At 36.5% G+C, this 72,089-nt stretch overlaps 1 protein-coding gene and 2 long non-coding RNA genes across 4 annotated transcripts; 1 reads left to right on the top strand and 2 right to left on the bottom strand.

The window, feature by feature from the left end:
- Positions 1–37,767: 37,767 nt before the first annotated feature.
- LOC145118209 (lipoxygenase 2, chloroplastic-like) lies at positions 37,768–41,626 on the top strand. The gene is made up of 9 exons (XM_079054183.1): positions 37,768–38,143; positions 38,643–38,887; positions 38,984–39,224; positions 39,318–39,635; positions 39,728–39,813; positions 39,901–40,011; positions 40,094–40,395; positions 40,524–40,790; positions 40,867–41,626. The coding sequence occupies exons 1-9, from the start codon at positions 37,768–37,770 to the stop codon at positions 41,624–41,626; spliced, it is 2,706 nt and encodes a 901-aa protein (XP_078910309.1).
- An 885-nt stretch (positions 41,627–42,511) lies between these two features.
- On the bottom strand, positions 42,512–52,945 carry LOC145105849 (uncharacterized). Of its 2 annotated transcripts, XR_013707428.1 has the most exons (5): positions 52,807–52,945; positions 43,271–43,315; positions 43,056–43,140; positions 42,761–42,822; positions 42,512–42,617 (listed from the first exon to the last, which is right to left on the bottom strand). It is a non-coding gene; the product is annotated as an uncharacterized LOC145105849 (long non-coding RNA). The 2 variants fall into 2 exon arrangements; XR_013707427.1 differs by lacking the exon at positions 52,807–52,945 and having other exon boundaries at positions 43,271–43,416.
- LOC145105846 (uncharacterized) lies at positions 49,074–49,473 on the bottom strand. The gene is made up of 3 exons (XR_013707426.1): positions 49,366–49,473; positions 49,213–49,284; positions 49,074–49,124 (listed from the first exon to the last, which is right to left on the bottom strand). It is a non-coding gene; the product is annotated as an uncharacterized LOC145105846 (long non-coding RNA).
- Positions 52,946–72,089: the final 19,144 nt, after the last annotated feature.

The raw sequence follows: 72,089 nt of genomic DNA, 5'->3' as shown, positions 1-72,089 counted from the left end.
TGCCTTGTCATGGCTATACGTGCTCCAACCCTAACCCTAACTTTTAACACAAAAACCCAAACTTCATAATCCTTTGCATGGATGCAAGGAATGGACCCAGATCACATTTTTATGACTTAGATCACTCAAAAATATCATAAAGGGCAACTCAAATGGACTATAGTAGTCCATACTCTTAAAGAACAAAGCTTTGGGACAAAAAGTGCATAAAACCTAAAACTAGCTAGATCAAACACATGATTCATCAAGACATAAACTTTATACCTCTAGTAGCTTGCAAAGTTGATGAAGGTTCTGGATCTAGAAGCTTTACTCCAACAATAGCTTGATCACCAAGTTCCGTCTTCTTCAAGGGGTAAACATAACAAGTCATAACTCAACTAGATCCACATGAGAAAGACACAAAGATTCAAACTTTATACTTTCTGGTGCTAGATCAATATGATTACGGCTTGGATCCACAAGCTCCAAGCCAAGCAATGCTTCCTCAAGAAAATCCTTCTTCGACAATAAGCACCAAAAACCCACTAAATCACCAAAAAGCTCAAGAATCACTCAAATAGAGGCTAAGGGTCAATTTCTAGGGTTTAGAGGGATGGAGGATGAAGATATTAGGGTTAGGTTATGAGATAAGGAGCTTAAATAGGGTCCAAGACCCTAAAATAAGGTTTGGGTCTGATTGGAGTACGTCCAACGTACATATGGTACGCCCAGCGTACTCTGAAGAGCACCCATGACCATCCTGGTCAGTATGCCCAACGTATGGCAAGGTACGCCCCGTGTACTATTCGCTTCACTAGTACACCACGCGTACCCAGATGAACCCTAAAACCACCAAACATCTGAAGGCCATAACTTCTTTGTTATAAGTCCGTTTCCGACAATCCTTATATCCACGAAAAGGTAACGAGAATCCCTACACTTCTATCAACTTTATTTTTCCTGAAACCCACTCAAAATCTGTTCCAAAATTTATAGAAGGCCTGAACCAACGCCTTTACCGATACCCTTGGCTCAAAAGCACAAACCGAACTCTTTAATCACACAACCTACCTTACCCACATCCAAAAGGGTATAAACCTTTCTTCTTTAAAACCTCAAAACCTTCTCATACCCAAATTACTATAACACCCAAAATCTTGAGGAGCAATTGTAAGGAATGAATCCAATTTTGGGGATTGGAATAGACGTGTTGGAGGAACCAACACGGCGTGTCTAGTTGAGGACAAGTGTAGGTCTCATTAAGACCAACATGTCATGTTGCTGTCTAAACACGACTTGTTGGCAGCTGGGGAAGGAAACCCTAATTACACCCTATATAATCTCCTTAAGCCCCAAGGATGGTCTCCTTACCAGCCTCTATTTCCACTTAAACCCTAATTCGTCCCTTAAGCTTTCTTAGTGGTGTTCTTGAGCCTTGAGTGGATTCTTGTGATTATTTTGCTCATTTCCAAAAGAAGCTATGAAGATTGAAGGTGCTTAACTTGGAAGGAAGATCATAGATCCAGAATCTCTCCACTTCTTGCAGTCTCTTTGAGGTATCAAGTTTGCATCTTGTCTTGTGTATGATTAGATTTCTTCATGACTACTTTATTATGATTTTGGTCTCCTTTTTGGGTCTTTGGATGAGTTGAGTTGTTTAAGGGCTTGTTCTTTCGGATTTGGGATTGTTTTGTTATCCTTGAGCATAAAGGTGCAAGCTTTATGTGAGGAATGGTTTCATGCATGCTTCAAGTCCCCTATAAAGTCCCTTTTTAGCTTAAGAGCTTCATTTAGTGATATATGGACGTAAATTTGGCAACTTTACATGTTAATCCAGCTCAAGGAGGTTTTGGGGTCATGTCTTTAAGGATCAAGTGCTTAGTTGTTAAGCTGTTGAATCTCGAGCAAACATGGCGTGTTTGCAAGTCAACATGGCGTGTTGGCTAGGGATTTCCTGATTATTTGGGTTATGGGAGGAACACAGCGTGTCCAAGGGGCAACACGTCGTGTTTGGTGAACATGGGCTGTTGACTTTGACTTTGACCAGAAGTTTGATTAGGGTTAACCTTGGGATGTTTTGGGCCTTGTTTGGTCCTTTTGGATTGTTAAATTGGGCCATGGTTTTGGGACAAAGTTGTAAGAGGGTAAAAAGTCTTTTACCCTAGTTTGGACACTTAGTATGGGTCAGATTCGATTATTGATGGATGTTTATCTAGTGATGGATAACGCATGGATTCTTGTGGGCCAGCAGCCAAAGATTCTTTCTGTGAGATTCGGCAGTGCGAGGTGAGTTTCCTCAATGGTTTAGCGGGTCTAAGGCACAAGGCTGACCTTCGTTTGGTTACGTTATTATACTTGTTGTCTATGTGATACTTGTATGTACTTGTATATGTATGTTTATTGGGTGGGGACCGTTATGTAAATGTAGGCAGGGCCCGTATCTCACTATTATGTGAGTCTGGGCGGGCTTGTATCTCACTATTATCTGAGTGTGGGCGAGGCCCGTATCTCATTATTATCCGAGTATGGGCGGGGCCCGTATATCATTATTATTCGAGTGTGGGCGGGGCCATTATTTCTTAGTGAGGGGCCCGTTATTCGAGTATGGGCGGGACCCGTATCTCACTATTACTCGAGTGTGGGTGGGGCCCATATCTTATTTGGGTGGGGCCTGTTATATGATATGTGGTATCTTGGGGAACTCACTAAGCTTTGTGCTTATAGTGTTTAGTTTATGTTTCAGGTACTTCAGTTTTCAAATGGAAGAGCTCGTGATGGTTGCAGGGCACACACCACATGTTTTCCGCATTCTGTGATTTACTCTGATTCAATGATGTTTTGCTAAATCTTGATTACCATGGTTTTACGAAAATGACATGTATTAACAATTTATTTATTTGATAAATGAAAATTTTATGTCATTATTTTTGGGACGTTACAAGTTGGTATCAGAGCCTTGGTTTGAGGGATTTGGGCACAATCTCAGGTGTGTCTGATCTCAAAATGAGGATTTGGTAAAGTTTTTTAAAAAGAAATATATTTTCAGAAAGAGATTTTTCTAAAAGAAGAAAGGGTGTGGTGCATGCAATCAGCCAAGCTCAAGTAAGTTTTCCCAAAATACCCATACATGTTATCTAATATGCTTTGATCTGTTAATTTGTGAATCGCATGCTAGTTAGGGATAACGATCTGCTTAGTTTTACATGATAAAATGCTAGGAGAGATGCCTTGTATGCTTATTGTATGAGCTTATAGACTTGCATGCTAGTTCTGATTAGCCAGTGATAGGTTGGCCTGATATGTGATGCTTGGTAGCCTAAGAAGCATGGGATGCTAGATTGGGTATGATTTGTATGTGTAAGGCAATCAGTAGCGGGAGTGGGAGCTCCTAGTATGGATGGTAGTATGTAGAATTGGATACTCGTGATTATTCTGTGGATTGGAGTGCTACTGCTCAAATGTCGCTTGCTTTGTGATTTGTAGAACTCTTAGGTGATGGGAGTTAGCTATTAAGTGAATATATCAAGTCACATGTGACAAGGGTTGAATAATCTCAGAGTGCTGGATTTGACCCTATTGCACAACTCTTTTATGAGTCCGACCATTGTAGGGATGAGTCTGTTACTCGAAGGATTATCTAATCTCTGTTGCATGTGATTGTATTCATGAGGTGGGTGACTGGCATTATGGGGAGTTCTTTAGTAGCTGATGGTAGGGTGAGGTCGGAAACCTAGGAAAGCCTAGGGATTGCTTCAGTGGTAAGGTTATCATGTGTTGGTGTTTGGATTTGAGAAGGTGACTTAGGGGATTCTGGAGGATTCTTGAGGAAAGTATGGATAGGTGTGGAAGGTAGTATTGGGCCCATACTATTGGAAGCATAGGATCCATACTCGAATCGAGGAGAGCCTTGGAGAATCTAGGAAACCTGTGGGATGAGGATTCTTGGGTGTATTCAGATCATTTGCATATTGTTTTTGGTATGCTGTTGAGCATTCCACAATGGGGTTTAGGTTTTGGTTCCGGCTCAGTAGCAGGTACTGAGTCGATCGAAGCGCTGACGCCGGAGCTCATCTCATCGGAGATTCCTCGCGGAATTTTTTATTGGACCTCGGTGATCTTCGGTTCAGTTAAGGAAAGAAGGGATTTTGAAACTCTTGGATGGTCATCTCGGGGCATTTCGGGCCGAAAGTGTATTAGGACAGTTGGGGGCTCGTCTGGAGCCCAAATCTTGTAGATCTCTAGAATCCTTCAGGAAGAAGGATCATATTGATAATTCTTGTCATTTGGGATTGGAGGTGAGTTTTTCACCATGTCCTCAGGGTGGTCGGGATAACTCAAGAGGAGGAGGTCAAGATCCTTCAGATGCTTTTGCGGGTATGATATCTTTTGTTTTCTTCTGGGTTGTTATCAGGGATTTGTATTGCGTTGGAATTTTGCTGGGGTTTGGGTAAGTTATATCTCGGGTTGGTTTGCTTCTATTGTCTAGGTTATCAAGGATTGTTATATGCCATTCTACATGTTGGGAGTCTTCAATAAATCTTCAGAGGAATTGTATCTTGTTGAGTAGGTTCAACGTGTTCTGTAGTTGTTCCGGGTCCTTGTCGAGATTATTTCAGGGGTATTGTTTGAAGGATCTATGGTTGGAATTGCGGGTTAGTTCTCAAGTGGAGTCAGGGTCTGGTTATTTTATCTTTTGACCTAGTGGGATCGGCAGTCGTCTATGGAAGAACTTTTGGGGTTCAAACACTATCGTTGCTAGGAGAAGGGAGGTAGCAGGAAGGGGGTGCTATCAGTTGCATGAGTTGTTTGGTCATTAGAAATTTCAGGGGAGTTTTATGTTCGCATAGGTTGTAGACAGTCAGAATTCAAGGATCCTTTAAGAATGGAAGGTGGGGTGAAGATTCGTCAGTTTAGGGCAAGGCTTATGGTTCTTAGCCGCCATCATAAGAACTCAAGGAATTGGTATGGTATCATGGGAGGTGATTTGGATTATCAGACTGGTTAAGGTCTCAAGAGTATTCTTTCATATTTCAGGAGTTGGGCAATCGTTGGGTTATGGCAGCAATGGAACGCTAGTTTTGGTAAGTTCATGTCATGGGTGGTTCATGATATATGGGGTTTGATGGATTAGGAATCCATCGAACTTATGGGATGAAAGAGCTTCTCCGAATCCAAGTGTGGGAGAATCAATCAAAATTTCCAGGAGTTGGATTGGGTGTGGAACTAGGGCAAGTTTCACATCCTGGTTAGGAAGAGAGGCGACCCAGGTGGCCGTTTAGATTGAGGTGCTGTAAGTGAGAGTTTGGGAAACTTCTAACCACTGGTCGGAGTCTCATTGTTAGGCATAGTAGGTTTGTGGATGGATCCAGTTCGAGGGTTGTGTTAGAGCCTTGCTGCCTATTCATGTCTGATGAAGGGTTCAAAATTCGAAATATGTCCCGAACATCTGATTTGACGCAGTTGGATGCAGGTTTTGGCTTAGGATGAGTGGGGTTGTGATGGCTTGGGTATGGTAAGGCCATGGGTGGTAACGATGTTTGGTTAGAAGTGTTGTAAGACTGCGCTGGGATCGTAGCATTCACCAGTTCAAGGTAGACTATTGTTGGAGGTGGTCATGAGCGTAAAATGGGAATTGGTTCGTGCCTTAGGCATGTCGGTCAGGATTGTTGAGGAGTGTTTATATGTTTTAGGTTGAGGACCATTGGGGTCCGGGTCGGAGTCGGGCCTGGGTAGCTCTAAATGGGCGGGAACCGTGGGCGAGGCCGCTCCGTGGTATAGTTTGGGTGGGACCCGTAGGCAAGACCCATGTGATTATGGCAATGCAGGTGGGACCTGGTAGACACCGTTGGGTCAAGGTATTGGATCTTGGGTTTCAGGATCGAGTGTGTGGTCAGTAAGTGGCGCATAGGGATGTTTGGGCTGGGTAGCCTTGTTATATGGACTCTTGGGAACCTGGTGGCTGGACTAGGTGCGAAACTAGTAGTCTCAGAGATGGTTTGTGAATCTTGGTACCTCATATTAGTGAGGGGTTTCTTTGAATCAGAATGTTTTGGGTGAAATGCAAGTGTAAATCGTTTGATCTCGGGTTATAAATTAAGTACCGAGATGGCTCTTGGTGGGGATTTGTGTTGGGAATCACGGGTGTTTATGTGCAAGGCCTTCTCTTCTGAAGGATATGAGTTAAGTAATATGAATGAAAGGGTTAAAGGTTAAGAGATGGTTTCAATTTTTTTAGCCGATCAGGCTCTTGTGTTTTGGGTTGGTTATATCTGTGCGGGGGTCGGGCAAGCATGGGGTTTTGGATCTTCAGATGGATTTCATTATATGATTGATCATGGGTTTCTTCGAATGGATTAGACCAGGGTGGGTCAGTTCTTAAGGTTGTAGGAAGACCACAACATGCATGGAACCAGGAAGTGATAGGTCGTTGGAGGCTGGTTGTTATATAACACTACAGTTGGTCTTGTGGCATTCACTTTTAGCATTGGTTTTGGTGGCGTCAGGTTTTTCATGATGTTATGATTGGTTGGAGCCATTGTGGCAAGATAAATTAGGTAGTTATTGCTAGATGAGGCTTTCATTCGGAAGTCGCGTGGGGCGATTGTGTGTGTCTTTTGGCTCAGCAGCCGGGGGGAATCTGATGAAACCAGTTACTGGCAGACAAGTTGGGACCAAGGAGATCTCGGATTCTTTTGGAAAGCAGCTAGGGGACATCGAGAAAATTCAAGGTGGTATTAGTGATTTGGGATTTGTATGTCGAGTCGCTTGTTAATCAGAAAATATGGTAAGACATTTGCAGGTTGGATTGGATAATCTCAGAGTAATTGATTTAACCTTGTTGCGCAGCTGTCGTCTGAGTCTAACCATTGCAGGGATGAGTCCTCTACAGTAAGAATTATCTGAGTCTTCTTTCAAGTATAAGCGTTCTACAGCGGTATATGCTCAATGATTTTGTTCCCAATGGAAGCATCAAGATAATCAAGGGTTGGAAGCGTTTTGTTTGTTCTGGAGTTCAATGAGGTTTTGGAATGGTAGCGAATCAGTATAGGCGACCTGTCGGGGAGTTAGACCAATTTGAGACTTCAACATTCGGGTTTCAGGTAAGGTAGAAATGGTTTTCTATAAGGGATTAAGGATTCATTCATCATCGGGTTTGGAGAGTTCTGCTTTGGTTGGGTTCGGTAGTTGTGGGAAGGTCGTGTGTGTTCGTGGTTGTGGTTGTGTTGTTCAGGACGTGTGGCATGCCCAGGGATGGTAAAGAATGATTTCGAGGACGAAATCTAATTTAAGTGGGAGAGTTGTAACACCCGGAATCTTGAGGAGCAATTGTAAGGAATGAATCCCATTTTGGGGATTGGAACACGGCGTGTTGGAGGAGCCAACACAGCATGTCTAGTTGAGGAAAAGTGTGGGTCTCATTAAGACCAACACGACGTCTTGGTGTCTAAACACGGTGTGTTGGTAGCTGGGAAAGGAAACCCTAATTGCACCCTATATAATCTCCTTAAGCCCCAAGGGCTGGTCTCCTTACCAGCCTCCATTTCCACTTAAACCCTAATTCGTCCCTTAAGCTTTCTTGGTGGTGTTCTTGAGCCTTGAGTGGATTCTTGTGATTATTTTTCTCATTTCTAAAGGTAGCTATGAAGATTGAAGGTGCTTAGCTTGGAAGGAAGATCATAGATCCAGAATCTCTCCAATTCTTGAAGTCTCTTTGAGGTATCAACTTTGCAACTTGTCTTGTGTATGATTATATCTCTTCATGGCTAGTTTGTTATGATTTTGGTCTCCTTTTTGGGTCTTTGAGTGAGTTGAGTTGTTTAAGGGCTTGTTCTTTCGGACCTGGGTTTATTTTGTTATCCTTGATCATAAAGGTGCAAGCTTTATGTGAGGAATGGTGTCATGCATGCTTCAAGTCCCCTATTAAGTCCCTTTTTAGCTTAAGAGGTTCATTTAGTCATATATGGACGTAAATTTGGCAACTTTACATGTTAATATAGCTCATGGAGGTCAGATCTATATTTTGAGGTCATGTCTTTAAGGATCAAGTGCTTAGTGGTTAAGCAGTTGAATCTCGAGCAAACACAGCGTGTTTGCAAGCCAACACAGCATGTTGGCTAGGGATTTACCGATTATTTGGGTGATGGGAGGAACACGGCGTGTCCAAGGGGAAACACGGCGTGTTTGGTCAACATGGGCTGTTGACTTTGAATTTGATGAGAAGTTTGATCAGGGTTAACCTTGGGATGTTTTTGGCCATGTTTGGGCCTTTTGGATTGTTAAATTGGGCCTTGGCTTTGGGACCAAGTTGTGAGAGGGTAAAAGGTATTTTAACCTAGTTTGGACACTTATTATGGGTCGGATCCGAGTATTGATGGATGTTTATCTTGTGATTGATAGCGCGGGGATTCTTGCAGGCCAGCAACCAGAGATTCTTTTTGTGAGATTCAGCAGTGCGAGGTGAATTTCCTTACTGGTTTAGCGGTTCTAAGGCACCAAGGCCGACCCTCATTTTGTTATGTTATTATACTTGTTGTCTATGTGATACTTGTATGTACTTGTATATGTATGTTTATTGGACGGGGCCCGTTATGTTAGTGTGGGCGGAGCCCGTATCTCACTATTATGTGAGTGTGGGCGGGGCCTATATCTTATTATTATCCGAGTGTGGGCGGGGACTGTATCTCATTATTATCCGAGGGTGGGCGGGGTCCGTATCTCATTCGGCGGGGCCCGTTATTTGAGTGTGGGCGGGGCTCGTATCTCACTATTATTCGAGTGTGGGCGTGGCCCGTATCTCATTTGGGCGAGTCCCGTTATATGATATTTATGGTATGTGATATCTTAGGGAACTCACTAAGCTTTGTAATTACATTTTTCAGTTTATGTTTCAGGTACTTTGGTTTTCAAATGGAAGAGCTTGGGATTGTTACAGGGCACACACCACATATTTTCCGCATTCTGTGATTTACTCTGATTCAGTGATGTTTTGCTAAATCTTGATTACCAGGGTCTTACGGAAATGACATTTATTAACGATTTATTTATTTGATAAATAAAAATTTATGTCATTATTTTTGGGACGTTACAATTACGGCCCATGAGACTTAAATCACAGAAAGATCCGAAACAGGATGTTACAATTCTCCCCCGCTTAAATTAGATTTCGTCCTCAAAATCGTTCCTTTCGACTTCTTTTGCCACACCAGTCGATCTTGACTGAAACCCAAAAGAAATGGAAGGGTCATCTCGCACCGAAGACCACCCACCGATACTTCTATCAAAACCCATATGAAGAATGAACCTTAATACTCTCACCTCAGTCATCAAAAGAATAATCTGCCGATTCGCCTGGGAGATGAAACTCTACACTATGTCTGACCTCCCGACAAACATAACCATTCCAATACCAAACCTAGGATTATTCGGCTCCGAACCCCGAACTAAACAACCATGCCCGACCGGAACTATCCACTGATATCTGCAAACATAAGCCTTAGCTACTTTCTAATGCTTAACACCAACTCCGAATACAAGATCGACTCCCGACCCAAAAGTTGAACTGATAAAGGCTGCTTTAGCCTATCCGTCAAAATGACTCCAATAACTATTCAATCCAACAAAGCTATCTCAACCACTCACATTGCACGCGCAATCACTAAGTTCGCTTCACTCCAAGCAAATACTACAAACCGATTTGTAGTCACCATCACCTCCAACCCCCACATCGGCCTATGATATATCCAGAAAACAAGAATATTGTGGCTCTCACACAACCCAACACCCATTTATACGATGGTCCAAATCCTCCTAGAGAATGCTACGAGCCAAGTCGTAGAATTCAAACACTCCCTCGGCCACTTACCAACCTAGTGGATGCTACAACTACCATGCAGTCTTACAACACTTCCACATTGACTAGTGAATGTTATGGCACCCCACAGTCTTACAACACTCCCACACTAACTAGTGAATGCTACGGCACCCCTTAGTCTTACAACACTCCCTCACTTACCATAGGCTCACCCCAAGGTCTTTCCACAACATTCATGATGATGCATGTAGTCTAGCGTCATATAGACGGTCGAACAGATGATCCACTCGAGAGAGAACAATCATACAAGAACATCACAAACATGCATTAGACCAAGAGTTCTCAGGCTATCCAACTTAGAATATGAGAGATCCTAAACCGTAATCCCCACGGGCCTGGTCTACCGGTTAAGGCCCCGCTGGCCTAACTGAAACTTGCTCCACACTCACAACCGCACTTATCTTGGATTCTTTCCGACCGCAAGGAACTCTGGTGTTCCCTCCAAATATACCAATTTAAATATTGTTATGGGTATGAACCCTAAAATGGCTCATACTTGGAGATAACCCCTGACAGTCCCAAGTGATTGCCCCCACTTGGATTCATCCACTCTCTTACAAGCTCGTATCCGCTAGATTACCGAACCATCCCATAATCTCATTATCAAACCACCGCCATACTAAGTTTACTGAACTAATACCCCATGTCCAAACATTAATAGGTGCCCACACCCAAACCAGATTAAAAGCTTTACTAATCTCAATGAATATTGTCGCATCCAAAGCACCTTCCCTCAATACAATTCCACACCCTTGACCAACCCCATCTGACGACAAAGAACTGATAGACCCACAATTGGGCTAGCTAGATAGTCGATCCGTTGGTCCATTTACTACCATAACAAACCCGAGTCTTACAATAATTCTAAAATCCAACAATTTAGGGCAACCTACTCGGAAGCCAAGATACACCATCATAGAATTTAACGATAGGTTGTCACAACCACTGATCTTCAACTTATACGGCTCAAAACCTTTGAATTATTCCAACTTATTAATGAAGAACATAAAATAATCAACGATTGAGAATTCTTGATGACAACCCAAAACCCCAATATTTACTGAACAAAACCCACGCGAAACTACACATACCATCTCTGAAGTTGATTGACAGATCAATCGCTGCTCTTCCTGGAGTATAGATAGAAATATATGTGTCGAACTGACAAATCCTTCAACAACCAAAACTTGACCCAAACGACCCAACCACCTCAAAACCCGAACATTGGCGAACCAGAAAGAAACATTGACCATAACGAGCTCCCTGACCAACGACTACCTACCATGAAGGCACCCATTCATTCTTGAGCACATAAACCATGCATCATCTCGTTCTGCACCTCGCCTTGACCACATCTAGACCCAAGTCTCGTATACCCGGACTACAGATCCCTATAACCAAATCTTCTGAAGCCGCAACTCGAGCAGATCGATGATCCTTCCAGCCGAATAACCAGTTCTCCCCCACTTATTTTTCGAACTACCACCAATTGGTATTCCAAACAGACCGAACTTCAAACTGGCTCACCAGATATACCGTACCTGACTCTTGGAGCGTACTACGCAACACCTGATGACCTTCCAGATAAAGACAAATCAACTCCAGACATTCCGAATCTCAAATGGAGACCTAGGAAACTTCCCAACGTCACTGTCTCCAATCACCAAGAATCTCATACAACTGCAAGTATATATTTCGACGGTCCTAGAATAGCACCGACTCTTTATCTGGGAATAAATGGACTATCATACACTTCATCTCTGAATCCTCAACGAACACCCCATTGTAAGAATCGACATAGAAACAAGAGACCTCACTCTCACAGTCCATACACAACATAGACAACGAGGGTTGTTGTTTCCAATACACTCCTCTTGATCACCTAAAATAATTGCTAGAATACGCCTTACTATACTCAAATAAGGCATATCCTTGTCCTCATCTTTCACAGTCCCCACTATAATGACTCTCTTACGGCATAAGATATACCTTAAGGCAGTCGTATCACAAGAACCCTTTGGTGAAAACACCGCAACTATCTGGTACCCAACTTGGTCTCCCTCCCAGTTCTGAAATCAGAAGCTCGCTCTCTCTTCATTCCAATACGGAAAAACTAGAATAATATAAGTCTCGTCATAGAAAATGACATCATAAACCATCGGCCGATCACTCAATTCAGACTGCAAATCCTCAAACAACTTATCATACCCACTACCTTTTTGAGTCCTGCTACTCAAACTGGCACCTCACCGATCAAATCCTTTGAGATCTAAACTCAAATTTCTCGCAAGGTGTACTCCATTTAAACCCGACCGACATGGCCCTCGGGCCCAACAATCAACATGCCCATTCTCAGTCTGAACAACCGCAGCCAGATAACCGGTAAAGACGGAAACACACTCTGCAATGAATCATGGCACCCAACCCATGTTATTTACTCTCAACCTGCTACTTAGAACCCCTGAAATTCTCCTCGATTTGAGTATGGATCATCTGCTTTCAGTAGTACGGGCCCAATACTACCTTCCACATCTATCCATGCTTTCCTTGAGAATCCTTCTAGATTTTCTAAGTAGCTACTCCACTCCACTATCGACCAATCCAATTCCACATACCCTCTCTCCAGTGAATACTCACCGCTAAACAACGCACTCGTCGGACTGAAAATACTCCCTAGGCTCTCCTAGGATTCCCTTCACTCATCTTTCCGCCATCAGCTGCAAAAGAAACTCCCGTTAATACCTACTAACTAATTCTCAAATACAATTACATGCTACATGAACTAGATAACTCTTCGACTGCAAGATCCCACCCTACAACGGTTAGACTCAAACGAGAGGTGTGCAATAGAGGTAAATCTAACCTTCTAAAATTATCCAATCCATGTAACATGCAACCTAACGTATTCAATTAATAGTTAGTCGATATTGATGGAAGTCTCTAAAAGCACAAAGCAAGCAACATTCGGGGATCAAGCAACCTCTACCAGCACATAACCTAAACGAGTATCCAATCCAACACATGAAACCACACTAGCATACAACCCCAACTGCTCTAATCACAACACAAAATGCATCATCGAACTCAGGCTATCCTACCTCACAACTCCTGGAGATCAATAATCAGAAGCATGCAGCACTACCAACTCACATAACAGGCATAAAGGCATCTCTCCTAAGTAGGCACACTAGCATGCAATATTGAGTAGATCCCTAGCCCTAAACTAGCATGCAATTCTATCAGCTCATAATAACAACTCATCACAACACATAATCAAGTAAGGGTATTTTGGGAAATCACCGCTTGGGCTCTGTCTTATTGTACACACTGCTTCGGACCTGCTTTCAAAACTCTTTAATTTCCTTGGAAAATCGTGTGATGAAAAATCATTTATTTTGAAAAGTTATCAACTCCTCAGTTTGAGTCCATACATACCCGAGGGTGTGCCCCAATCCCTCAAACCAAGGCTCTGATACCAAATTGTAACACCTCAGATTTCAAATAAAATTTTCATTTTTAATTCACCAAACATTATTCATAAATCCAAGTCATCAAAAAATTTTAAATCATTATTAAAACAATATCAGAGTATCCCAAAATCCACAGGACATCATAAGCAGACAATTGTGTACAATCATGCCTCCGCCTTTCTGGAATCTACAAGAGTACCTGAAACACATTTAAGTCAACACTATAAGCACGAAGTTTAGTGAGTTCCCCAAAATACGACATATACAAATAATTAGCCTCTCATGGCTAAATATCGATAAGGACCCTCCGATCATGTGTCTAAGTGAAGACCCACCGATCTCACATCTCGGTATGGACCCTCCGGTCATAACTCAATATATACACAAAATAATATAACATATTAAGCCACAAAGACAGAATGCATAATAATACATATCTCAGTATAAGCAAATAAGACCCTCCGGTCAATAACACGAATAAGACCCTCCGGTCACACATAAATTACCACACAGGTAAGTATAGTGAGAAGACTCACCTTAGTCGATGGATAGCAAATCCTAAATTCGTGTCTATTGTACGACGGCTCCACACATTGAGCCATACAAGATCATTCTCAGATAACATTCAAGGTTATACCCAAAGCACAAGGCCCAATATAAATAGGCCCTTTAAGGCCCAAACCCAAATTAGGCCCACTAAGGCCCAACTCCATAACCCCCTAGGCCCAAGAGGGCAACCCGACAAGACAAGCCCAAGGCCCAAACTAGCAAAGCCCAACCTCAAAAACAAGTCCAAGTCCAAAGCCCACAACTCCACTAATCAGACAAAAACACGCAACGTTCATGGGCGGAACGCACGACGTTCGCTACCGGATTGCTTGACCGGGACTTAGGCCGCACGACGTTCCTAAGGATTACGCGCGGCGTTCCCGGCGAAATTCTAATTCTTGTTCTAATGACTTATTCCATTAAGTCCAGCGTCCAACACCTCAGAATAATCCCATAATAATTAATTATTCCATAAATTTGATGGCTTTAAGCCTTAGCATGGCTCAAAGGGGCCCAAACATGATTTCAAGCACTCTATCTCCATAAAGAGGCCAATAACTCACATTTAGTCCTTAACTCCTTAATTCCTTTCACCCAACGCTCTGATCTGGTCCAAGAAGGCATTTTACAACATAAAGTTCCTAACTTTATGCCTTGTCATGGCTAAATGTGTTCAAACCTAAACCCTAACTTTTAACACAAAAACCCAAACTTCATAATCCTTTGCATGGATGGAAGGAATGGACCAAGATCACATTTTTATGACTTAGAAGACTTAAAAGCCTCTGAAAGGACAACTCAAATGGTCTAGAGTAGTCCATACTCATAAAGACCAAATATTTGGGACAAAAAGTGCATAAAACCTAAAACTAGCTAGAACAAACACACGATTCATCAATATAGAAACTTTATACCTCTAGTAGCATGCAAAGTTGATGAAGGTTCTGGATCTAGAAGCTTTACTCCAACAATAGCTTGATCACCAAGTTCCGTCTTCTTCAAGGGCCAAACATAACAAGTCATAACCCAACTAGATCCACACGAGAAAGCCACCAAGATTCAAACTTTATACTTTCTGGAGCTAGATCGATATGATTAGGGCTTGGATCAACAAGCTCCAAGCCAAGCAATGCTTCCTCAAGAAACTCCTTCTTCCACAATAAGCCCCAAAAACCCACTAAATCACCAAAAAGCTCAAGAATAACTCAAATGGAGGCTAAGGGTCGATTTCTAGGGTTTAGAGGGATGGAGGCTGAAGATATTAGGGTTAGTTTACGAGATAAGGAGCTTAAATAGGGTCCAAGAACCTAAAATAGGGTATGGGTCTGATTGGAGTATGCCCAACGTACATATGGTACGCACAACATACTCTGGAGAGCACCCATGACCATCCTGGTCAGTATGCCCAACGTACGCCAAGATACGCCCTGCGTACTGCTTGCTTCACTAGTACGCCCCCACGTACTCTTTGAGTATGCCCTGCGTACCCGGCTGAACCCTAAAACCACCAAACTTCCGAAGGCTATAACTTCTTCGTTATAAGTTTGTTTCCGACGATCCTTATATCCACGAAAAGGTAACAAGAAACCCTACACTTCTATAAACTTTATTTTTCCTGAAACCCACTCAAACTCAGATCCAAAATTCATGAAAGGCTAGAACCAACGCCTTTACCGATACCCTTGGGCTCAAAAGCACAAATCGAACTCTTTAATCACACAACCTACCTTACCCACATCCAAAAGGGTCTAAACCTTTCTTCTTTAAAACCTCAAAACCTTCTCATACCCAAATTACGGCCCACAAGCCTTAAATCACACACCGATCTGAAATAGGATGTTACAATAATCCAATCTACCCTTTTGATACAACCTCTTCGGAAGGGTCATATATGTCCGATGAAACTATGAAAGAATTGCAATGGGCTGAAGAACAACAAAAATAGGATAAAAAGTCATCCTGGGATCTCACTAAACATATTGAATTCATTGCATCAGAATGCAAAAAGGCCGAACAATGGATAGATATGAAGAAAAATAAAATCAAAGAGCAAGAAGAATGGATCAAAAAGACTAAGAAGAGTATGAAAATGACTGAAAAATGGGTTGTTGAGAACGATGCAAAGATGTTAGATCTTAGTATGCAGAAGGATCGTTTTGAAGATAAAATGAGAATTAGGGATGACTATATAACAATAGAGAAAGAAAAATATCCAAAGCAGTTCCCGGAAGTTAATAATTGGTAAAATAAATGTTGTACGCTTCTTATGTTTTTAGGTTATCTATATGTATTTTTATTATGTTTTCTATGTAAGTCGTAGTTATTTTATGTTCATAACAAAAGCTAATTTCCTTGATAGAGTAATCAAAGTACACAATAAACGTCTTCCAAAACATAACATACTTAAATATAAATACAACATTAATAATTCAAATCAAACGTTGAAACAATAGTCTTCTCTTTGCGTCCCTTGCGTCTCGTGCGTCGCTTGCATCCCATGCATCTCTTGCGTCTCGTGAGTCCCTTGCATCCCTTTCCTTTTGGTCTTACTACCTAAGGCCACACTACTTTTTCTAGGTTTCTTTTGCTTCATTGTAACCAATGCCGGACAAGTCGCTGCATTATGTTCTGTACTATCACATCTACTACACCTTACTATAGGTTCCTCACCTTGTGACGAGATACGATTTTTGTTTTTTGGTCTACCAGCTTGACGTGTATCCATTATCGGGGGCTTAACAACCATCATCTCATCAGGAAGCTCCCAATTACACGGTTCTAGAAGGGGGTAAACCGCCTCCTCATACGTACTTCGGTACGTTTCCATTTTGTAAGCGTCTATAGCCAGTTGTACAAAGTCAGTTTTTTTTCAAGTGCTTTAAGACCATTATGACATGACCACAAGGAAAACCATTTCCTTCCCAATATTTGCATGTACAAGTCTCTTGCCTCAGATCAACTATGCCACCATGTTTGAAATCATGCACTTGATATATTGCATCTGAAACACCTGAAACGGCCCATCCTGTCGTATGTTCTTCATTTTTGCTAACTACTTTTTCAACCCACTCCGTTAGAACTGTTGAATGTTTCCTTATAAAGAACATATATATAATTAAAATATTATTCGAACTAATTAAAGTCCAAATTAAAGTCATACCTCGAACGATGTGACGCTTGTTACACCATTCCTGCGAAAGATGACGGAAGAACTCGAGAAGGGGTATTATAGGCATCTTGCTTGCATCTACAGATAAAACATTCATGGACTCTGCACTTTTGGAGGTCATATAATCATACCGTTTCGACGGGGAATATGCTCTAATTCATTTATCATGTGGAATTTCACTTAGATACGCTACTAATTGTGGCCTAGTAGAACTAAATCTATACCATAAATCTTCAAATACATTTGTTTTGTAAGCTCTCACAAACCTCCAAAACAAGACTTTTGTTTTATCATTTTTCCCAAATCGGTGTACTATGTTTCCTAGTATATGAAAAGAACACATGCCATGGTGAGCATTTGGGAAAACATTTTCAGTACTAACCCGAATTGCATCGACCCTATCAGGTACAAAGGTCAAATCTTGAAAATAAAAAATGCATTCATACAAATTAGTATATATTAAATAAGAACAAATTTATTGTATTTACCGTGTTCCCAATGGCATAAAACAACACTCTAAGTGATCATTAGAATTTGTTTGTATATAGGCCACTGTACCGGGATTATACTTCTTTAAGTTGTGAAAATAAATAGGAAGTTTAGAAAAACATTCTTCAGGGGATCGCAACAACAGTTCCATAGCATATTGTTTTGCATGCCAAGCTTGTTTGTAACTTACATTGATTTCTAGCAAAGCATTCAAATCCCCTGATATTTCATTAGGCCTCCAAACCTTCAAACGAGCTTTTCCCATAATCTCATGCAATATAGTACCCATGACTTTTTTTTGCATGCTTATGATTTGGGTATATCTGTAATGACGAACATGTGTGCATGTTGTTGAAAGTCCTAAGTGTTGGGTTTTGAGCACTATAACACTCCTATGGTGCACATGCAACCCTAAATGCTTTGGATCTATGTTTTCTCTAATTATACATGCATATTTTCATTTTTCCAAAGCATTGTCCTAACTAGCATACATTTGAACAATTAATTGATACAACTAGTTAGATGACTTACCTCTTAGAAGGACTTGTATTTCTTGACCTTTTGAAAGCTTGAGCACCTCAAGTGTGATGCCTCTAATGGTTCACAAACACCAATATGCAAGAGGAGGCTTGAGAGAATTGGTTACTTGCACAAAATCAACTTTGCCCTCTTAGAAAGTATGGTCTAACCGATTTTGGCTTCTAGGGGTGTGCTTTTATAGTGTTGTTAAGCTAGGGTTACATTCATGTAAAACCTAATGCTCCATGACCTTCCACATTCTTATGCTCCAAGGGTCTAACCTCCATGGACTATCCATGGATTAGTTTAGCCCATTTACATAATCATGGATCATTGGCCCACACTATAAGAATCATTGATTTACATAATCAATCCCCATAAATTTAATTAGTATCTTTTGATCACAAAATTAATTCCAAATTAATTCATGATCAATACTAATTAAATAATATGATTTCATATTAATATATTATACTTGTAATATATTAATAAATCATGAATAACCTTATTCTCAAAAGTCCATCCTATCAAGTTGCACTGGTGAAGGCAACCCAAAAGGACCATGCTACAATCAGGTCAAGTACATCCCAGTTATAGTTATGGGCTTAGACACCAAATCCAACAATTTCCCACTTGGATAAGTCTAATAACTATTACTGCCAATGTGACTTCAGGATCCGACTTAGCAATCGTAAGCTTTCAAAAGCCGCTGTCGAACTCTGAACTAGTCAATGACGCGTCCTTCAGATAAGGGATCATATATTCCTCTGTTCTCAAGATATCTATGCAAACAAACACATGGAACATAGTCATACTTATTGTCCTGCAATTTGTTTCCCGATTTCCGATTCGTCTGACATAGAACATAACTGAACACATCAATTTAGTTCTGACCGGGCCCGGCACATAGTCGAAACAGAATCATCGAGGGGCCCAAGATATTGCTTTTAATCCTCTTAGGATAAAAGGAATAGATAAACTTTGACATTATATGCTTGTACTAACTACTCATCAAGTCATGCACAACGATACGTTTTATAACATCAAGTTACTGATGCGTTTTCGTATCATCAATGCACAACCAACTCGTAGTCAACAACTCATATATCTTAGTTTGAAGACTATATGATATTATCGTCTCACAATTACTCGTGATAAATTCCATGAAGTAATTCAGGTGAGCGCGGGTTGACTCCAATACTCAAATCTTATTGCAGGAGCACTCATGAATGGTGTAGCAAACTTTTGCTATGTCTAACACCTTAGACAATCTACAAGCCAACTCATGACAGTCTACTTTCATTACCTACTTCCAAAGTATGATCGACTGTGGATGGTTTGAATAATCTTATTATTCGGGAAGTCAAAACATGCAAAGTGAAACACAAGAATAATACTAATCCTATATGGCCCCAAAACTTTTGAGTGTAAATAAAACACCTTTTATTTAAACACCATATTGATTACACATTATTCATTGTATATTGTTTCGATATATCAACTAATACTTGAATTAAAACAATAGCTATCCCATTCTCCAAGATGCACACTATGTTTCCTACGGTCCTTACTTTGTGAAATAAATCAATTGTAAACATTTTCAACGATACTCATTTCACAATTCCAAATCCTTATCGTAAGTGTAAGCATACCAAGTTCTTGCCACTTACTGTAATTTGTTAGATTCTAAACTTATATGCAGTGATCCTTTTGTAATGACTATGTACACAAGTCACAGAGACTTTGTCAATTACAAAACTTTCCATTGGAGATTGTTACAAGTCAATTCCATGGATCCGAAGTCTCATATTCAAAGCATATTCCTTTGAACATCCTTCTTGCATAAAAGTTTCTAACTTTCTCATAGATTCTTGATATCCAACTCCCATTATGGAAACATTTCCATATTTGCCATATGACAACTCATTGTTAATAGAATCATGTCTATTCATAATAATATCAATCTGGTCCATCCATTACTATACTTCCAACTATCCATAAGCAACCAATCTTTGGCGAACCTTGGATTGTTCTTAGCAGTTGTTTAATAACTTTAGTCATATCCAGTTCTAGTCCCTTTTTCCCTCTTAATGCCCTAGGAATTTGGAAAATTATAACACATGAATATTATAGCATATACAATCGATCCTATACCCGAATCATATGGGATACGATTCATAATGTCTTATATAAAGACATGATACTTGATCAGTCTTTTGCTATAATATTTCCATGTATAGAATTTCCAATGTTGAAGCATTTCAACATGCTATTCTTACAAATCCTTGACTAAATTTGATTAAAATCTCAATATAAACTTTTTAGAATTGAAATGAAGTATAAGTTCCTCTCCCTTAATTATATCAAAACAACTTTTCAACCCTTCAACTTTGCAAATTGAAAACTTTGTTTTCTATAATTAACATTGCTAACTTGCAACAATAATTATGCTCCCACTAGCATTACAATTATTTTGTTACTTGCATAACATTTATGCTCCCACTAGCTGTGACATAAATCCAGAAATCAGCTGGGCTTCTAGAAATCAATACTTTATTGACTTTCTGACCAAAGTTTAGACTTCTGACACGAGATGCTTCGATAAGCCTTTATCTAAGCTCACACACCTTTTAATAGAAAGCTCATATGTATGTCTAAAAAATTTTAGAACTTACAGCAATAAGTCTCAAATGTTTAGACCTTTTGCCATTTCTCACAGTTCGAACTATGAAGAAGGATGTTGTAGTCATAATCGAATTTGAGAGTTCAAATATCACAATTGCTAACTATTTAAAATCTACTTAGTGAAACCGTTTCCTCATAATCATTTTCATGAATTGGAGAGAAACATTATGACACTTAGATTTTTAATGATGTATGTGTTCCTATCCAAGTGAATTTGTCAAAACCATAAGAACAAGACAAAGTTAGTGACAAATCCAAACTCATATGGACTGAACTTGTTCAATCTTAATTCCATGCCACCTGGCAGCACAAGGGCCTACCATTGCTTCCAGGTTGTAATGCAAACAATTGAGAACTCATATGACTCACATGCATAGTCAACCAACTGGAATGGGCACAAAATAAGAATATGTCAACACGATAGGTTATAAACCTCAAGTCGTGTGCTAGTGATTAACAATAGGTTTACTCTTGATTAGCTCTTGAAACTCTTCAAGATCTTTAAGACTCCCACTGACCTCTTGGCATATAAGATTCACTTTGTCAAGGAACACTACTTGACAAACAAATATTCAAGAGGTAGTGCGGTTTCTTATCAAGAAAAATACTTCACACAATTGGTCTTAGTTGGTCTTTGTCTTATCCAAAACATCACAACTTACCAATTTCAAATGTACAAGAGTAGAAAACATTTTACTCTACATTTGCTGATACGTCACTCAATACACAATCTTGGAGTATGACTCTAAGATTTGATTTTGGAACGAAGTATGATTCATCTTAATTGATTTAACAATTTCAACAATTCCTGGTTCCTCTTTTTAGCTAAACAAATGCACTAAGATGTCCTTAGAGGATCAATTGTGATATGGTTTCATAATCACTAAGACAATCATAAAACACGATACTCAAGTACTCTCCCATGTTTTCAGATTGGAGAAACTTTTATCTTTCTGTCGACTTTGATTCTTCTTATTCGTTCTGCTATACATTGAGACTTTTCAATGACTCATAATTATACTTAATCTTGTAAGCATAACCATATTTACTAACTTTAGTAAACCATAACGAATAGTCTTATCGTTCTTTGTGGTGGACCTTAGTCCTTCACTTGACTCACCTTTGTATGCGAACAAGGAATTAGTCCTAATTTCCCAAAGATGAAGATTCTCATTCATCATACAATACAAGTTGCATGATTCCAAGTTTCTATCCAACTGAAACTTAGGTAATGAGAATCTTTCCTTATTTGGTAAATTTAGACACTACCACAAACGAAAGAATCAAATCCATATTGCTAAAAAATAAAAACATCAATTTTCTCATATGCCACTGCAAGGAAATATAAAATAAGATAAAATATTTTTTTTCTTTATTTATATAATTGCAGAGAAAACTTTTCCTTACAATGCAATTACAAATGAAAACTGTGTTATTACAAATTTCTAAGCAATATATCGTAACTCTTAAGCAGCAGCTCAAAAATCCGATCATCGAATCATGCGTTCGAAATCCATCTCTTCACGATCAGACTCTGCATGCCTTTCCTTTAAGCTTCCTTTGATCCTACAAAACATCAAAATGTAATCTTATCACATCATGTATTAAGAATCTACCAATAGGAACTAAATAGAGTTACATAGTTGACTTACCTGAAGATGAACCATGCAATTTGATTCTACCATCTCTTAGATCTCTCAGGTAGTTAGAGCAGTTTTACAACCAATGCCCCTTCTTTTGGCAATAGAAGCATATGGACTCTTTGGGAATGGTACACGAGACAATCTCAGACTTAACCTTTCCCTTTCCCTTGGAAAGAGAAATCTTTTCTGGACTTCCAATGTTTCCATAATGTCCATGGAAGTTTGGGAAGCAGATCTTCCAATCAAATTTGCATTACCAGTGCGCCAAATCATTGCAGACTCAACAACAATAAGCAAATAGGTAAGATCAATAAGGGTCACGTCGCGGTATGTCATATAGTAGTCTTTAACAAACTGACTATACGACTCGGGAAGTGACTGAAGAACCAAGTCAACAACCAACTTCCTTGAGACATCGACTCCTAACATTCCCAGCCTGTCAATGTATGACTTCATCTCTAAGACATGTGCATACACAGACCTTCCATCTTGGTGTTTTCTCGTCAATAGGGCTTGAGTGACCTTGAAATTTTCAAGTCTTTGAACTTGTGGGTTAGGGAGAGAGGAGGTGGAGGAAGTGAAGTATGATATTGTGGAATATCATCTTCATGTGGAAAGCATTTTTCAACAGATTCGGGAAAACCATATTTGTCTGACCTAGACATTTATAAAGGGAGAAATTCAACTTAGTTGATTTAAGTCCTTAATATAACACCCAAAACGAAATATTAAGGCTAGGACCCAAAACAATATTTTACAATTGCAATGAGGGATGCCATAATCCAATTGTAAAATATTTGAAGGTAGGTAAATGACGATTTACCAATTTCCACCATGAAAAACGAAATGGATTATTAAGTTTTAATTGGATTGAAATTCCTAGATCCTTTGAGATTCATTGAACTTTTCAATGGCATGTTTAAATCTCGATCGTGCCCTTCAAGTTTGTGACTGGGATGCCGAGGATCACAAACAAGGTGTGAATAACCATGTAAATTAGCTTGGTACACTCAATGTTACAAATCACCTAATCAATGTGTCGGTTAACCACACACGCTTCATTGATCTATGATTAACATAAAGCTACCCTTTGCCACACATTGTCAGTCCCAGATTAGTGTGCCGGTTAGCCACACACGCTCCACTAACGACTTAACGAGGTGCAAAGTGTAATTTCATGGATTAGCACCATTTTCACATTTTCCTAAAGTAACTAAGATTGGGAATTTAATAAAAGTTTAGTTACTTTATATTTATCATTATACTTTTAATGAGGGAGAATTAATGTCCTATCCTACCCGTTCGGCTAACGACCCTCCACCAGTCGAGGAAGTGGTGGGTGAGAGTGGACACCCATTAAGCCACCATTTTATAGGCAGTAACCTTATACCCCTCTTATAGACTGGCTTCGTGAATGAGGCCTACTAACGGTAAAACTGACTTGTCTTATATATATATATATATATATATATATATATATATATATATATATATATATATATATATATATATATATATATATATATATATATATATATATATATATATATATATATATATATATATATATATATATATATATTAGACCTGGCAATTCGTGTATTCGTGTCATGAAAACGTGTCAGCCACGAATTTGACACGATACGATTACACGATGAGAAATAAGTTTTATCTTAATTTTTAAGATGTATTCGTGTCGTGTCGTGTCTCTCACAGATTCGTGTCTGAAATTGCCAGGTCTAATATATATATATATATATATATATATATATATATATATATATATATATATATATATATATATATAATATATATATATATATATATATATATATATATATATATATAATATATATATATATATATATATATATATATATATATATATATATTAAACTTATAATATTATGAAGTATAAGAGTTGAATTTTAACTTTTAAAACTCTAGGGTTTGGAATTAAAATTTCATTAGTGAGACTTTACAAATTCCAAAACTTGAGGGCAAGTTTTGAAACTTGTCAAAACTCTTCATTTCTATAACTTATGAGTTAATGTTGATTTAATGAAAAGACTCTTGATTTTCCATAACTTGAGGACAAGTTATGGAGTTCATTAAAACATTTATGATAAGACTTTTCATGTTCCATAACTTGAGGACAAGTTATGGAACTCATTAAAGAACATAATTATAACAAGGAAAATTATCATATAATTTTTTAATCATGATCTAAACTAACTCATAAGGCAAAATTAGTTTCAAATCAAATGATACAAATAATTGGCTTAACATATAAACTAACAACTATCATAAGAATTTTTGACAACTATCTTTTGATGACTCTTGGAATTCATAACTTATGAGTTTAATGCATTTTTTAAAGATGAAACTTTTCAATTTCCATAACTTGAGGACAAGTTATGGAGGTCATTAAAATTCATTTAGATCAATTTTCAACAACGAAAATTATCATATAATTCAAGATTGATCTAGCTAAACTTATAAACAAGATAATATCAAGTCAACAGTTTGCAAGCAACTTTGTTTATCATATAAAACAACAATTATCTTAAAACTTTGACAATTATCTTGTAATTGGATGAGGATGATTACTACCATATCAGAAAAAACAGATTTTATGATTCAAAACAGTTTGTGGTAATGATCCTAATCCAATTCTGGCCAAAAACTCGAATTTCTGCAACCAGAGCCTGCAACTCGTCGAGTGCATGAACTGACTCGCCGAGTTGCTCTGTTACTGAGTGGACTCGTCGAGTTCATCAGTCAGATGCCAAAAATTCGATTTTTCCAACTTGGAAAACTAACAAGCATCAAGTATAATAGAAAACAATCCTAGGCTCTGATACCACTGTTGGATTTTGAGCACTATAACACTCCTATGGTTCACATGCAACCCTAAATGATTTGGATCTATGTTTTCTCTAATTATACATGATGGGTTTTAGTATACTACAACATCCTATGGTGCACATACAATCCTAAATGCTTTGAATCTATGTTTTCTCTAATTATACATGCAATATTGTTTCCCAAGCATTAAGCCTACAACTAGCATGCAAATGACATAATCAACATAAAATTAAGTTATGGAGTTACCTCTTTGTTGTAGCTTGTAGAACTTCTTAAGTTTTGGCCTTTAAAAACTTAGTTCCCCAAATGTTGCACCTCAAATGGAATCACAACACACCTTTGGACAAAGGATAACTTTTGAGAGAATATTCTTGCAACCAAAATCGGCTCATGGAACTCCAAGGATCACTAGTGTGCCATTTTAGACGCTAAGGGGCTTCTTATATAGTGTGGCAAGATTAGGGTTACACCATGTAAACCCTAATGTGTATGACCTTCCATATTCCTTAGGCTCCATGGATTTAAACCCCCATGGATCATCCATGGGTTGTAACATTGGTTTAGCCCAACCTAAAGAATCATGGATCATTGGCCCATACCATAAGAATCATTGATTTACCAAATCAATCCCCATATATTTAATTAGTCTCTTTTGATCACAAAATTAATTCCAAGTTAATTCTTGATCAATACTAATTAAATCATATGATTTCATATTAATATATTAGAACTTATAATATATTAACAAATCATAAAATAACCTCTTCTCAAAAGTCCATCCTATCAAATTGTCCTGGTGATATGCAACCCAAATGGACCATGCTACTCTCAGGTCAAGTACATACCAATTATAGTTATTGGATTAGACACCTAATCCAACAATACATGCATATTTTCATTTTTCCAAAGCATTGTCCTAACTAACATACATTTGAACAATTGAACGATACAACTAGTTAGATGACTTACCTCTTAGAAGGACTTGTAGTTCTTGACCTTTTGAAAGCTTGAGCACCTCAAGTGTGATGCCTCTAATAGTTCACAAACACCAATATGCAAGAGGAGGCTTGAGAGAATTGGTTACTTGCACAAAATCAACTTTGCCCTCTTAGAAAGTATGGTCTAACCGATTTTGGCTTCTAGGGGTGTGCTTTTATAGTGTTGTTAAGCTAGGGTTACATTCATGTAAACCCTAATGCTCCATGACCTTCCACATTCTTATGCTCCATGGGTTTAACCTCCATGGACTATCCATAGATTAGTTTAGCCCATTTACATAATCATGGATCATTGGCCCACACTATAAGAATCATTGATTTACATAATCAATCCCCATAAATTTAATTAGTCTATTTTGATCACAAAATTAATTCTTGATCAATACTAATTAAATAATATGATTTCATATTAATATATTATACTTGTAATATATTAATAAATCATGAATAACCTTATTCTCTAAAGTCCATCCTATCAAGTTGTACTGGTGAAGGCAACCCAAAAGCACCATGCTACAATCGGGTCAAGTACATCCCAGTTATAGTTATGGGTTTAGACACCAAATCCAACACTAAGTTCAAATTCGTCAGTCGGATCAAGGCGTTTCGCATATAAACGCCAGCTACAGTTCTCAATTTCACAATATACCTTGTAACACTTTTTGTTAGAATGTTTAGTCTTAAACTGAAACTTTTCCGGGGTTGCTTTAAGACTTAAAGCAAATATTAGTTGTTGTTTTTTGACATACTTTTGATGAACAAACATATCATCATTTGGACCTAAACTGTCAAATGGTCCAGGTTTAAGAATCGGATCAGGACAATCAAGTATATGAGGCATACCGTAAAAGATGTATGAAGCTTTTTTTTTCCGTGTGTGAACTCATATTCTGACCATCCTTCATTTGATTCTTCATCGCCAGACAAAGTTTTGTCACCATGTCTTCCAAACTCATATAAATTTCTTCTTCCACCGTATTCACTACAACAGTTTCTTCTTGTGGACACTCTTCAACATTATCAAATATAATGTTGTCAACATTGTATGATACAATCTTGTCAACCGCTTCTGTCTGTTCGACCCATCCCTCAAACACCTCCATATATAAATGCACAATCTCCTTCGTTTCAGACATTACGTTTCTGAGTTGATGAACATCTGCTTCGTCTACAATATTCATAACATAACCATGAATCGGGTGTTGAAATCACAATGATGTATTACTATTCAACGTATTAGCCTTAGTTTTAACCAAATCAAACAATATTCGTCGGTCAAAATTAGGAGGAAGTAGTAAACCTAAGTTGTTAAACTTTTGTCTAACGTAGGTGTTAATTCTATTACTTAACTGCCAAAAATCTCTTGTACATAAAATAACAAAACTCATATTTTATTTGAAATTTTTTTCACCCCTATAACTAATGGATTTTTGAAAATAGAACAAAAAATCATTTATATCACAAAAAACCGTCGCTATACCCCTGTAACCAACCATTTTGTGGAGAGGTTAAAGCCTCCGCAGAACCCTCGTCACAAGCTACACGGAGGATTTAATGAAAGGCAGAACCAACACTCCGCGGAGGGTTTAATGTGTCCGCGGAGGTAGCTCTACGAAGCCTCTGTGGTCCGTACAATATCGTACAAAATTCAACGATCCGCGGAGTATTTTTTCAATCTGCGGAGCACGTAAAGGGGTGCTCCGTGGAATGCATGTCTATAGCCGGGATTTTTGTCTTTTGTGAATAAATTTTGAAATCCCCCCCCCCCCCCCTCCCCAAAAAAAATGTCTATTGCCGTCTTTTTCCCATGAATACCGCCTAATCCTAATTTCCGTCGGTCATCGTTCCCTTCACCGCCATTCTATATTTGCGACCACCTCCAAGTTCTTCACTTCACTGGTGTTTATGGCAACACAAAGCAGCCGAGTGTAACTTTTTTCTCACTCTTCTCCTACCTCTCTCGACCCCAAGTACTTTACCACCTCCACCGCTTTCATCTTTTCTTTCTGTAGGCCAACAAGTGGGGAGCATGTTTTCGTTTCAACTTCTGTCAAACATGAAGATCTCTTAAGATGTGTAAAAAACTCCATCCATTTCATATATAAGTAATCCCATTTCGGTTTTATTTTGGAAGTCTAATGAGTTTATATGTATTTTTCTATATTTTTGGTTTCAGGTTGGATTATATGAAAGATTGCGTTACTCTAGTATGAAATGAGAGATGGGTATCAATTTGTTTTGTTCATGTTATTATATATGTTTTTTGGATTAATCTTATTATTCTATTATAATTCTTATCTTTATTTTTCCACTTCTACTTAGACGGTGCAGATTGTAAAATGGGATCCTTCCTTTTGTTTTATGAATATTTCATTAGTCTCTTATATTTATTTTGTTAGTTATAACTGATCTTTGTAATTAATTAGTAGTTGAATACCTGAATTGAATCATAGTGTGAAATGGAGTTGAAGAATAGTAACGGTCACCAACTTTGATTGCTTTTTTCTACTATATTTATACAATTAAAAAAACGCATGAGTTTGGATTGATATTTAATTCAAGGGTAAAAGACAAAGTTAGATTTATTGTTGATTATGATTATCCAAAAAAATAATGCATGCTCATGACGTGGTTAAATTTTGGTGGAAGATTAAATATTTAAACATATGCTTCAAGTTGTCAAAGTCTATGTGCTCTCAAATGTATATAGATGAAGTAATATTTTAAAAAACTGAGGATGAACCAACACATGCCATAAAATGGGTTAGGATACTTTAATCCAATTCTCGGTGATGTTTTGAAATACACAAATATATTAAAGTTTTGGTTTTGTGAAAATGGGTTGGTGCTTGTCCGAATATTTGTGTTGCAAAAATCTGCATGGTCTATATGATTAATAAAAATAACAAAGGACAGGAGATGGTGATGTTCTTTGCCATTAATTAGAATTCAAGAGAAATAAAGGACAAACAAGTAATTTTATTGGTTTATCAAAATAAAGCTAATGTAATGTATTTTCAAGCTATGCAAGAGAAAGCGAAAAAAATTTATTGTCTACTAACATTTTTTTTTATTTGAGCACACTTTACACTTAACGTCAATATTTTGGACTCTCACCGACTGATCTTAAATAATTAATTTTGAATGATTTGTTAATAAGTGAGAAAAGTTTATGAGTTATTTTTGTAAGTTGAATTCACTGCTTCATAACAAGCTATAGTAGTCTAAGACATAGAAACTTGTATTAAAACTTAATCGACAGAAAACAAAACCATATATGTTATAAATTTTTTTCGTTATTATATTAAATATAATAAAATTATAAATTCAAACTAAAACAATGCAACTATAATGTTTTACATAAGATTTGACTATATATTTTTTATTAACCATATCATAAAGAAAATTAACTAGGCATCTTTTGACAGACAAACACGAACTTCTTTACCTATTTTTTTATTTCAAATTTGGAGTTATACCCATGTAACAATATATATCTCAGTTATATATATTATAAGTATCTATATGTTAGATGATCTAACTTTATTCATGATGGATTAAAAAAAATGTCGTATAATAATAAAAAGAAAAGAGAAATTCTTAAAATAGATGGATTTTTGAATTTTTGCATAAATGGATCATCATAATACATTTGTTTATTCAAAATATTTATGGTTAATATAAATAAGAGTCCAAAAACGTATAATTAAATATACTACAAATTAATAAGTTTCATTAACAAATAAAATGACATAAAATTCGTTAAAAAAAACTATTCATTATGTGCAAAGCATAACTAATCCTCGACAAAAAATTATTTGCGTAAATGAAACTGACAATTTACTTATATACAACATTTAACATTAATATTTTCATCTTAATAATAATAATCACACTAAATAAATCAAACATGAGGATAATTAAGACTTTCACAACAAGAAATACGCCCTTTAGGGACGACAGTTTTAGCGACGACGCTCGACAAAAAATTATTTGCGTAAATGAAACTGACAATTTACCTATATACAACATTTAACATTAATATTTTCATCTTAATAATAATAATCACACTAAATAAATCAAACATGAGGATAATTAAGACTTTCACAACAAGAAATACGCCCTTTAGGGACGACAGTTTTAGCGACGACGCTTGACTTTAGCGGCGACACTCATATTTAAAATAAGAGAAGAACGTCATTGTTGAGAGTTAAGTATCACTGAAATAAATATATTTGATGCATATAGAAAGGAATCTAACCGCCTCTCAGAAACTAATTAATCAGCGACCGTGAAAACACATATTCAACTATTATTTGCTTGCCAAAAGGAAAGTAATCGCCGTTTAGGAATTTTTCGTCATTTGGTAATTATAAGCTAAAAGGAATTATTCGTCGTCGCTGCATCGCGCAGGTATCATAGTAGTAGCACTACAAGAAATGGGGCATTAGCGGCGACGTTTGCGTATTAGCGGCGACACCTGGAGGGAAAAATATGTGTGTTTTTTACGACCCTCAAATTAAATGGAAAACGGACGGATGGGGCTCATTTGACGCGGATCGCCATTAGCGGCGACGCCGGGTATTAGTGGCGACATGTAATGGACGTGTTACATGTCGTCGCTAATACCCTGTGTCGCCGCTAAAGGCCTCGCCGCTAATGCCCCCATTTCTTGTAGTGTAGTATATATATATATATATATATATATATATATATATATATATATATATATATATATATAATAGAAAGATCATTAGAAAATGAATACTAGGGTTAACTAGTTACTACTAATCATATAAGAACACATGTCCCTTTCTTTATTTATATATGTCATGTATTTTAGAAGTAATTTAAATTACAAAAATTGTCCTTATAATTTTGTTAGATTTACGTATTTAACACTCACTAAATAAACTACCCCATATCCAACACCCTACCCCCACCAAGAGCCGACCTTTACCCTTCTCCCTTTTATTCTCTTTTACGTCAATATCATCATTCTCATAAACCTCCGCCACCCACGACCCACCACAATCGGAATTCTCTTCCCTCCACCCTCCACCCTCCACCAGAAACCCACATCCCAACCACAGTCGCCGAAATGCTCTACGCCGCCGATTTTCGTCGCCCACTGCTAATCCGATCATTTCATGAATTACCATCTATATCCTAAATCGAGTTCAGTGGACGGATTAGCAAGCATTTAGACGAACTTTGCTAGGGTTTTGCTTTAAAGACTTTAACCCCAAACACGAACCGTCGTCACTTTCGCGTTTCAACCCACAACCATTTCTTCATCAATTGATTTCTCACTTTGGCGGATTTCTCAAAGCCATCATGTGTACTTGTTCGAAATCTTGTGAATCTTGTTTCATCACAATTGGCGTCGTTCATCAAGATTACCACTATCAACAATCGTATTTGAAATCCGGTTTCATCACCACCGACAACCACATTCGCCACCGTCGGAAGATCTACATTTGGATTTTGATTTTGATTTCTTCACATGAGGTTTCTGAAGTTTAATATGTGGTTTATCGGAAGTGAATCTTAAAATCAAACCCACATGAGGTTTAATCGGAGACTCATTGCCTCCGAGATTTCTAATCACGAATTCGATAATAGGCAGTGAGATATGGATGTGATTTAAACGAATGATTCCCTTGAGGATTTCGAGTTTGGGTTTGATTTTGAGGTTTCTTAAGGTTTTGTATTCGAGGGTTGATATCATATATTCTTTTGATGTTTGATTATAAATGTCGTTTTGATTTTCTGGTATGAGGTTTGAAGTTTAATTTTGATTTTTCAGATATGAATTCGATTTTAGGTTTAAGGCTTAATTTCAACATTGGATATGATTTTGAGTCAGTGATTGGTAGTGGTTGACGATGGTGGATGGTTGTGGTTGATGGTGCAAATTGACAGTGACTGTCCGATTATGAAGGGCGATAAGGTTTTGGTTACGGTGGACGGTGGTAGCTGCCATGGCTTTGAAGGAGGGGGGAGGGGGTGATAAAAGTAATGTTTACTTTGTATTTTTTTTTAATAAAAACAAGGTTAGGGACTGATCAACATCATTATTTCAAACAACAAGGACCATTTGTCTAATTTACTCTAAAAGGACTCATGTCATATTTTTATTGGATGTGATAAATTAACCTTAATTATGTATTTTCTATTGATTTCTCACTTTTATATATATATATATATATATATATATATATATATATATATATATATATATATATATATATATATATATATATATATATATATATATATATAGGGTAGGTTATAATGTGGTTGACATCTATTGTGTGGACGTAAGGATAATTCTAGACCAAACATTTTAGAGTAATATACATTTTTTTATATCATTATTTTAGGCAATTAATTAGTCAAATCCATAAATTTAAGAAACTTATCCAAATCAAATTAATTATATTAATTATTATTTATAATACTTAAAGAGTACTTGTATATTTTTCCGGTCCCCTCCAAGAACATAATTTCAAATTGAAGAGCATTCTTAAAGAATATTTATAAATATTCTTTCAAACAAAACACAATTCTAAAAGAATTACAAAAACAACCGAATAAATTTTTTCTAAATTTGAAACAATTCTTAAAAGAAAACTCTTCATTTGATGCGAGGACAATATAATAATGAATAATTACAGCAACATCAAAATAAAGAATGAAGAATCAAAATCATTCTTATTGGAAAAATATATCAAAAGAATTAGAATTCTTAAAGAATATGCAATATTCTTACAGAATGTGATGTATTTTTTTCAAGGTTGTAAAAATCGCTCGACGGTAGCTCGGCGGTCGACTGAAAATAAGCGATTAATCAGACTCGGCGGGGAGTAATCGGCGATTAATCGGGGACCCTAAATTATTAATAAAATTATTTAAAAAATTAATATTTCCTATAAAATTAAGTATTTGAAAATTTTAAACTTTAATATTTTGAAATTTTAAAAATTTTAGTATAATATTTTAAAATTTGAAAGCTTAAAAATTTAAAATTTTAGAATTTTGGTGTAATATTTGAAAATTATTTTTTTTTTGAATTTTTTAAATATTTCTCGCCTATGACCGCCGAGGACCGCCAAGGCCGCCAAGGACCGCCAAGCCCGAGTTTGACCGATTTTGACCAATTTCCGCCAAACACCTTAATCGTAATCGGTTCGAGGCCGCCAAGCGATTAATCGTCGATTAATCGGTCGCCAATGCCGATTTCTGCAACACTGATTTTTTTAAAAGAATGGAAGGTATTCTTAAAGAATGTATAACATATTCTTGACGTATGTCTCTAGAAAATGTAAAATGTATAACAGTATAAACTTGATCTTCTTTACTGGGCTATAGAATTGAGTTTATCTACATCTGTTTGAAATAAAAAATAATTGTTACAAGAATTCCTGCAAAATGAAAAGACAAAGTATGTTAGGAAGTTTTTGCATTGATTCTCTATATGGATGTCCATCTTTCAATTTTAGATATTTTCTAGATGACAGTTTGTGAAGGAATATTACCAACTCATCTTTAAAGATTTTATTTTTCAAGAACTGCTATATCTAGCAACAATAAGACATACGAGTTTAAGTTTACAAGCTAAACATGTCAACCATATATACTCTTGTTGGATTAGATGTATTTTACTGTTGGTAGCATCAGGGAACTGTATTTTACTGTTGGTAACATCAGAGAATTGTACTTTTCATTACACATGCTACACAATTATTGCCTTCAAAACATATCGTCAATTTGATCAGTCCAAGCAGAATGTCTCTATGAAGAGTAGAAACATGATGAAAAAAACCACAAAAACTACATCAATGTATGTGGAATTATAGCTCCAATACAAGAAAACCACCAATTTAACTTATGATCTGCCATTTAATAGATTCAAAAAAAATGAAGACAATAAGGACAATTTCAATAATAAAAGACGAACAAAATCACCACTTTCAATAGGAAAATGAGATAAAAAATACATTTCAAAGTAAAATGTAACGCCCCGTTTCTGGTACGTATTTGATCTACTTTTATACCATTTGTATTAGTGACTCGACGAGTGGCAACCCTAACTCGTCGAGTAGATGCGAGGTTGGGACACGGATTTAAGTAATCTACTCGCCGAGTCTGCGCTTGGACTCGACGAGTAGGCCAGTCTGGATGAAACCCTAATTAAAGGGTTTTCACCTTATTTAAACAACATTATGAGCTCCAGGTCCAGCCTCCATCACCTCCAGAGCATTTCTTTCGAAACCCTAATTGCCTTTTGGCAAACTTGAGCTTACTTAGTGACTTGGAGGGTTTTTGGTGCATTGTGTATCTAGTAGAAGTGTTGGAAGGAAGAAGGATCAAGGGAGAAGGACTAGATCCAGGAGCAACATCAGTTTCTTTTCACTTTCAGGTAATCAAGCTCAAAACTTGACTTGTGGTTTTATAGATTTTCTCCTTTGCCCCTTTATGGAGTTTTGGGGTCAATAAGCTTGATCCTTAAGACTTGGACGTCCCAAGTCGATTCACCTTCATATCTAGACTCTAGAACCAATTTCATGGCATAAAGATGCAAGCTTTATGGCCATATTAGCCCATGCACCTCTTTGGACTTCTTTTTGGGTCCTTAAAGCGTATACTTCCATGCATGCACGTAAAGTTCATAACTTTACGTGTTAGATCGACCTTAGAAGCCTAGATCTACCTTTTGGATAAGGATTTTACATCCGAAATCGAGTTATAGACGTGGACAATGGGCGACTCGACGAGTTGTTCTTGGAACTCGGCGAGTCCAGGGCTTGAGTCCCCAATCTGTTGTGGTTCAAAGGAGCCCAGTTGAGTGTTAGCAGAGGTTTAGAAAGGTCTCAAGGAGTGTTTCGACGTTTTAAGATTTAACCATAATCTGGAAACCATGGGACTCGACGAGTGTAAGAACACACTCGGCGAGTCCAAGGCAATCTTCTTACCCACAAGAATAGACTCGACGAGTTGTTCATACAACTCGACGAGTCGTAGACTGGACGTGTTCATATGATGAAGAAGGACTCGACGAGTTGTTCATACAACTCGGCGAGTCAGATGAAGGTTGACTCGATGTTATTATAGAAGGATAACTCGTCAAGTCTTTGCTAAACTCGACGAGTAGAGTCGGGTTGGGGAATAGAAGAAAGGATAGGGACTCGACGAGTTGGCGTCCCAACTCGGCGAGTCAGGTCAACTGGTAGTTGACTTTGACCAGGATGATGACTTTGGCCAGGGGTAAAATAGTCACTTACCCTAAGATTAGTATCAGTGTGTGACTAAGTGTCTTTGTGGAAATTGTAGCCGGGGAGTTGCCGGAGCAGCAGTCAGACAGTTCCCGATCAGCATTTCAGCAGTTAGCCTTGCGAGGTGAGTTTCCTTCCAGTAGAAATGGGTCTACGGCTACAATGTCGGCCCGTTTAGATAGCAGTAGTTCCGGACTGCGGTCCGATGCCGGGGTGGTCCCGAGAAGTAGTTCAGTATGCTTGATGTCTTTGTGATTCAGGCATGTCTATGTGTTATGTGTTCCGGACTGCGGTCCGATGCAATATGCAATATATGAGTATTTGTTATATGTTATGGTTATGTTATGCTATGTTCAGTCAGTTCCGGACTTCGGTCCGATGCAGTGGGCAAGGCCCTAGTTAGTTCCGGACTTCGGTCCGATGCAGTGGGCAAGGCCCTAGTCAGTTCCGGACTTCGGTCTGATGCAGAGGGAAAGGCCCTAGTCAGTTACGGACTTCGGTCCGATGCAGATGGCAAGGCCCTAGTCAGTTCCGGACTTCGGTCCAATGCAGAGGGCAAGGCCCTAGTTAGTTCCAGACTTCAGTCTGATGCAGTGGGCAAGACCCAATATGTGCTTTATATGTTATTGTATGGTATGTGGTAGTTTGGGGGAGCTCACTAAGCTTCGTGCTTACAGTTTCAGTTTTGGTTTCAGGTACTTCAGCTAGCAAGGGGAAGGGTTCGGTATGATGGCATGACACACACCACAGTTTTAGCCTGGGAGTTAGACTCTGATATTTTTGACATGATTTGACATCAGTTGTGATATGAGACATATTTTATGACATTTTGAGACACACGACTTATGGTTTTTCTTATATGATATTGGATATTATGGTTTTAGTAATGTTTTCAAACGAAATTTTTGGCTTGTATTTTTTTGGATGTTTCATAAAAATTGAACACGATCAGAACATTTTAGTAAAGAGATGAAAAATTACCAATTTCAACAGGAAAAAGAAAGAAAAGAAACACTTGCAGTAAAGAAAAAAATATTACTGATTTCTATTCAGAGCAGGTGACAGGGAAGGAAGATGCAACAACAATAGAATCTAATAGCAGCAAAATACCTTCGTATTTTCTCCGAAACAAAATATCCCCATCAAGGGTTTGGTGACGACTCCTTGAAAAAACAGTGACGGAAGATGGTAGCGGTTGTGCTGATTTTACCGGTGAGACCTTTAGAGAACCGATGATGGTGAGAACCGATGGTGCGATGGTAGGTTTGTGGGGAAGGGCTTTCAATCATATGAAGTTTGGTGGTGGCTGAGATGGGGAATTTAAGAACGCAGGAACAGGTCGATGTTTTCTTGATGAGGGTAGGGTTTTAAATCATTAAACTAATTACCTAAATAAAAGGGATTGATGATTTAATTATTTATTTACCAAAATTAATATTTTAAAATGATGGGTCCACACTAATCCCTACATCCAAACAATAATTGTCGATCCACATATTAACCTAATTCTCTCTCTCTCTCTCTCTATATATATATATATATATATATATATATATATATATATATATATATATATATATATATATATATATATATATATAATTGAAAGGTTAAACTACAGAGACTTTGTAATAAAATATTCTAATAATATTTAAAAAAGTTTTCTAATAATATTTACAAAAGATCAACATTAGGTTAAGGTCCATCAAACAAAAAAATATTTAAAATATATATATATATATATATATATATATATATATATATATATATATATATATATATATATATATATATATATATATATATATATATAATTGAAAGGTTAAACTACAGAGACTTTGTAATAAAATATTCTAATAATATTTAAAAAAGTTTTCTAATAATATTTACAAAAGATCAACATTAGGTTAAGGTCCATCAAACAAAAAAATATTTAAAATATTAAAATGACAAAAATAATTAATAGGAGCAATTATGAAATCAAACCTATCATTAAATTAATTCAAGACGAGAGCTTCTACCGGTAGTATCAAGTGTTATTTAACTTTTATGAGATCCAAGGTTCAAATTCCGTCTAAAACCTAGATAGAATTAAAAATAGTTTAATAAAAAGTTAAATTTACCGTTAAGAAAACAAAGAAACAAACATACAATAAAAAATAATCGGTTTAAGAAAGTAACAATTTTTTAGTATAAATAGAGGGTGATCTTCCAACTCTAAACTCACACAACCAAAAAACAAAAACATGTTTAATTCTCAGATCAACCAATCTCACTCTTTCCATAACTTATTCACACTGCAAAAGCCCTTCCTAGCTAGAGACCTTGACGCCACCCACCATTCCTCCTCCTCCGCCTACTCCCCCACCACCATTCTCCTCCTGCCGACAACCACAAAGAAATTCAATGCCACACATAGTCGTAGCACTCGACCTACCTCAGCAGCTGGTAAAATAAAAGCCATAAAAAATCCTTTTCTTGCTAATATCACCAAAGTCAGTGGTGTCATCCACACCAAATCAACCTACCTCTTCAGTGTAACACCTAGCCGCCTTCTTGACGATGCTGTCAGTTTCATATGGACGTATGTGTTGCTCGAGTTCGTTTCTAAAGACCTTGATTGTACGTATACCTACTTTTTACAGTCAGGAAATGCTGTGTGAAATTCAAATTCAAAATACGATACGTAGAGTTTGGTAACTTTATTTTTATATTTTTCCATTACAGGCATATAGCATTTGCCACCTAAAATATCTGACTAGAACTTTAATAGTTATATATTTGGTTTTAATGTAATACTACTATATATATATATATATATATATATATATATATATATATATATATATATATATATATATATATATATATATATATATATATATATATATATATATATATATCTTACGTACCAATACCATGCATGTGTACAATACATATATTATGCCAGTAGATAATGCTCTCTACTTCGGTTCGATTTCATATATCACTTATGTTTGGAATCCAGAGAGAGTACATCAAAAGATAGCTGGAGACTTAAAACCCAATGGCAATATATGAAGGTTAAGATAATTTTTATTTTAAGAATATGGTATAAAAATTGGAGTTGATTTTTATACAGCGAAAGGTGAGCCGAAGAGGGTGAAAACGAAAGCACCTTATGATACTTTTGGTGGGCAATACACCTTCGAGTTTGACGTCCCTGATGATTTTGGGGAGATCGGAGCTGTGCTGGTTGAGAATGACTACCGCAACAAGATATATATACAGAAAATTGAACTCTCTGACAAAGTTACTTTCACATGTAATTCTTGGGTTCATTCAAGTCATGATAACCCCCAGAGGAGGATCTTCTTCGCCGACAAGGTTATATAACTGTCCGTATACTCATGTTTATTAGCAGTTCGTGGTGGTGGCAGCCATTAATAACCCTTCTTATTAATCTATTTGTAATTTGTACAGTGTTACCTGCCGTCGGAAACGCCAGAAGCCCTCAAGTCGCTGAGAAAGAAAGATTTGGAGTTCATTCGAGGCACTGGTCAAGGAGAGCGTAAAGCTTTCGAGAGGATTTACGATTACGATGTATACAACGACCTTGGGGATCCCGACAATAAGAGCTCCGATCTAGCACGGCCGGTGCTCGGTGGCAAGAAATTTCCTTACCCTAGGCGCTGCCGTACTGGTCGGAAAATGTCTTCCACAGGTTCATATAACGAAAGCAATATATCTAAGATAGTTGTTTGCAATTAAAGTTGACTTAAAATTAATTTGCTGAACAATCCATGTTGAATAACAGATCCGTTGACGGAGACAAGATCTTCAGACCCGTTTTATGTACCAATCGATGAAGATTTTTCAGAGATAAAGTCGGTATCATTTGGAGCGAGGACATTGTATAATTTGCTCCTTTCTGTTATACCCCGCATAGGCACGGCTTTGACAGGAAAAGACGAAGACTTTCTTTTATTCGAGGACATAGACGAGCTTTTCGACGAAGGAGTTCTTATTAATGGTAGTGATAAAGAAGTTGCAAGTGTTTTGCCTAGACTTATTCATGAGGTTGCTGATGCCGCAGATGACCTTATCAAGTTTGATCCACCTGAAACCGTCCGCAGTAAGCTAGCATGCATGCATTCATTACGTAATCTTTTTATTAAGTTATTTGTGATCGGATTCGTACATATAAAGCTTTTCTACACATTGCAGGGGACACGTTCTTTTGGCTCCGTGATGATGAATTCAGTCGACAAATGCTTGCTGGTCTTAATCCATGTAGCCTACAGTTGGTTACGGTATAAATATATAACACAACAAATTATGTTTTTGCATAAATTAGCAAGGAAAATATTATAACGTGAGTGTGTACATGTTGTGTGTAGGAATGGCCATTGATAAGTAAATTAGACCCAAAAGTCTATGGGCCACCTGAATCAGCAATCACCAAGGAGATTGTAGAGCGAGAAATTAAAGGTTTCATGACATTTGATGAGGTAATTAATGAAACCAGAAGGCCAAAATTAAATATATACAACGCCATTGATTGATGTTGAAAAATCAATCATGTTGTTGCAGGCTTTGGCACAAAAGAAACTGTTCATGTTGGATTACCATGATCTGCTATTGCCCTACGTAAGCAAAACAAGAGATCTTGAAGGGGTAACTCTATATGGTTCAAGGACTTTAATGTTCCTTACTCCTGCTGGAACGTTGACCCCAGTTGCCATAGAGTTGACTCGTCCATCATCAGAATGGCAACCACAGTGGAAGCATGTCTACACACCTTCTTTGGGTGCAACCGGTTCATGGCTCTGGAAGCTAGCCAAGGCTCATGTCCTTTCTCATGATTCTGGTGTTCACCAGCTTGTTAGTCATTGGTAACTAATTGGTTCCCATTTTCCTTGAGCTAATGCTTAATTTACACATGTTTGTATGTTTTCCCCCAACTAGATCACATTAATTCATAGATGAGCTGATCATGATCATGATTTGATTTGCGTTGCAGGCTAAGAACTCATTGTGCCATTGAGCCTTACATAATTGCCACCCATCGTAATCTTAGCCAAATACATCCTATTGCACGACTACTCCACCCTCATTTTCGGTACACCCTGAAAATCAACGCCCTAGCTCGACAATCTCTCATTAATGCCGGTGGTATTATAGAGTCAACATTCTCTCCTGGAAAATATTGTATGCAACTTTGCTCTGACGCCTACGATCTGTTGTGGCGTTTTGATCATGAGGCACTCCCAGCTGACCTGATTAGCAGGTGCATTTCCTAACTTAATTTATGCAACTAATTTTATCCGACGCAGTCTCTTTATCTATATGTTTATATTTTATAGGGGAATGGCTGTTGAAGATGAAACTGCACCACATGGTTTGAAGCTAACAATCGAGGACTATCCATATGCAAACGACGGTCTAATCCTTTGGGATGCCATCAAGCAGTGGGTTACATCTTTTGTCAACAACTACTACCCAAAAGCAAGCCTCGTAGAATCTGATGAAGAGCTTCAAGCATGGTGGAATGAAATTCGAACAGTTGGACATGGAGACAAGAAGGACGAATCATGGTGGCCACAACTCAAAACCCAAGATGATTTGATTGGAATCGTATCAACGATCATATGGGTGGCTTCCGGCCACCATTCAGCTGTGAACTTCGGACAATATGATTTTGCTGGTTATTTCCCAAACCGACCAACCATCGCCAGAACCAAAATGCCTAACGATGACCCAACAGATAAAGAGTGGCAGATATTCTTAAATCGACCTGAGGATGCGTTGTTGAAATGCTTCCCTTCCAAAAAGCAAGCAACCATAGTCATGGCGATTCTAGATGTTTTATCAACTCATTCCACTGATGAGGAGTATATTGGTAAAACTGTAGAAGGGCCATTTGAGGCAGAGCCAGCTATAAAGAAAGCATATGAAGAGTTTCGTGCAAGAATTAATGAAATGGAAGTCATCATAGATTCAAGGAATGCCGATCACAATTTAAGGAACCGAAGTGGTGCAGGGTTAGTTCCATACCAGCTTCTCAAGCCTTTTTCTGAAGCTGGTGTTACCGGAAAAGGTGTTCCAAACAGCGTCTCCATCTAGTTCAGTCGTTTCCAGCTGCAATAAAGCCTTTCAAGATCAATATATGGTCTGATGCTACATTAATAAGATCACTAAGTAGGTTGTTGTGTTTTTTTGGTGTGTCGTTAACAACATATGGTGTTGTTAAGTATTGTTGTTACCAACACTAGTAGTTGGAAATTACGTAATGTGAAATAAAAGAATCTTGGTTCTAAGAATAATCCAGTTAGTCTTGATCAATGACACGTAAAATATGTATTCAAGCTCATATATTGATGGTGTTTAGGGTTCTACACTAGCAATTGGACGGAACACAAACAAGCAAACACCCAAAGAAAATATAGCAATTAATGAATCCGATGATTAGATGAGTCTTAATCCACTACTACAAAAAAGGGCATTACCGACGGCCAAACCGTCGGTAATCCATCAGTAATAGGTTTACCGACGGAATTGCTACTGATCCAAATATGTCGGTATATTCTCGTTGTTAATCGTTTGTAACGGATTTCCGACATTACGACAAATTTTAGTGACGGATTTTACAGTCGGTATCAATAACGGATTACCGACGGATTTATATATGCAACGGAATACCGACGGAATAATTCAGTAACGGGTTACCAACGGAATATTTTGTGACAGAATACCGACGGATTTTCTTGTAACGCATTACCAACGGATTCTGACAGTATAAATATAATTTTTAAATTTCATGAAAAATCCAAATTTATTATATATTAAAACCATAAAATTATTAAAACATACATCAAATCCATATTTTAAAACCAAGAAATATAAAAATAAAAAAGTTTCAATATTTGACAAACATTAAAACCATAAATTTCAAATCCATATCGATATTAAAACTTAATTTACATATTTACTTATATATAATAAAAAAACCCATAAGGAGTCACCAGTACGATGTAGTCCTCTTTCTCCTGCCGCCACTAAAGCTTTGATGTCATCTTTTCTATTTCATGAGCTTCCATATAGCTTACGCTCACACCTGCTACAAAACACACCTTAGAACACACGGGTAACTTAGTGTATGTGTGTATGTGTGTGTATGTGAGAGAGAGAGAGAGAGAGAGAGAGAGAGAGAGAGAGAGAGAGAGAGAGAGAGAGAGAGAGAATTCTTAGTAGATGGACCATTTTAAATGATGGGTTAGATCTTCAATTTGATCTCCTTCATTCCTCAGCAATATAAGATGCTGCACAAAACAAAATATGTTATTGATATGATAAAATTAGACTTACTAAAATTATCTACAAGAGGCTACAACTCAACCTCCATCATATCTCCATTGTTATTTGGTATAACATCAGAAACAATAAGCAAACCCAAGAGTCTCGACAAGATATAAGTAAAAAAAGATTTTTTTATATAATTAAATCACACAAATGAGGTTCACGGTTAATTAAATACCACTTAATAAAAAAATACCTCTCAATAATTTGCAACAAAGCAAGATCATTCACTTCATGTTGTCCATGATCAGACCAATAACCATGTTGAGCCTAGTGATGATCTTTGTGAATAATGAATAATGATATCATCACATATACATAAAACATGGATAAAAAAGTCAAAATTAACTGTAAGCAAGCACACTAGAAAGAATGATATAAACAATTAAGGGCAATTAAGTAAATGCATACCTCCATCTTCAGCAACACCATAAATTAATTTGATCGTCTTCTTCACTAGCAAAAATGCAATGGCAAGATGAATCATAAATTATTAGATTAGGACACCAAGTTTGGTGGAGGGCAGCATACCTTAGTTTTGCAGAAACCGGTCATCCTAATGAAGCAATTATAATTGTTAATGGGCATAAACTTGGAACAATGGGACAAGCTATTCCAATTTAGTGACAATCGTTCACGAATTTTAGAAAATTATCATCATAGAAAATTTTAGTCACAATCACATCTGATGCAGCATCAATCTGCAACACAAAATGTCATTTGTAAGTTAGCAGTCAACATAAGGAATACTACCTCAAAGCACCTAAAATTTTAAAGTAGGTTGTATTTTGGGACACATAAATTGTGTAAAAAGATTGTACCTTTCTCTTGAGATAAGCAAGATCCTTTTAGTATGCTTCGGGTGTAGCCAAGCCATTGCCTTCAATGGCTTCAGGATGTGCCTCTGAGAAGTAAATTTTTAGAAAGGTTAAGAAAAGCGTGATAATAAAGTGTTTTCCCTAAAATACATTGATATTAAATAGAATAACATTTACAAGTAATACTAATAGAGAAAATGAAAAAATTAGCCAAATAAACTAATTACTTTGTGGAAAATACCAAAAAAAATTGAAATTGCAAATTTGGCCACAGAAATCACAGATGGGAATGGTCCATCTGCGATTTTCACATCCCATCTGCGAATGTACAAGTGGCTAAAGCACAACTCTAAAGCACAGTTGTGCTTTAGCCACTTGTACATTCGCAGGTGGGTTATTTTAAATTTTTTTTGGTATATATATAGGGGTTTACCAGGCTAAAATCGCAGATGGACTGTGTCCATCTGCGATTTCCTCTCTCTTTCATCTGCGAATTTATGTTTTTTTTTTTGAATTTTGACTATGAAATCAATGAGTTTGACTACGAAATAACCTTATTATATATAAACTTTTGTAGAAAATTATCAGTTTACTTGTTATTTCTTTAGGAAATTTCTTTAAAATCTCTCTAAAAAAATGATTGAATATTTGGTTTGTCTTGTAAACGGTGGGATATGGCAAGTTATTGAAACAAATCTGGAATACGTATGTCCACAGGAATGTATTTCTGAATTCGCTTTGATATTTTCTGAGTATATTAGTTATAGTGATTTTGTATCTTTGGTGAGAAGCAAAATTGGTTTGTTAGACAAATATATAATTAGTCTTCGTTTCCATCATCCTGAATTGAATTATAATACAGCCATAGTTGAAGATATGGATGTTAGAATGTTGATAAATGTAATCAAATGTAGTGGAGGAAGGGCTGTGAAAGTGTTTGTGGTGGTTGATGAAGGAGATGAGGTTAATGAGGCTGGTCAGAGTGGAAATCAGCCGGTTGGTAATTTATGCAGCTATAAAGGGAGCAACGATCCGATAGGTACTTTCAATACTCCTAGTGTACCTAAATTTCACAGTGTTGCTGAAAATGTTAATGTTAGTTATTCACCTATTCACTATGTGGATCCTGAGAATTACAAGTATGTTGGCGATGATGATGTTGGTACATATCTTAATGGCGTGGGTGGTCATTGTGTTAATGTTCCCGAACAAGAAGTTAAAGTTATGAATATGCGTGTAGTAGATAAAAGTAAAAAAAAAAAAATTATGCGTCAAAAAGATGAAAAAAAACATGTTTACGGGAATTATGTTGATGTTGCTGATGTAGCTTTAGATATAACCGACTTAGAAAGCAATTCAGATGTATATGAGTTGGGTGATAAAGTTAAAGCTAAGTTTCCCGATAACCTTTTTTATGTTATGCCCCCTCTACCAGCATGCCTAGTTGATATTAATGAAGATATCCCAACACAGATGGTAGACATCAATCTTCAAAAGATTGACTGTGAGAGTATATTTAAGAACAAAGAACTTTTAAAGCGGGCTATTGGTAAAAAATGTCTTCGAGAAGGTTTTCAGACGAGGACAAATAAATCCACCAAATCAAGGTATAAGGCTGTGTGTGTTTCGAAAAATTGTTCTTGGTTACTAAGAGCAAAAGCAATTAAAAATTCTGATGGACTTTTCCAAGTGAATAAATTTGTTGATATACACACATGTTCTTGAACAATTTTGCAACCTAATCATCGACAAGCAAACAAATATGTTTTGGGTGAATATCTTGCTGATGTTTTGGCTGAAGATTATAGTAGAGTTTATCGGGGAAAATATATTGTTAATGATATGAATACTCAATTGAATATCAATATCTCATACCATCAGGCATGGCGTGCGAAGCAATATGCATTGTTGTTGTTAAGGGGTACGAAAGAGGATTCTTTTACCAAACTTCCGGCTTATTTCCACAATTTGGTCAAACATAATCCGGGTACGGTGACACATATTAAAACAGATGGTGATGATCGCTTTGAGTTTTTGTACGTCGCACTTGGTTGTTCGGTTAGTATTTTAATATTTTAATATTTTTTCATTTTTATTTTGGTGTATTTGAATAGATATGCAATGTATTGTAGGTACGCGCTTTTGTCAATTTTTGTAAACCGACCCTTGTAGTAGATGGAGCCCACCTAAAGGGCGAGTTCAAAGGTACCATGTTACTTGCAATAACTAAGGACGGACAAAACCAAATATTACCGATTGCATATGGTATATGTAAAAATGAGTGTACAGATTCTTGGACATGATTTTTTCAAAAACTACGTGATTGCATAGGCAATATGCAGGAGCTTACAATTATATCTGATAGGTCTCCATCTATAGTGACATCCGTTGCCAACATTTTTCCTCACGCTCATCACGGAATATGTGGTGTCCATTTGTATTTCAACATAGTATCTAGATTCGGGAAGAGTAACACAGTTAAAGGAATTTTTTGGGAGGCTTGTAGGGCGTACACAGTTGATGCTTTTGATGCTGCCATGGAACTTATGAAAAAGACAAAAGAACCAGTATGGGAGTACTTAAAAAGTATAAATCCAGAAACTTGGTCTAGGGCACATTTTAGAGGGAACCGATACAATCTTATGTCGTCCAACAGTGCGGAGTCTATAAATGCATTATCTAGACACGCACGTAAGGTGTCGATACTTATGTTGATCGATTTTTTTCGTGCAACAATGCAACAGTGGTGGTTTCAAAGACGTAACATTGCAGGTATTAAGTTAATTTTTAATATTAATGTTTTATTAAATGTTATTGATCTTAACTTCTTCATTTTGTCTGTTTTTTAAGCGGAAGCAACAACAACACTCACCCCTTGGGCCGATGATATTGTAAAAGAAAACAAAAAAACTTTTAGTAAGTGGGATGTTCGCATGATCTCAAATACGAAATGCGAGGTCAAAAAGAGGGCATTGACCGACAAGACAAGACAAGACAATGTACTTGTCTGCAGTTCATAGTTCAACTTTTTTAATTCATAGTCAAACCAGTTCATTTCATAGTCAAACATCACTGATCGACAAGACAAGACAAGACAAGACAATGTATTTGTCTGCAGTTCATAGTTCAACATTTTAAATTCATAGTCAAACCAGTTCATTTTATAGTCAAACATCGTTGATCGACAAGACAAGACAAGACAAGACAATGTACTTGTCTGCAGTTCATAGTTCAACCTTTTGAATTCATAGTCAAACCAGTTCATTTCATAGTCAAACATACTTTTCTGAAATAAAATTTCTTCTATAAATGGGTGTAAAGTCACTCCATGAAATTTATCTGTGAAAGTAAGTCATATTTGATAGAATAAATAAGGCAAATGACATACTGTAATTGCGGAGGTGAACGTATCATTAGGATTTCGGGTACAGCTAAAAACCCAGGAAGATTATTTTACGCTTGCCCATATATGGTATCATGTTCTTAACTTCATTCATATTTACACCCTCATGTTTATATGTCAACAATTCTTATTGTCAATGTTTAAATTTACAGGGACCAAAATGCGGGTTTATCAGTTGGGTTGATGAAGAGAAGGACCAATCATCTATGGTAATAGCTAAAGTGGCTAACTCTAATAAACACTTTCAATCAGAAAATAAGAAGTTAAAGATAGTCTTGGTTTGTAGTTGGGTGTTGTTTTTGGCAATTATTGTTTACAAGTTGTAAGCTTTTTAATATTGTTTTGATAGTTTTGAAGTTGTTACGTCAATAAATTGTTGTTATGTTTAGAGCAGTGTACTTGTAACGTTAAAACAAATGGTGGTGTCGTTGTTATGTTGTAAGTATTGAAGTTATTAGTAGGTCATTAAATTGTTGTAATTGTTATTATGTTTAAACTTTTGTATTTGTAACGTTAAAACTAAAAATAGACTAATGGTGTACTCGTTTGTAGTTGTAACATTAAACGCTTAATAATCAAATCCAACATTCAATTACATATAAAAATATATAATCCAACTACATAGGACCAAAACTCGACCCCCAATAAATTTTTGTCATCCGTTGGCGAAACTCTAAAGTTGCGTTCCTTGGGTCAATAAGTTCACGTATTGGTTGGCTTGAAACTAATTGTTCCATAAACATACAAACAAAAACACCGCAATCTCCCAACAGACTACTTTGTTGGGGAACATTTGTTTCCAAAATGAATTGCATATTCAATGGAATCCTTGGGATGTTCCTCCAGGCCCAATAGTCAATCTTGTCTAAATGATCTGCCACCCGAGCTTCAAATTTGGTAAAGGTTCCATCAGAGTTGAATTTTTCATAAGCCCCTCTACCGAGGCTGTCATAAAAATGGACTTCCATTGACGCCAATCGTAGTTCCCCAAATAACCAGTGATTAGGGAATGAATGAATCGGCATTAGGACCTGTATAAGGTAAAAAAAATAAATATTTATGTTTACATATCACAATACAAAAACATAACACAATAACGAAAAAATTTTAAAAAAATAAAATTCAGTTTACCGTATCGACATCCCACCAAGCAACCATGAAGTTGGGGTATGTAGCAAAACCAGACATAAACGCCCTCCAATCGTACCCATCCTCCAGAACATAGCAAGCAAAACGTCTCTCCATCAAAACGTCTCTCCATCAGTAATCTATACCAAATGGTCATATGCTGCACAAAATTATGATACTTTTGTTATTAATTAAAAAACAAAAAACTTTTAAAATAATAAATCAAAAGATATTTTACCGCTTCGTCCAACCATCCGTCGTGTGTATGCCCAAACAAGGCGCTCCAAAAAAATCTATCTAACACCAAATTATACAAATGATGTTGCACGTTATATGAATGAAATAAATAATTCTGGATCACAACCTCACCGCCTGCTACATAAGGTTACAGGCGCAACACAGAGAAGTCGTAAACAACAACAAATGTTGGAGGAGGAACGGGGCTTATTGATTTGATATCAACCTTCTTTTTTGGTCTTCTTTTTTGCTTCGGTGTCGTGTGCAACTAAAACAATATTCAAATGTTTAAATCTCTATCTTTCAAATAATCCACATAAAAATAAAATTCTATTATTACGATATAAGCTTTTAAATTAAATGACTACCTGGGTGTAAGGAGTGCACTTATACTTTGATGGATTTCGAGCCTTCGGTCTATCAGGTGTAACTTCTTTGCCATCAAAACCATAATCATCATAATAATTTACATTTCCCGTAATTATTAAATCATCTTCCTTCGACACCTAAATTAATAAGCAATAATCTCTAATAAAAAAATGTTTCAATCTACTAAAAAAAATAAAATAAACGTAAGTATAAAAACCTCTTTAGCTTCATTATCATCATAAAAATCAAACACATCATCATCAAATTTGTTCCTACTACAACCCGCATTCTCATTCCTCTCCTCCAACTCCTACATTAAAATTAACACATTATAGTTATTAACGAAAGACACCTTAAAATTTAATTATTAAAATCGTAACCGTAATATATATAATAACCTTGTCGTCTTCAATATCACCAAAAACATTTTCATTTGTATTATTTTTATTCATCCCTTCATCTTCTACAACCTACATTTTCAACTATAAAATATGAACAAAAATTTTCAAATATGTTAATAAATTATATAAAAAATGTAGCGTGTAACTAACCGGTTGACCTAAATTTGTTTGGAATACTGCAGGCTCCTCAAAACTGATGTTATTCCATAGATCTTCATTATTCACTTCTTCAACAAACACCTCAGTAGGTTCTCGGTTCATAAACACATGTTGCTCCAGTGCATGTAGCCGTTTCAACACCTCCTCTAAGCTGGGTTTCCCACTACGCCCACCTCTACCGTGAGAGCGACCACTAGACGACATATTAGACGAAAATTCGTCTTGTCTCCTAAAATGGTCCCGTACTGGGGATGGAACTAATTTCCGTTCACCATATACATACTCTTGCAATGACATATAATAAGATGTCATCTCATCATCACTCGGTGACATTTTATTTCTTGGTCGTTGTCCCTCCTAAAAAATTGAACATATTAAAAATGCATACAAAAGTATAATAAAGAATTTTATTAAAAATAAAAAAATTATAAACCTTTGGCATTGAAAAAATCTTATTCACATCAACCCATTTCAATTTTTTTGTGCCACTCCATCGTTTCATCCGAGGCATGTCTCTATTTTTTCTCAATATATATCCACAGGAACGAACAGCCGGAAGCATCTCATATATCCATATCTACAATTTTTACAATTATAGTAATAAAAATTAAAATTAAAATAACTAACATAACAATAAAAACATTTAAACATAAATAATTTTGTATACCCTAAATGGAGCCGTAAATCCTGAGACGGAGTATTTTAAAGTTTGACGACGTTCCGGCAGTGGTAAATATTTATTTATCTTGTTCCACGTATCCTCAAGGTCGTCATAGGTAAAATCTCATAAATAGCTACCCCAAGCAAAACTAACAAAACAAAAAAATATTAGTTATAATATATACATTAACAATAATAATATGAAACTTTCAAAGTAAACAAAAAATACATGTTCCAGACATCCAAATTCTCAGCAAAAAAAAAAAAAAAAAAAATCTTGTGACACCCGATCATTTATTTCTTTTCCCAAAAATCCTTCACACAAAATGTATATCAAACATATTCTAACTGCATCAGCGTCGCCAACTTCTAAGAATGGATGATTTAAAATATAACTTTTCAGGTCACCGATTTTCACCGAACTATTTGTATGGTTCGGAAATAGACGTTCACGCAATAAACATCTTTTTTTAATACTACCTATTTTTTCTGACACTTTTTTGCCGATCATTTTAGGATACTCGCCAAAATTCAACCCGGTTATCAAACAAAACTCTTCCTGGTCATATACCATTTTCGTATCACCCACTCTAAAATATAACCATTTTATTCCATCTAGAGATAAAACAGCCTCCGGCCATATCTGATGAAGAAACATCTTGTGGAACAACAATCCGTCCCCTTGTAAACGAAGGACGTCCAACAAGTAATCAAATACTGTTTATCTAAAAATATCACGTCTGACACCATCTAACACCTAAAATACTTCCCAAATGTTACACCCCGATCCTTTTAAGTTCACAATAGCTTTAACATTGAAATTATTAGAATCATGCTGCAAAAAAAACAACATATTAGAAAACTAAACAACTATTTCATTTTAAAATATTCGAATATTAAATGCAATAATAATCCAACATTCAAATTACAAACATAAACAATGCAAAAACCAACATTTAATCAATAATTTTTATATCTACGCTGAAAAACAATAACATACTATAACAATTTTTCAACTTAAACGACAACTATATACAATTTTTCAAGTTATACGACAAGTATACAAACGATTTTTAACTTTCAAATTAAAAAAAATAACATATTCTAACCATACTATAACAATTTTTCAACTCAAACGACAAGTATATACAAATTTTCAAGTTATACGAAAAATATACAAACGACTATTGTAAACATATTGTAAACATTATTATAACTATTTTTCAAGTTATACGACCACTTATACGACAAGTATATACAATTTTTCAAGTTATACAACAACTATACAAACGATAAATAACATATTCTAACAATGCTATATCAATTTCTCAACTTAAACCACTAACCAAACATATTGTAAACATTATTGTAACAATTTATTTAACTTTGAACTTAAAAAAAACAACATATTCTAACCATTTTACTAAATGTACAACTAGCCAATGTACATTCTACGCAGTCTATACTTGTACATTTATACAACCACTAACAAAATATCATTAAAACTTCAAGGTTACTAATAAATAATATTAAATCTATCAAATACAACAAAATTACCCAATCACAAACAATATAATTTCATTTTTTTACACTAACTATAACAATAAATAATAAAATAATATAAACATATACTAAATAAATGTTAATTAAAACATAAAAAGAGTTAAAATCTAACAATATTTTCGGGATTGTTGAAAAAATCGTCCATTTTCTTCAAGAAATCGTCACAGGGAATCGCCGAGAGAGAAAATTTTTCTAAATTGAAGAGTGAAAAATGAAGAAAAAAACGGTTTTATAGTGTTTTCTTCCGAAAATCGCAGGTGGAATAGCGTAAATCGCATATGGACTATTCCATCTGCGAAGGTACAAGTGCCTAAAGCATATGCTTTAGGCACTTGTACCTTCGCAGATGGAAAGCCAAAATCGCAGATGGGTCATTTGCATCTGCGATTTTAGTGGTTAAAATTGTAATTTTGATTTTTTTTTGGCTAAATGTGTAAGGTAATTAGTGTATTTGGCTATATTTGTAATTATCTCATACTAATATCATGCAAATGGAACTCGATAGACTCGATATAAAGACAAAGAGAAGCTAGATGGAAACCTAGATAACCAGCAACATCTATGCCAAAGTAGTCATCATATGACTTGCGGATATATTCCACCTACAAAAGAAAAAAAAAAAGGACAAAAATTTGATATCAAAAGTCAAATCTATTAATTCCATGTGTAATGACTGCAATAATTCTCTTACTGCTTAATTAGTTCACTTGAAAATAGGTGCAATTTTTATAGATTCTTGATGCACCATGACGTAAAGTTCTTCATTATCTAAATAATCTTAAAGAAGGTAAATCGACTTCACATACCTCAAACTAAAACTCATCTATTTAACAATGTTCAAAAGGAATTTGTATATCAAACAAATTACTAGAAAATGAGCCAAATTCAACAAGTAGTTTGTTAACTCCAAGCAAGCAAATGATAATCTCAGTCAAATAACATGTTGCCAGTTAAAAATATGATGTTGAATATGTAAATCAAATATGATCCTACCATGCAGATCATTTAACTTGTGATGACACTTGGCAGCTAGTTAAGAAATATGGCAGGCTAAGAGAACATCTCTCAGGACTCCCCTGTTCCCAACCATAATTTGAATGCACTTTGATTTTCTATCCAAAAGCTTGTCAAAGTAATTAAGAAGCAAAAATACCACTTGCATGAAAATCACAACAAGATTTATGAAACCATATAACCTTTCCCATTCACCAGTTGCCTTTGCATGCCTCTCCAGTGCTTTGTAAATTCGATCCAACTCCATTGAATATGTTGATTGATACATCCATATTAAACTATCTTCCTACAGAATTCAACAAAATACAATGATAACAAAGTAACACCATAATGGGAACTGAGCAGGACTGTAGAAGTTAAACCATATAAGAAACATGACATTTCACAATATAAACGAATCTAAAATTAAAAAAATAAAAAAAAATCGAGCAGATACATAATAGAATTAATTTGTGCAGATGTATACGTAGATGCATTAAAACATGTTTGTATAGACATAGAAGCACATATTGACCCATTTTCCTTCACCGGGGAATTTTATCGAACATCTGGCATGCATGGAAATGGAGAGATAAGAACTAAAATTATTGTAACACCCGCAGATTCGGGCTAGTCAATTAAAATATAATAAGCGTTAAAATGGTTTTTTTTATAGAAGATTATCTAGGATAAATAATCTTAACTAAAGTAATAGTTAGGGTTAACAATTGTAACATATTTGACGTAATAAAGAAGAATTGTGTGAATATTATATGTTTCATAATTATTATAATATAATAAAATAGGAAAAATCAGTCGAATCGTCCGTAAATCGTAAAAATAAGTGCGCCAAACATATATATATATATATATATATATATATATATATATATATATATATATATATATATATATATATATATATATTATATTTAGAAAGTACACGTCTTCCCGATCCCAACAATATAAATTTCGTAGAAATTCGACTCCGTATGAATTAGATATGATTTTTATAAGATATAAAATTCAGTCGTGCACAACGAATATATGACGTAAAAAGCTACGAAGAGAATGGTTGACTTTTAACTAATGCGACCAAAAAGAAAATCGTAGTACTTCTTAAAATAGAATTTTGAGAAAAAGAATGCCAAAAACGGATTCCGTACGAAATAGTTATGATTTTAGCAAAATCATTTAATTTTATAAAAATATGGACAAAAATATAAATTCAAAATTAGTCGGAGGAGTCTAAACGAAAGTTGTAGATCTCATCGATAGCTACGTGTGGATATAAAGAACGTCAAAAACGGAGTTCGTATGAACGAGTTATAATTTTTAATAACACATTTACGTATTAAAATAAAGCGTAAATCATATATACGTATACATAGATATACATATGTATATATCATTAGAAAGATGTCGACGATGCAGTCGTTATAAGACTAGTGTTAAGACTAGTATAGTACGATGAGTGCTGAAGCGCTGCAAGAATCTTTCTTAGAAAGATTCAGCGATGAAGTCCTGCCCTTGCAGAGCTCGGCTCCTAGCTAAAACTCCCTTGTAAGTAAGTTATGCTTACCTTATTTTAAATATAGCTTATATTTAAAATTAGTATTGTTATTATGAACTTATAATAAATATTTGGGCTATTATTATGACTTATATAAGTGTCGTTATAATATCTTTTTAACTACTTGCGGTACGGGGAATCTGGTTTAAAGGGCTGCATAGAGTTGTTGGGTTTCAGAAGTGCTATATGCTAAAATGGTCCCGCCCTCCAGTGTTTTATGTCTGGCCCTGTCTGTACATTGTGATTGGAAAATATTGCTTAAACGCTTATATTATAATAATAATGCTAAGACTAATAATTAGTCACGGTAAATATTAGACTAAAATCTAGTGGTAATAATACTAGGTTTCATCGAAGGAAACTATATTGTTATGAAGCGAAGCGCTGTCCGGGTTTGGAATCATCACTTTAACAAGTGAGTGCATAGTTACTTTCATCTTACACATAGATATGAAGTATTTAATAGAAATTACGTGCTATGTGTGCATATTATTTGTGTTCCTGATATCTATGCTGGATGAACAAAAATATACATGTTTTAATTGTTTTAAAATGTATATTTATTTTATACCTATAATTATGATGGGTAAAAGATGGGTAGATTAAAGATGAGATGAATGATGAGCAATGAAAGATGAGATGAATGATGAGCGATGATATATGAGTGGTAAAAGATAGTGAGAAGCGATGAGCCAAGCGATGGCCTCGTCGTCTAGCAGAGTAGAGATGACAAATACAGACTATTCTAGACAGTCCAGTGGAACACTAGCAGGCTCGCAACCTGTAGGTGTTGTGAACGATGTGTTCACCTGGTGTACTCTAAATACCCATTGACATGTATTGCGGGTGGACTCCCTAAAATAATACTGTCAATAAATGAGATAAACCCTGACATCTATGAACTTAGCGCCTGTTAGATGAACCTTGGAAACTATGAACTTAATGTCTGTTATATAAACCCTGACAACAATGGACTTCGTGTCTATTCCTTAGGACAATCCTTAGGACTAAATAATGAGGAATAGATGATTCTTACGGAATATACTTAAGAATAAAGAAGATAATGAGGATGTGTAATTGGGTTTATTGTTTGATGATTAAACATAATAACTTTATTATTGTGGGTTGAAAACCCTATGTACTCACCAGGTTTCCCAACCTGACCCACTCAGTTTATTTGTATCATAGTGTCGATACGAAGCTACATTACACTGAGAGATTAAAGGAGATGTAAATCACTAGTGTAAAAGAATGTAAGGTCTGTTTATGCTTATGCATCTGTATTGACGATGACATCCCAATGTTCTAATATAAACAAATACATTTCTTCGGAAATGCTTTGATAAAACCTTTATCATGTTTTCTCGGAACAAAATTCCGCAACATTGTCCTTTAAAAAGGATACTCTGATTTTAAAATAAGCATAAATAAAATTTTTTAAATGACCGTAAATTTGAGGATGTCACAGTTGGTATCAAAGCATTAGTTTAAGCGAACTAGGAATTTTAGGATAATTTCTAGACTTAAACTTAGAATGCTAAGCGATGATTGTAAAATGAGTGTCTGCTATATTTAGGATGTATGTCTAAATAGACACGAGCACTAGTTGATTTTAGGAAAGTTGCCTAAATTTCTTTTATGTGCTAAATGATTTATGTTATAGCCTTACATGCTTTATGATGTTATTATTTGATCGGATCTATGGTCTATTGCCGACTGGATCTGGAAATTTTATGTGTTCAGATTTCTAAACGTTTAATTACGGTATTAGAACTGAGATGTAACTTTTCGGAGTAATAAGGGGATTTACACGTCGATCGTAAATAAAATCTTTCCTATCTTAATTCTCGTCATTCCACACCGAAAGTCTGATTTGGTGTATAGATCAAAATGGCAAGAACCCGAAGCGGAGTTGGAAACAGGAATCACAGCCTCAACCCCAAGTGATTGAGCAAGTACTTGTAAGTCCCAAATTCGCTATGGAGTATCAATCTGATCCACTTGATGGTGCAGAATCCCAATCAAGCGGATGATGCAAGATCAAATGGAGAAGAAGAAGCAGAAGAACTTGATGAATCTATGATGTATTGATGAATATTCAATGATGCTCCATACACATGAGATTCACACACACACACACACACACACTCTTCTTCTCTCTAGTACACCTTGATTTACACACACTTAGCACCTACCCTTATGTTCTCCCCTCAAGGCCTGCCCCCACTCCTCACCCCTACTTTTATATATATATGGACCGCAAACTTAAGGCCCAAACCCAATGCTAGACCGAAAACACATTTCGGTCCAAGCTACAATTAAACCCAAAACTATTTTCGCCCATGAATAAAAACAATAAATGCTTAGAAAAGCAAAGTATGAACCAATTTTTAGACCCAACAATCTCCCCCTTGGTTTATAGCTTTCTTTTCTTTTGACCCAACAAACTGCCCCTAGGATTGTAGCTTGCATTTCTTCTCAGTCTTCACTCTATGAGCTTGGCTTCAGCGTTTATCTTCGATTTCTTCACAGCTTCAATATGAACATATGAATCTTCTACGCGAGTGACTTCATCTTGAACAGTTGGGCTTCTCTTCAAAATTTGACGTTGAACGCACGTTGGGTGTGGAGGCTTCATGTAGAGATTCTTGAAAATTAGCGCTTTCAGCTTGAGAATCTTCAGAGAGAATATCAGAGAGAACGAATCTTCTGGATCACTTCAGGCGGTACATAGATAGCAGCAAATTGATTGAGGGGCTTCAATACAATCTGTCACATAATATTCAAGTACAGATTCACCTTGCTTCTGGGGTTGAAAGATTGAATGTTGAAAGAATAATCTTCATTTCTTGTTCCTTCGAATGAGAATTCTTCGACAATCACGGATGAAGCTTTGGCTTAGAAAATCTCGATATAGTCTCCGTGAGTCTCATCTACATCTAAATTCACTTTTCAAGACAAAGAAAAATTTGAGATAAAAACAAAACTAAAAGAAAACTTAGCACACAATATTTTTGAATTTTTCATATTTTCTGAAAAAAAATAAAACAGAAACAAAAATATTTTTGGATTTTTGATTTTTCTGAAAAAAGAAATAAAACAGAAATAACAATATTTTTGGATTTTTGGTTTTCTGATTTTTTTTTTTGGTTTATTAAAATTTTTAATTCTCCCCCTAAATTTGTGCATAGAGGAGAACTATGAACAAATTTAATAAAAACAAAAAGATTTGGGACCAAAGTTGTCAAGCAATTCAATCTCGATTATCAGCCCACGCCTGCATGTCTGGATCTAGTCAATCACTGGTATTGTGGTCCACTTAAACACAAAGGATATGGACAAATTTTACAGATTATAAGTGACCATACATTGTGATCTTATTCCTAAATGGACCATTTAGCTGACGACGACCAAGGATATTGTTGTCCACTTAAATTCAGCAGTGAGATCTACAGACAACCTTTTAAATTGTTCAATTTTAGATGCACTAGAACGTGTTTCCCACTTCCCGATATACCCCGGTAATCAAGAACTTTCAAAGAACTCCTTACTTTAGGTGAGTATTCAATCATTAAGAAAGAAGTCAGATATAGAAGTGCATATGTTGTATCGCAGGTCAGATGTTTTCTAATCATGTAGAGGGAACAACATATGACTAATATAGATAGAAGGTTAGAGAGATAGTAGGGTGCATATGATGTGTCCCAAGTCGGATCTTCCGATCACGCAGAGGGGACAACATATGGCTAACAGATAGAAAGAATTGCATAGATAAGAAGATGCATAGAAATAGAGTTGCATATGTTACATTCCAGGTCGGATATGTTCCAATCACGCAGAGGAGGCAACATATGAATGACAGATAGAAAGCAAGACAATAATTTCCTACAGACCTATTTTATCAAAAACCCCAGTCGCCCTATCAGTACCGGAATTAAGGACATAAGTCCATACATCAGGGAAATGTTGAGCCACATTTCTAGATAATTAACTTTTAGTGTATCTCGCAGGTTCCCATGTTTATCTCACTGCTCAATCTAACCAAGCGTCGTATTGTCAGTCCAAATGAAACTATCTAAGTTCATATTGTCTAGTCCTTTCATTTGTTAATAAATGTCTAGTCCTTTTGTATCCTTTGTGCCTACCAGCACATTGAACACAAAGTCTAGACAATTCGGATTTAGTGCATTACACGCATCATAAATTGCCCTTTAGCACTATACTTCATATCACTTCCCAACAATACCTACAAACGAAAAACTATAAGAAAACAAAAGATTGTCTTCAAAACGAATCAATTTAAGATAAACTCAGGAGTATCGAAAAGAAAACTCAAACCGTAAGTCACCGATTGAATTTTCATCCAGATGGACTGAGAGCAGCATACATATTTCAATCTCAGAATAGATCCGAAAATTCTTCACATCGTTAAGCACAACCCCCATGTGTGATCCTTTCCTTTTTCCCTTCTCTGCAAAGGACACATACTCTCAAACTAAGTTCTGAGTGTTGTACAGTTGAGAGATGTCTTTTATCATGTGCTTGGAACAGCAACTACCAACAAACCGAAGTCTGATGATATGCCTCCATAGCTACTCTAGCACAGAGCGGGATCAGTTGGTCTACGGAACCCAGTCCATTTCGAAATTGGGTTGACCGTTACCGTCTACGCAAGGTACTCTCTCCCATGACATGTCCTGCTTATCACAAACAGAAGATGAAGAAATATTAGAATCATTAGAAGATTTGGGAGATTGAACCTTTGGTACCCATCTGTAGTTGAGTTTGACCTAACCGGTCTTGGTTTCACAGGAGCATCTCTTGAACTTGGCTTCTTGGCCGACATTCCCTTCTTGTTCTTGGGATTTTGATTCTTGGCGTTCTGCGCGTTCCACTCACCATTGTTTGAACGTGGCATCGAAGGTTTTCTTTTGGAAAAGCTCCCTCTTTGTGCGTTCTGCCAGCCTTGTGCATAGTAGGGAACGTATGCGCGATTTGGACAATTTCTGGCAATGTGTCCAGGTGTTCCACAGTGAAAACATGTCTTTTTCTTCACGTAGGAATTGTTTCTTCCTGCCCCTGGTGGTGTGCCTTTTCCTTGTTTCTTATTGTTCCCGCATGCACACTTGCAGCAGGCACTTTGTTTCGCTTGTTTTGCTGGCCTGTATTTACCAACAACAGGTTTAGAAGTAACTGAGTTAGAAGCAACAGATTCAGAGTTCAAGGTGTCATTTGTTTGTTCAATAGTGTTCTCCTTGTTCTCATCTTCCACTACTTTACCTGCACTTGAAGTAGAATAATCAAAAACGTTCACCTCAGCACCCTCAATTGGGCCTGATTGTTCAGTCTTAACTGAAGCTAGTTCAAGGAGTGGGCCAGACTGAGTAGGTGTCTCTACCTCATTGATTTCAAGGGCTGGGGTATAGTTGTCATTGAAGGAAGGTGGAACATTGTGGTACCCTAGACCCTTGGTTTGATTATCTTTAAATGTTAATTGTTTCTCTATCATGGATGCAACTACCTCACTTGATACATCAAATTTCTTAAAGTTGAATTCATTATCTTTATATTTAGCTTTTAATGCATCAAGTTCGGCAGTCAGGTTAGCAAGTTGTTCCTTAATATATCTATAATTTGTACATTTGTTGTTATATTCCTCTTGAATTTTTCTAAAGTCCTTGGTTTTGGCCTCAGGTTGTGCTTTTAAGGGTTTTTGACCTTTCCTAAGGGTGTATCCTTCATATTTAAGGTCCTCATTTTCTCTTTTTAATAAATCGATTTGTTCTCGGAGAAATTTAATAGTAGTTTCACAAGATTGAGAACATGAAACTTCATTGACCGGAATGTTTGCATAACTCATTGTTTACCAAAAATGCCCTTTGACTATAAACCTCAAAAGTCAACCTTAAAAGTCAAGTTTAAAAGGTCAAAATTAAAAGTCAAACTTGAAAAGTCAAACTTAAAAGTCAAACCGAAAAGCTAAAAATGAAAATTTGAAGGTTAAACGAGAAAGTCAAAGTTTAAAGTCAAAGGTCAAACTTGAAAGTCAAAGTCAATTTTTAGGGTCAAAAGTCAATAATGATAGTGAAAAATTAAAAGTCAAAGGTTTGGGTTGAAAATGACATTTTAAAATTTGAAAAATTGGTTTTTGGGCTAAAATTGTCAAAATTCCGAAAATAGAACCGAAAAAGCGAAGCTATTTGAATTATATCAAGAAGATGTTAACCGTACGGCAACCTAGACCAAGTGGTAAGATCGTGGGTGGAGTATGCAAGAGACTCGGGTTCGATCCTCCTCCACCCCAGAATTTTTGAATATATGCTGCTGAACGAGAACCTACGAGGACCGCAAACGAGCACTGGCCGAACACGTGCTGCTGACTAAAAATGGACCGAACCGAAAACGTACCGAGGCTGAACACGTGCACGACTTCGGACTGCAAACTCTCCTCGGCTGTAAACGCTTGGACCGCAAACCGGACACGCTCCTCCTGATCGCAAACTTCGTTATCGGCTGTAAACAAGTTTCAGACCGAAAATGTATCACAGCTGTAAACGCTGCTGACCGCAAATGAGTTTCCGACTGCAAACCCTAGTTGCTGACCGCAAACCGCCGCCACCCCTAACTGGTTACGACCAAAAAACATTGGTTAGGACAAAAAAACGCGATTTTTTTTTACCTTTTTAGCTCCAAAACTCGATCAAAAACTCATTTTTATGAAAAAACGAAGAACAAACCCCCAATATTTTTTCAAAAACTATCCAAAAACGTAAAATCCTTCACGAAAAAGTGCAAAAACGCTCCAGATCTTGCCAAAGAGATTGATACAATCCAAGCTCTGATACCAACTGTAAGTCCCAAAATTAGCTTGATGTATCAATCCGATCCGCTTGATCGTGCGGAATCCCAATCAAGCGGATGATGCAAGATCAAATGGAGAAGAAGAAGAAGAAGAACTTGATGAATCTATGATGTATTGATGAATATTCAATGATGCTCCATACACATGAGATTCACACACACACTCTTCTTCTCTCTAGTTTCCCTCTCTAGAATACCTTGATTTACACACACTTAGCACCTACCCTTGTGTTCTCCCCTCAAGGCCTACACCCACTCTTTGATATGGACCACTTTATCTCTCATGCCCTCCTAAAACACTCCCCTTGCAAGCTATTTATCATTAGGTTTAGAAACATTTACAAGTGTTTTCGAAATGTTTTTCTTTGGTTTTGATCGTTTGGGTTTCCGCCTAAGATTAGCCGAAGACCCAGACGATGACTTTGACGATACCGAATTTGGCTTAACCACATTCGGTCTCGTTAAAGTACCTGTTGAATTTTTGTTTAAAAACCGTTTGTTCTTTTCAAGATCAGCCCATTTTCTTTCTTTATTAATGTTCCGATCACCAGATCTCGAAGATTTTCTCTTAAGAGATCTTCCTCGTGACTCATTCACTCCCATTTGTGTATAAAAAGGAACAAATGCACAATTTGGACAGTTTTGTGGAATATGACCAGGGGTCCCACAGTTGAAACATGTTTGTTTCTTTACATGAAAATTGTTACCGCTCTTTTCTGGTTTAGTGACTTTATTTTGTTCTTTAGTTTTCCCACATGTGCATGTGCATGATTCAGAATGAGTGATTGGGTTAGGTAGCGTGCATGTGCCAGTGACAGATTCATGAGATTTAGATTTATCAGAAACATCACCACACTGTTCAGAAACATTTGAATCATCAGTGTTCACAACAACATCATTAGAAACCAAAACATTAGTTTTCAAATTTGAAACAAAAACATCAGTGTTCATAACAGAAACATCAGATTGCAACACAACATTATTATCAGAAAAACTTTCTCCAGCTGCTTGCTTGCCTTGGTCTAAGGGTAAATCTGCATGTAAATCAGAAACATTAGTATTCTTGAAGGTGAAGGTATTGAAAAACAGGTTAAGGTTGTCCCAAAACTTTGATCCCAAAATTATAAAATTTGAAATGGTGAAAAGCTTTGAGAGTTATGTTATTTTTATTTTTATTTTATTTTCTAAAAATTAAAATTTATATTAGTTTGAATTTATTTTTTTAGATTTTATTTAATTTAATTTTATTTTTATTTTTTATGTCTTCAAAAAGTTTTCATTTTAATTAAGAATTGGATGTATTGGGTTTGAATTTAAGGCTTTTGGTTTGCAGCCCATGGGTTTTGGGCCGGATCTGGTCTAAGGTATAAAAGGGAGGGTTTGCGGTTGCAAACCCCATTTTCCTCATAAATTTGTTTACAACTACAAACTCCTCTTCCCGTATTCTCTCAACTTTTGATTTCGATTCATCATCTGTTTGTGCTTTTCTCTGAAATTGAACCTCGATTCATCAAGGTATATCGATTGCGAAACCCACAATGCTAAATCTAACTTGATTTGATCGTATTTTGCAGGTTATTGTTGCCAAAATGTGTTCATCGTCGATCTGGAAACGTTTACCATCATAGACCTGTTTACCGTCATAGACTTGTTTACCGCTATAGACCTATTTACAGCCGTAAACTCGTTTACAACTATATACTTATTTCTCATTTGAATCAAAATTAATTTAAGGCCAAATCCACTTGTAATTGAGAAAATTTTATTTTTAATTGCTTAAATTCTTGATTTTCTCACTTGGCTCGTTTTGATGTAGATCAAATGGCTAACTTGAATTTTTCGGAAAGTCACAACATTGTTGCTTACTTGTCTGATCCTCCAGCAGGACATCAAGAGTTTAGGTCCATGATTCATGGACTTAGAAATTGCAGACTTGCTCATGCTTATCAAACGAATCCAATCATTTATCAGGAGTTAGTAATGCAGTTTTGGGACAAGGCTTCAATTAATAAAAGAGAAAATGAGGACCTTAAATATGAAGACTATACCCTAAGGAAAGGTCAGAAACCCCTGAAAGAACAATTAGAGGCTAAAACTAAAGACTTTAGGAAACTTCAAGAAGCATATAGTAATAAATGTGCAAATTATAAATTTAGGTGAACAACAATATCCTTGGTCGTCGTCAGCCAAATGGTCCCTTTATGAATACTATTTAGGTATATAGGGTCAAAAGTCTTGTCACTTATAATCTGTCAAATATTGTCATAATCTTTCGTGTTTAAGTGGACCACAATACTGGCGATTGATCATATCTATTTTTGAAGGTGAAGGTATTGAAAAACAGGTTAAGGTTGTCCCAAAACTTTGATTCCAAATTAGTCTTAAATTTAGCAAATATTTTTGTTTTTATTAAATTTGTTCACAGTTCTCCTCTATGCACAAATTTAGGGGGATAATTAAAAATTTTAAAAAACCAAACAACAAAAAATCAAAAAACCAAAAATCCAAATATATTTTTCTGTTTCTGTTTTTATTTATTTTTCAGAACATATGAAAAATCCAAAAATATTTTTATTTCTATTTTACTTTTTTCAGAAAATATGAAAAAATACAAAAAATATTGTGTGATAAGTTTGTTTTTAGTTTTGTCTTGAAAAGTGAATTCAGCTGTAGATGAGACTCATGGAGACTGTATCAAGATTTTCTGAGCCAAGGCTTCATCCGTGATCATTGAAGAATTCTCATTCGAAGGAACAAGAAATGAAGATTATTCTTTCAACATTCAATCTTTCAACCCCAGAAGCAAGGTAAAGTTGCACTTGAAGATTATGTGACAGATTGCATTAAAGCCTCCTTAATTAATTTGTTGCTATCTATGAACCTGCTGAAGAGATCCAGAAGATTCGTTCTCTGTTATTCTCTCTGAAGATTCTCAAGCTAAAAGTGCTGATTTTCAAGAATCCTTTCAAGAAGCCTCCTCACCCAACGTGCGTTCAAAGTCAAATTTTTGAAGAAATGCCCAACTGTTCAAGATGATGTCACTCACTTAGAAGATTCATATGCTCATCTTGAAGTTGTGAAGAAATCGAAGATAAATGCTGAAGCCAAGCTCCAAATGAAGATTGACAAGAAAAGCCAGCTACATTTTTAGGGGGAGTTTGTTGGGTCAAAGAAAAGAAAGCTATAAACCAAGGGGGAGATTGTTGGGTCAAAAATATAGTTTATACTTTGCTTTTCTAAGCATTTTTTGTTTTTAGTCTTGGGTCGAAAATAATATTTGGTTTAATTGTAGCTTGGACCGAAAACCCATGTGTTTTCGGTCTAGCATTGGGTTTGGGCCTTGGGTTTGCGGTCCATATATATATATATATATATATATATATATATATATATATATATATATATATATATATATATATATATATAGAAGTAGGGGTGAGGAGTGGGAGTAGGCCTTGAGGGGAGAACACAAGGGTAGGTGCTAAGTGTGTGTAAATCAATGTGTTCTAGAGAGAGAAACTAAAGAGAAGAAAAGTGTGTGTGTGTGTGTGTGAATCTCATGTGTATGGAACATCATTGAATATTCATCAATACATCATAGATTCATCATGTTCTTCTTCTTCTTCTCCATTTGATCTTGCATCATCAGCTTGATTGGGATTCCACACCATCAAGCGGGTCGGATTGATACATCAAGCAAAATTTGGGACTTACAGTACCAGTGGTAGCAGCTGCACCTGAGCCAATCACGATGGCAGGAGTGCAAGCAATGGTCCAGATGGTGGTGGATCGTCAAATAGAGGAAACAAGGCGGTTACTTCAACAGAATCAGGATGAACCTACGATGCCTGTTGAACAGCCCGAACTGAATGACAGACACTCGGAAGAAGGGAACTACAGTAGGACCGTTGGTCAAGCTGAACCGCCAATGGTTAAAAGGAATAACCAAGATGGAGGAAATGATGGACGTGGATGCAAATACAAGGATTTCATGGCATCCAAACCACCGTGTCTTTCTGGAAACCCAACACCCGTGGAAGTTATGGACTGGATCTCCGAGATGGAGACAATGTTTGAGAGTTGCGACTGTAGCAACAGACAAAAGATGGCTCTCGTGGTTCCCTTATTAAAGTCTAGAGTACTGAGCTAGTGGAAGCTACTAGCTGATACGATGCCCAAGGGTGAAGCAAGCAAGATGTCTTGGGAAGATTTCTTGGTGCAACTAAAAATGCAGTACTGCTCTGAGCAGGATCTTCTGGAGATCAACAATGAGTTCCAGAACCTGAAGAAGGGAAGGATGAGTGTCACCGAGTATGCTGCAAGTTTTACGGAGAAGATGAAACATGTTCCTGACCTAGTTCCAACTGAACTCTCCAAGGTCAACAAGTTTGCCAATGGATTACCAGCAGACTTTGGTCCAATGGTTAAACAAGCAACCACTTTGAAAGTCGCCGTCTGGGCAGCCACAAATGTTGGGACCCAGATAAGGAAAAAGGGTCTGGAGAGAGCTGAAGTTGGAGAGAAGAGGAAGTTTGAAGGATCTTCAAAGTCCAACAAGGAGAGCAAATTCTCAAAGTCTGGAGGAGGAGGAGGTGAAGCAAGATGGTGCGATAAGTGCAAGAAAAAACACTTGGGAAAATATGGCGAAGAGGTGACATGTTTCAAGTGTGGAAAGTCTGGGCATTACGCCAATGAGTGCACATTCAACAAGAAGGTATGTTTCGGATGTAACAAAGAAGGACATATTTCTAGAGACTGGCCAAAGAAAAATGAAGCAGCAAGGCCAAATGCACCGCCAAAACCAAGGGCATTCTACATGATCCTTTATGAAGCAGATAACAACGCAAGGAATCAGAAGTGGGGACTTTATATCCCAATATCAATATATGAAGTAGCCATGCAGATAGTATCTTGTGGTGTAGCCGAATAGAGGCATAGTATAAGTTAAACTTGGACATCTGTGTAATCGTTTCAAGAAGTAATATATAAACCTTGGTTTTGTTATCTGGTGTGTTAAGTTGTTATGTGATTTTCTTGTATGGCGAATTGGAAAACTGCGAGACAATACTTGGGACGAGTATGAGTAGGTGTGAATGGTAGTAGAGGCCTATACTCCCGGAAGCACAGGACTCACGCTTGGATCAGGGAAAGTCACAAGGTTGCCATGGCACTAGTAATTGATTCTGTTTTTTTCATGTTTGTCGTTACCATCGTTTCGGTAATGACTAAGAAGATGATTGTTAATCCAACCCTAGTGGTCATATCAAATCGAGTCCGACTAAGATGAATATGTTACGTGGTTCAAAGTACCAAGATCGATGCAGCATCTGACTTAAGTCATAAGATTGAAGTGAAAGATAATCGAAGTGATCAATAGAAGTATTGCAACCGTTGTTAAGGTAAGAAGCGTGTAGCTAGAAGTGCTACATGCTAGAATGTGATTATATCACGTTAGAACATGAAGGAAGGTATATTCCGTTCTGGAATTTGACTCTAAAAGACATGAGTCTAAGCGTTGCATCATACGACGAGATCTTATTAGAACATGTCCCATCTGTCTATTATGGTAATCGAAGTACAGAACTTATCTTAATTTAAGTATGTCTAAGAAAGAGCAGGAGTCTCCAATAAGGACTGAGTTTGTAACTCGAAGGTTAAGATTGAAAGTCCAACATAGGATAAAGATCGGGTGCAAGATTGTGCACCACCAGCAGTAAAGGAGTCCTAGTGTTAGATACTCATTTGAAAGGACATAAGAGTTACGATTACCACCTAGGATGGAAAGGAAATGAATGGAGTCATTATACAAGCCCTGTTTTTTTGATGATTTTGGGACGTAATCATCCTAAGGGGGAGATAATTGTAACACCCGCAGATTCGGGCTAGTCAATTAAGATATAATAAGCGTTAAAAATGATTTTTTATAGAAGATTATATAGGATAAATAATCTTAACGAAAGTAATAGTTAGGGTTAACAATTATAACCTATTTGACGTAATAAAGAAGAATTAGCTAAAAACGGATTACAAACAGTAGAAAATAGAGTCTAAATGATAAATCTTACTAAACAATGAAAGAAATTGAATTGTCTCCTTTAGATCTGCGTTCTTCACTTGAAACCCTCTGAAAATCACCTTAGAATCGCCAGGAATCACCAATTAGGGTTACTGGATGAGTATGGGGCTCTATTTATACGTATGGCTGTAAAAACGTCGTACCTGCGATCACAAAGGCACGACCTGCGATCGCATGTATAACCCAAAACGTTCCACGGGCCTTTTAAATGAAGTACATTACCATTTCGAATCATTTTGGCCAACCTGCGATCGCAAAGGCACAACCTGCGATCGCATGTATCTCTTTTTCCAAGTCTAATGAATTTTTGGCACGAAAAAACCACGAAGCAAAGCTGCGACCCAACCTGCAATCGCAAACGCATACCTACGATCGTAGGTTTTCATTTTTCGGCTCTTTTGATCGTCGTTCCTCCTTCCAAGCAGTTCTTGATCATTTCTCGGCATCTTTCCTCGGTCTAGACTCCAGTTAAGCTCTAAATCATCCACTAACGCATCCCGAACTCGCGCAATCATCCATGTGCTCCAAGTACCGTGAAAAGTCATAACAAAAGTGAGCAGTATAGGCATTCTACAAAATAATCACAAAACACGAAATACATAAGAATAATCGCGAGTTAGTTAGCATTTTATAACGAAATACCAAGGAAATTGTGCTAAAAGATGCATATAAAATGCATCTAACAAACCTCCCCAAGCTTAGACCTTACTTGCCCTCGAGTAAGGAAATGGTAAATTTGGAAATGGAATAGAGGCTAAGGGCAATAATGGAATATCTAAACACACTAACAACTTAAAAACGAAAACCTAACTAAAAAGAACTACAGAAGGTAAACATAACAAATACTCCCTCCGTCCCAATATTATTGTCCAAAGACAAAAAACACACATATTAAGAAAAGCATTAATTACCACTAACTTTATTTAATAAAATGACAGTTTTGTCCTTACTTTGCATTTAATGTTACATTAAATGTTTAGTTGGTTAAGTAATAATGAAGGGGTATTTTGGTAAAAATGTTATTTATTTTTAGAAGTGGACTATTATTTTGGTACAAACCAAAAAGGAAAGATGGACTATAATTTTGGGACGGAGGGAGTAATAAAATATGCATGCAAAAATAAAGAAAATGAATAATGAACGAAAATAATATGAAAAGGCGAAACGAACAACTAAAATTAAACATGCTTATTTTTTTATATTTTTTATTATACGATCAGACTTTACATCGAAAATGGGCTCCAATCACTAACACCAAAGCAACCATCCTGCTACCTTTCATGTATCACAGACTCCCAAAGTGAGGAAGACCACAAAACGGTGTAACCCAATAATCCAACTCTAGATTTATTTAAACTTTATACCTTAATTAGCTTTATGAGAGAAAATAACACAATTCGGATCTCATGTCCTTAAGACTAGATGGTCAAGAATCAAAATCGACGCATCTTTAAGAACCCGCATGACCAAATCAGCTTTCGCCGAAGCAGCAAGGGCCAACCCCCGTAGGAGCCCGAGCTCTATGCTTTTACTTTTTCGAGAGCAACAAGTATCATATCACACAGTTCTTTATTCGCCAGATGTAACTTTGAAACGGCCTCTAACTTGATTGAACTTTGATTTGTACTTCGTTTTGAGCTTGAATTCTTCAATCTCTCTTATATATATATATATATATATATATATATATATATATATATATATATATATATATATATATATATATATATTCTCTTGGAATTTCTTGAAATTTCTTCAATTGAGCACTTGAAATTCTCGATTTGGGCACTGAATATAACGTTGTACCCTTTCTTCTTTCTTGATTGTATGGGTCTGATACTTAAGCTCTTTGTTACCACAGGGGTAACGCGTGTCAACTAATAGGGCCATGTTTTGTGGGTTCAGAGTTGCCGATAAAGATTCTTTTTAAACATTCAGAAGCAAATCATCCTAAAGCTGTTATTACCGCCCACAAAAAACGTTTCAGTACGCCATTTTTTTATTATCTAAAGTCGGGGTCTCGAATCACGGTGTCTTGGGTCCCCTAGTTATGACAGTTGATTCTACACTTCCAATAACAATCAGGTCGCTTCGGATTTTTTTTTCATTTTTAATTCTCAATATCTCACTTCATGGAGCTATCATATGTAATGAATATCATCATCTCGTATATTTTTATTTTTTTTATTTTTTTATTTTATTTTATTTTTTTTGAAATAATGCAAATACAACATGAAGCAAAAAGAATTTTTTTTAGAAAAAAAAAAACTAGGAGGAAAATAAAATAAAAATTAAGGACATAAATGAAAAATCTTTTTGGATTTTTTAAAACTTTTTTTTATGAAAAATGACAAATAAAAACTTTTTACAAAAGGATAGTAAACCATCCCCAAGCTTAAAATTAAGCATTGTCCTCAATGCTTAGGGAGGAGTGGAAGACGACTACTCTGGCGAGGATGGAAAGCGACAGAAGAACTCCTCCCGGAAATCGGTAAAGTCCTCGCGATAACCTAAGACCTCGTCACGATACCCGGAAACCTAAGTGCTATAAAGCTGATAATCGAGACGGAGACCAATCATAGTCTGCTGAAGAGCAACAATATCCTGATGGAGGTCAAGATAGTGCTGGTAAGTGAAGGGGGAGTTGGGGTCAGGGTGAGGTAGGTGGGTGGGCTGAGGCTGATCCTAAAAGTCAGTCTGCATGGGGTCAGGCTGGCTATAGGAGATTGGTGTGGCGTCCGTGTAATCTGGGTGCATAGTGGACAAAGATGGTCGATCAGAATGCGGACGCAGGGACTGCTGTGAGCTACGTGGGCGAAGAAGTGGTGGAAGGTTTGACGGAAGAAACCACACAGTCTCGCGAATGGGGTCAGTGAGGGCGATGTCATCAGGACCAGTGACCTTGAAATAAGTGGATCGGCCCTGCATCCAAACATACCCACTCGGGGCGGATCGTAACATGTGCATTTGTGACAATCCGAAATTTCTATCTTGTACACTTATTCAAATCTATCAAAGTTAGAATCATTTTGCTATCTTCTAGCACTGTTTAGAGTCATTTGGAGTGTTTAAAACCTAGTATAATCAAGGTATAGATCGTGGGATAAGCATTGTGAGTGTAATATTTTGCAATTGAGCCAATCACACCAACACAAGGTGTATGCGGCCGCACACCCAAGTGTGCGGCCACACACCCATCCCAACCGTACACTCCCACCTATATATATGATACTTAGTCATTTTGAACACTTTTTCCAACTTCTTCAAGACTAGAACACGTTTTCTCTCAAGTATCATCCATATTTCTCTTCAAATTTTCAAATCAAGTAAGTGTTGCTTCCTTGATTCGTTAATACAAGGCTTTAGCTAGCCTTTTCCATTGATTTGATCCATGAGAACACCTATTTGGTGTTAAATCTTCAAGAACACCAAGAACACACACTACCTTTTTGGACTTTAACTACACTTTTAAGTCTCTAAAGCGGGTATACACTTGCAATAGCTTGATATAAGCTAAGGACCCTTGAAGTTATACATGAAAAACGCCATTTCATATGATCTTCAAGTGTGTGTGGCCGCACACACCATGTGTAACCGCACACATCTTTTTAAAGGCCTAAAATAGCAACAAACTCCCAATCCGGCTAAGCAATGGTCAAAACACCTTCCCTAGAACATTCCTAAGGCTTGAAAACAAGTTTTTGACACACTTCTTAGGGAGTGTGCGGCCGCACACACACTTGGCCGCACACCCATAAAACCCTTGGTTTTGTGGCCTTACACTCAAATATAGGGCCATACACCCTCATGTGCAACCATAGGTGTTAGTAACACTTAATTCTAAGTGTTTTTATGTCCCTAAGGCATGTCCCTATCACCAAGAGTGATTTTATACATTAAATGTATTCATATATCTGTAATTATATGTTAAATAGGATTCGTTTGTGTTCAAGACACCAATTGACACCCAACAATCCTATATCGATCTTTCATTCGAATCACTCACTGCAGGTGAGTTCATACCCCTTAATCTATCTTTTAAATGACTTTAAATACTTTTATAGGGGGGAATACAAGTAGAAAATATGTTAGTTATATAATCAATCACATGTGATTTATAACTATGTTTCAAACAAAGGATTTCATATACTTCAAACTGAGTTTCAAACAAAGGATTTCTTATACTTTCAAACTGTATTATCAATCAAACTGCTTTTAAATTGTTTTATAAATTGACATCAAGTCATCAATATTTATTATTACACTCTTCAAATGTTTGACAAAACTTCTTTTTAAACTTATATATTGTCAAATGCATGTCTATATATGTATAGTTATATAAGTAATGATTAAAGGACTTAGGACTGATAACTCGCCTTACTTCCTGTTCCTTGTTTGGTTGTGGACTTAGGGTATTCGGTTATTTGTCCGAAGGTCTTTTAAATATCAATTATATATTATGTATACATATGTAGATATAAAAATACTATCAATCAGTTCGGTACCTTTGGGTAGCAAAGGTATACAATCATTCATTCAACTTCAGAAATTACTAGTAAACTATAATATGTATAGTTTAGGAGAATACTATAATATACAAATACTATAACAGAGAATACTATAACAGAGGATACTATAACAGAGAATACTATAACAGAGAACACTATAACAGACAACACTATAACAGAGAACACTATAACAGAGACTACTAGACAGAGAATAATATAACAAAGGATACTATACAGAGAATACTATACATAGAATACTATTACTATAACGGGTATACTATAACTAGATTCAGAGATAACATAATGTGAGACACTACTTCATGACACATCGACCATTTCGTTATGTCACGTTTTGTAACCAGAATCTCCTGGAGGGAGAGCGTGAGTTTGCGTATAGATCTATACTGGATTGACTATCCTACACCTTGCTGTTCGCTACAGTGGGACTTGCAAGTCTACGGGTGCCAAATGTCATTTCTTC

This window comes from Lactuca virosa, chromosome 1 (genome assembly GCF_052849685.1).
Source record: "Lactuca virosa cultivar CGN04683 chromosome 1, Lactuca_virosa_CGN04683_v6, whole genome shotgun sequence".
NCBI lineage: Eukaryota > Viridiplantae > Streptophyta > Magnoliopsida > Asterales > Asteraceae > Lactuca > Lactuca virosa.
Note: the sequence above shows the minus strand (reverse complement) of the source record. Positions and strands in the feature narration are given on the sequence as shown.

Bases quoted from the DNA above. Each gene is read 5' to 3' on its own strand.
- LOC145118209 (XM_079054183.1), top strand. From the start codon at position 37,768: ATGTTTAATTCTCAGATCAACCAATCTCACTCTTTCCATAACTTATTC. The intron at 39,814-39,900 runs GTATAAATATAT...TGTTGTGTGTAG, and splicing joins GTAGCCTACAGTTGGTTACG to GAATGGCCATTGATAAGTAA. The intron at 40,396-40,523 runs GTAACTAATTGG...TTTGCGTTGCAG, and splicing joins CACCAGCTTGTTAGTCATTG to GCTAAGAACTCATTGTGCCA.